This window comes from Oratosquilla oratoria, chromosome 1, assembly GCF_046742065.1.
Source record: "Oratosquilla oratoria isolate Oo_2021 chromosome 1, ASM4674206v1, whole genome shotgun sequence".
NCBI lineage: Eukaryota > Metazoa > Arthropoda > Malacostraca > Stomatopoda > Squillidae > Oratosquilla > Oratosquilla oratoria.
In genome coordinates this window covers 116,033,740-116,097,850 of record NC_134777.1, presented here as the reverse complement: position 1 = coordinate 116,097,850, position 64,111 = coordinate 116,033,740, and the positions used below count along the sequence as shown (strand labels likewise).

General features: G+C 38.0%; 3 protein-coding genes across 6 annotated transcripts; 2 read left to right on the top strand and 1 right to left on the bottom strand.

Moving 5' to 3' along the window:
* The first annotated feature begins 4,536 nt into the window (after positions 1–4,536).
* LOC143025225 (glycosyltransferase 8 domain-containing protein 1-like) lies at positions 4,537–20,836 on the top strand. Of its 4 annotated transcripts, none has more exons than XM_076184706.1 (8): positions 4,537–4,673; positions 10,726–10,874; positions 11,111–11,273; positions 12,317–12,464; positions 13,103–13,269; positions 13,941–14,208; positions 16,178–16,290; positions 17,000–20,836. In XM_076184706.1, the coding sequence occupies exons 1-8, from the start codon at positions 4,649–4,651 to the stop codon at positions 17,170–17,172; spliced, it is 1,206 nt and encodes a 401-aa protein (XP_076040821.1). In that variant the 5' UTR covers positions 4,537–4,648; the 3' UTR covers positions 17,173–20,836. The 4 variants fall into 4 exon arrangements, with proteins under 4 accessions (XP_076040821.1, XP_076040815.1, XP_076040809.1 ...); XM_076184700.1 differs by having other exon boundaries at positions 12,314–12,464; XM_076184694.1 differs by having other exon boundaries at positions 11,111–11,312.
* Positions 20,837–21,864: 1,028 nt separating this feature from the next.
* LOC143025217 (uncharacterized) lies at positions 21,865–47,437 on the bottom strand. The gene is made up of 15 exons (XM_076184680.1): positions 47,332–47,437; positions 45,134–45,198; positions 44,436–44,502; positions 44,101–44,277; positions 42,630–42,749; positions 37,667–37,795; positions 37,212–37,403; positions 35,762–35,900; positions 34,733–34,875; positions 28,822–29,045; positions 27,436–27,633; positions 26,311–26,442; positions 23,617–23,787; positions 22,907–22,975; positions 21,865–22,014 (listed from the first exon to the last, which is right to left on the bottom strand). The coding sequence occupies exons 2-15, from the start codon at positions 45,181–45,183 to the stop codon at positions 21,948–21,950; spliced, it is 1,878 nt and encodes a 625-aa protein (XP_076040795.1). The 5' UTR covers positions 45,184–45,198; positions 47,332–47,437; the 3' UTR covers positions 21,865–21,947.
* Positions 47,438–51,444: 4,007 nt separating this feature from the next.
* Positions 51,445–53,411, top strand: LOC143025210 (uncharacterized). The gene is made up of 3 exons (XM_076184674.1): positions 51,445–51,633; positions 52,803–52,959; positions 53,167–53,411. Exons 1-3 carry the CDS (start codon positions 51,460–51,462, stop codon positions 53,349–53,351), a joined length of 516 nt encoding a protein of 171 aa, XP_076040789.1. The 5' UTR covers positions 51,445–51,459; the 3' UTR covers positions 53,352–53,411.
* Positions 53,412–64,111: the final 10,700 nt, after the last annotated feature.

Sequence of the window (64,111 nt, the reverse complement as noted above, 5' to 3'; positions counted from 1 at the left end):
GAAATGTCGAAGGGTGAAAACAGGAAGACACGGGACTTTAGATTTTTGAAAACGGAAAATAAACTCTAGACTATTTTGAAAAAATGGAGAAACGGGGCTTTGCGTAGGTTGAAACGAGGCAAATGGGATATTGGAAGGGAAGGAGAGGTGGGAAAGGCAGGAAAGAAAAGAGAAGAGAAGAGAAAGAAGAGAATGTAAGGAGAAGGAGAGGAAGCAAAAGAGAAGTGAGGAGAAGGAAAGGAAAGGGAAGGGAAGGGAAGGAAGGAGGGCAGATAAGAGAAGGAAGGGAGAAGGGAAAGGAAGAGGAAAGGAAATCTGTTAACAATCTGTCACATTTAGATTTAGTTGTCAAGGAGTGCCATCCAAATTGACCTAACTGTAGTCAGGTCAATTAAAGGTCAGATTATGTACCTCTCCTCATTCCTATGTACATGTCCCCCCTCCCCCCACTTTTGTTCCCTTCTGTCCGCGTTCCTTTATGGTTTTATACCTAACCCCTATCACACCCTTGTCTCCATGTAATCTGTCTGAGGATGTAATACACGAAAGTACTCTTTTCAAATTTCTTTTCTCCTGTGCAAATTTTTCATACTTGGTTTCACGGTGATGTGAAAAGCCTACACACACACACACACACACACACACACACACATACACACACATACACATATATATATATATATATATATATATATATATATATATATATATATAGTGTCGGTTTACACATAATTTCCCCATTTATTGCATTAATAACCATTGAGTATATTGTTAGCCATTAATTTTGTAATTGTGTAATGACTGTTGCTGAATTATTGCATTATAATTATGTATAATGTATGGAAGAACCAATGATCCCACGCGCGTTTCTATGAATTTTGCCGCCAAATCTGAGTTGGTAGCGAAGCGTGGCTCAGTGTTGTCGTAACCTTCGAAATGTAAACACGCTTTTTTTTTTGTAGTAAATGTATCGAATGGTGACTTAATACACTTTTTCCCCAGTGTGAAGGTGCTTTTCATCGCCACTCAACACAATCGTGAATGGAGTTGTATTGTTATACATCATTCTGGCTGTCGCCAGTCGAATTTATTCACGTGAGGTGGGGGGGGGAGAAATTGAATACCTATAAAGGCTCTCGCTACCGTAAGGCCTTCTAAGGTGAACGAAATCGCTTGGCGTTAGCCAGACTAAAGCGTTTGAAGTACAGGGCTATAACGTCTTTTACACCTCATGGTTTGGTAATTATATATATATATATATATTCTTTTTTCTTGACTGTACTATTACCTATTTCTATAGTATTATCTCTGGTGTACTTAATTTGTTTGTTGTATGTAATTGGCAGTCGCCAAAAAGTCTGTCGACACAAATACCACAAGTGAGGAGAGAGCCTTTATAAGTGTACGACGTTTCCCTTGTTATTACAATTTGTTTCAAGTCCATAGTCGTAATACACATGACTGAGATTAAATAAGAAGGAATGGGGGAACGGGGGGGAAGGGAGGAAGGGAGGGGAGGGGTCACTGAATATTAGAAAGGGCAAAGGAGGAGGTGGACCAAATGTCTGGGAACGGGAAAGGTTAAGGATAAGATTGGGCAATTGGTTGTGTGAAGGACATTAGCTCACAACCGAGGAACAAACGGTTGTGAGCTAATGTCCTTCACCCGGACAATTGTTCCTTCTTATCCTTAACCTTTCCTGTTCCCGGACATTTGGTCCACCTTCTCCGTAACCTTTCCTAATATTCAGCGAATCATTTCCCCTACCTCCTTCCCTCTCTCCGTCCCTCCCCCAGTTCTTTTTATTTAATCTCGCTCTTATCTATTTCTTTATTTAATTTATTTAATCTCAGTATTAACGACTATGTACTTAAGCTGTAACAATCGAACCACCATACTAAAAATGGCTCACTTGTGGTGTTTATTTCGATAAATTTGTTTGTTACTTAATCAGGCAGGACACTGAGACGTTACTTGGCTATTTTTGTTTTATCTATAGTTTGATAGGATCCAGGGGGGCAGTGGGGGGCTGAATAGGCTGAAGCCCCCCCCCCCCAAATTTTTTTTCAATACCTCAGTGCAGAGATCGAGAAAACTGGCTCGTGTACACTGATACATAGCAGAATGCATTAATACAGTATCATAACTTTTTCAGATTTTAATCAAATACTTCAGCGAGAATAATTGGAGGAATATTCAACACGTTATTGGGGGTAAATATTTAAAAAATGTAAGATTAAGTATTACTTTTGCCCATTATTTTGAAAGAAACTGAATCAAGCGAGATCATATACCTCAATTTATATTCAACCTCATCGTATTCGTGGTACAGAGTACATCTGTTTAAAAGTGTCATCTATTTTTACACAGCTCAGGCTAGCCCCCCTTCCGCAATTTTGATCCTGAATACGTCACTGATATGATCTCTTTGTATTGTTTCTCTACCATGGCCAAGTATTCAGCAGTGCCTATTGAAAACAGAATTAAAATGGGTCCCTAGAATTCAGCTGTTTGTTCATAGCCGCCCAGTCTATATATATATATATATATATATATATATATATATATATATATATATATATATATACTTGAAGAGTGGTCGGGCACTTGTACAGTCCTTTTGAAACATCACATGTAGCTCGGTTGCTAGCGTCTTGACTTCGTGATTATGGACACACGGGTCAGGGTTCGAATTCCACGGCAGAGATTCTAAAAATGTTCAATATATATATATATATATATATATATATATATATATATATATATATGTGTGTGTGTGTGTGTGTGTGTGTGTGTATTGTAATGGGTTGCTGAGGTGTGCCAAACTATTCCAGGACTATTAATAGTGGTCAGGTCTGTACAGGGTTGAAACCGATTGTTTACGAAGGCACGATGCAACCGTAACAAAGTACGTTCATGGACGTAGTGGCTCTCGGTTGAATTTTACATATGTAAAGGCAAGACGAGAAATCTAATAACATGAAAACATATATTTAATCTGTACCATCACCAATACAAATAAATATATCCCGAAGGATGACATCAGACATATAAATAGAAATACAATGGAACAAGAAACTTATAATAAATAATTTAGATACAAGAGAAATGTTCCCAGTCACAAAACAAATACATGTAAATATAGACTGATTAAAAAAAGGGGGAGGGGGGATTCCACCTCTACCAGGTAAGAGTTGGTTATACTCAAGCTTGTTGTGGGCGGAACGAGGCTTGTCCTGCATTCGACAGAGGGCGGGCTGGTGGTGGAGCAGCAGGTAGAAGGGCGGAAACGATGTGAACGCGAGCGGTTTGAGATCTAGGGAAGCCACAGGGTCTTGATTGCTTTTGTCGAAGTTGGTGACCGCCTTTAAGTAGTGGGTTGAGTGGGCAGAGCTTTGACGTGGACATCGTCAGCGGGTCATTGTAAGCTTGAAGTCCGGCTTGAAAACAGGACGGAACCAACAACCTATTGGAGTTGTTAGCAAGTCATACTGACGTGGGAGTTGGGGTTGATAGGTCGTTTACGAGTGTCTTCAAATAGTCTTGGTTTTGGGATGTCATTCTTGCGTGACAAACTAGTTTCAGTGGGCCTCTAGTTACCTGTAGACCCTATGCCAGTGGCCCACTATACCTATTGGTAAGCTCGGCCGTCCACTGGTCTTGGCGCTGAAGAGTCATCTTGACGACTACCAACACTGAACTGTGGACGATGGACTACCTAGTTTAGACCAATCGCTGTCGCGGTATCCGTTTTTGTGGGAAAGGAAGAGAGATTTATTGGAAAATGAGTGGGGAAAATGGGTCCGAGACATAGCCTAGATGAAGAGAAAGACAGAAACAGAGATTTTTTTTTATTAGCGAGAATTAAGCTGAATTGACAAGAGAAAAAAAATGAAATGAAGTTAATCTGAGTAAGAGGAAAACCGTGTGTTATGCCTGTATGTGTTTGTGCGAAGTGTATATTTCCTACAAGTAGTGAGTTTATTTCACTTCTCATCTGTAATAGTGAATGTATTGGAGGATATTTACATGAACCGTAACAGTGTATAAATGTTTAACTTTATTTCATTCGTTTTAGATTAATCATCTTTTGAACGAACTTGAATTTCTAGAGGACTTAGGTGTAAACGTAAGTAACCTGCATAAATGGAAAGTAGATTTGAATTAAATCGAAATACACTGCGTATTTACTTTCTTGTACAATTGAAAAATCTTATATGGGAACTATTATTGCATTGAAACACTGGGTCAATTATTCTACGCTCTGAAAGTTATCGATGTTATTGATGGGAATGTATCTTGAATAAATTCACAAATCAAAAATACGTGGAGTTTTAAATATATATGTAGGATATAACATGGATAAATATACCTTATGTAATAGAAAAGTAGTAGCCAAATAATATCTAATTATAATGAAAATACAATATAATTTTTAATTTCTACTAACTAGTAAACAATATTAAGCTTTTCTGAATTTTATAAAAAAAAATCTTCCGCGAATATTCCTACTGACACAGACAATCTGTTGTTTACATTACGAAGAGAAGAACATGAAGAGGTTGACGTGTCAAGTCATGACAGAGAATTTACAAGTGGTTGTGGTCTCGTATTAGTTTTGTTAGAATGACATAAAACGAAAACATAATGGGGTATACAAGGATTAAAATAGGTAAATTATTTTATGTTTTTTTGTGATTGGTTTTATGTTGAAGTAAACAAACTTCATGATAAGTGTTAAGGCTGATAAACTGTACCGTAACCATGACATGGTTACGGTACAGTATGGCAATTAGTTCACTTTTATTATGTTCTTCACTGAATATTGTACAAGTATTTGTTATTTAGGTAGTGACACAAATGCTTGAGTATCTAATTTGCATGTGTGAATCATATTCATTCAAATAATCTTAATTATATGTTTACTAAATAAATGTAATAACATTGTCATTGAGAGTAGACGTAGTGAGTAGTATCATCATCATGTATTGCATGTTATACATTTGATTAAATTCACCGATAATAAACAGCCTCGTCAGTTCTTTGTTTCACAAATCAAAGATTATTTTATAAGGATATTGTTGTGGTAAATGTTTACATAGATAATTAGTTCTGAAGTCAATGTTTTTCAGGACTTTTGGTCAAAGAATGGCATGGGGAAGGTGTGTCTTCTCTATAATTGCATGAGAAATGCTATTATTTTGCCATGTTTAATACTGGAGGAGTTGGTTAGGACATTGTGTTTGCAGATTGGTACCTCCAGGATTCCGCTTCCATCCTGACAAATGCTATTGCTTTCATTAATGAGCTGTCAGAAACATATAATATTATCTAACGAAATTTATGAGAGCAGTATCATAACTGGGAGCACATTCTATTATTGTTGTACTATCATATATGGTATGTCAAAGATTACAACCGACCTAACCTAACCTGACTTGACTTAATCTAAGGAGCTAAAGAATGTAATGGTTGTCAATGTATTCTTCCTAGGTATCCTTGACACTCTTCATCTCCATAAGAGATTGAAGTTGGTGTATACAATACTAGTTACTGATGCAACCAATTTGTAATCTAAAATAATAATGCTGTATCCTTTTTCTAATTATTTTGTATTGAAGGATATTTCCTTGACGAAATATATCTTCATCTCCATAAGAGATTGAAGCTGGTGTATACAAACCTAGTTACTGATGCAAACAATTTGTAATCTAAAATAATAATGTTGTATCATTTTTCTAATTATTTTGTATTGAAGGATATTTCCTTGATAAAATATATCTTCATCTCCATAAGAGATTGAAGCTGGTGTATACAATACTAGTTTCTAATGCAACCAATTTGTAATCTAAAATAATAATGCTGTATCCTTTTTCTAATTATTTTGTATTGAAGGATATTTCCTTGATAAAATATATCTTGAAAAGGAAAAAAGATGAAAGTGATGATAGCCTAAGAATATAAAGTAAGGGTCACATGAATATTACTATAAAGTCAGTAATGCTATTGTTATTGATTGTTCAGTAATTTATCTTAATAGGAATAAAGAAATAGTGAAACTGTTTACCCCTTGAAGCCTCATAAATACTAGTTATTTATTATAAATAACAGAAACCTTGTCAAGATATTAATATTTGCCTCTACAGCTTAGTAATGCTGATAAATTGATTGGCGTTACAGTGTAGAACTGAATTTCCAGTTATTATAATATGATTATGGAATTTTTCCAAGGTTATTAATTAAAAAAAAAGTTCAGGTGGTGTTTTTCCAGTCAGTGAAACTTGAGGCAGCAATTATTATTATTATTTCATATTTGTTACAGTGAATTGGGATAGCAGATGAAATTTAAGTATTTGTTTGTGTGTTGTATATAATGCTTATGTTTATAAATAGAATCATGACTATGTTTTCTCCATATCGTTACCTTTTATCTTGTGCCTGTGTCTAAATTTGAAGCATTAAGTTAGTGGTTAAGATAGTGATTGTTTTTAACGAAGTTTTACATTTATCGTAGCTAATGAGTAGTGACGTGTTTAACCATTGCTGACTGCATCATGTGATTGCTTTGTACACAATGCTCTGAATTGCTTTGCTTGTGCTTTGATTTCTTTCTATGTTGTAGTAAATTGACTAATTATAATTAAAGCTTTGTAGCTTTATTTCCTTTGAAAAATAATTACATGAATATATTAAAACCATTTGTGATTGCTACTGTTAATTCTTAAAACTATTAAAGATTAATTGTTTAGACTGCACTAATTATAACTTTCATACTTATAAATCTAGATCTTAATAAAACAAGTTTATTTCAAGTGAGTTTCTTATCCTAAACTTTATTTGTGAATAGTAAACAGATATTAAATTCCAAGCCTGATTGGTATGAGAAGAATGCAGTGAAATTCATGTTGATGTTAACCATTGCTATTAGATGGGCATGATCTACTTGTTATTGCAACACATGAAGAATTAAATACAGTTGGCTTCTAATAATCCAGACCATTAAATTTTGAAGACTGAGATACATCAACCTCTAAATAATTGACTAATTCCTTAAAATTATTCAAGAAATATACTTGACCTAATTGAAAAAATACTTTGAATAAGAAGTATACAAACATACATATATATATATATATATATATATATATACATATATATATATATATATACGTACATATACCAAAGGCTTTTTCCCCCTTACATGGGGGGTAGCCAAAAAGAAAAAGGCATAGAAATCACTCCCACGCATTTCATTTCCCATATATTCCACTCCCCTCCACCCTCCCTCCTATCTTGGCACCTCCTGGATGACGGGTCATCCCTGCATCCTGTCCACTGCCCTGGGTCAGAAGCAGTGTCGCAAGACACAGCACATCCACAGCATATAATATATATATACACGCACACACACACACACACACACACACACACACACACACACACACACATATATATATATATATATATATATATATATATATATATATATATATATATATATATATATACACATGGATATTTTGATCAACTAGACATTAGACTTGCTTATTCTATTGTAGAGCTGGGTGGCATAGCTTAGTAAAGGGGTTTAAATTCAGTCTAATGCCTATGACTTTATGCCATGCTTCATAGATAATTGTATCTATTTGTCTATATACCAAGGGCTTTTTCCCTCTTTATAAGAGAGGTAGCCAACTAAAGCATGTACCCACTCCTGTCTACCACCCAGAGATACTGATAATAATCATTTTATGGGTAATATAAACCAAAATCTGGATAAATTCTTGTATAAAAAGAAGTTGGGATATATATTGGATGGGTTAAGTTGCTTACATGTGATAATTGTTGATGATAATATTGTCGTACTTTTATTAGTGGCAATCACAACCTGCTACCCTACTCTTGCGTTACATGGTACCTAGACAAAGGATTACAAAGGCGGAGCATGCCGACAGGAGACCTTTTGGTCCATATCTAGGTCGGATGCAGAAAAAAAAATCATAATAATAAATTGATAAATAAAAACTATAATAATGTAAATAACAAATAAAAACATAAATAAATGCATAGGTATAGTTTAATAATAAACATACAGGTAAATAGTAAATAATAATAAATTGACATATAACTAATAATAAATGAAAATCAGACAAATGATAAAAACAAATAATATAAAATAAATTATAATCATTACAGCATCTTGCTTAGGTGTTTATCTAAATGATTCTTAAAGCTTCAAACTGACAACAACACAATACCTCTTCCTTGAATGACTTGTGGGCCAGTCCAGTAGTTGTTGCTAGTTATGTAGGAGATGTAGATCTTGTACAACAGATGTGGGGCAACAGATTGATGATGACCTATATTTTTAATGTCTATAAAGATCCCAAAGATATTTCTGTGATCACTGTCTTTGATATGTCAATATTAATGGGAAATATTTGAATATTTCAATAGATAATATGTTGTTTGAGGGCCTTTAAATAGTCTTGTGATCACTGTCATTGACCTGCTATGTCAATATTATTAGGAAATATTTGAGGGCCTTTAAATAGTCTTGAAAAATTCACTACATTTTACAGCAGGTCATAATGAGTACTTGAAATTCTCTTGTGTCATGCATCTGCTCTGGGAACCTGACAGGTGTGGAATTAAAACCTTGATAATCTTAATCAAATAAATTGCATGCCGGGATTACAAGTGTAATATTGATCATAGATGCATGACAAGGCTGATGTTAATTTGTACACTAATCCACGGAAAAACTAGACCTATGTATAGCACTTGTATCTTGGTGTCTTTTACAGCACTGCCTTACTTAATTTACCCATCTGAACCAGCTTTACAGGAATGAACCCAACCTAATGCATTCCATCTTTTATTTACATTTATTGAAAGCCTAACCACTAGTTACATGAGAATTCAAATTATGTGGGTTGTTATTGCCCTTTTGCAAGTGTATTCCTGCAGGTACTAACATACTATGCACACTTCATATGCTCATGTGGTGCTGTTGATATTAATTATTTATTTTTGATGTAAGCAGTATGAATAAGAAAAGCTGCTTATGATGCACCAGTCAATTTAATTGTAGTTGTAGACTTTGCTATAGAGTTGCTGTAATACTTGTGTAAACCAACTAAAGACTCGTATTGCCACAGTCAGTGGTAACTCAGATAAGAATGTTTCCACATTAATGTTTATCACAATACTGTATATGATAGTTTCATTGCCTTTCTTAGAAAAACAGCACTAGTTATTGGCAAGACATACAGATGATTAGTGAACATAAAAGAGGCTTTTTACTACTTGCACAGAAACATGGCAAAAAAGAAAGAAAGAAAAAAAAATCTAATCAGCTCCTGTAGAGTAAATGAAGGGGAACTTAGAAAAATGGTTCCTCACCTGTACAGCCTGCTGCCGAATTGTACTGCCCTGTAAGTCCCAGCTCAATGTGACTACTGGGAGCCTCCAACACCTGCCATGTAGATTGTGACAAGGGGCTTCCAGAAGTCACCATCTTCTTGGCCTCACCATCACACTCCATCAGAGGAGGACTGGGCTAGTAATAGGAAGACTGAAGAGGTAGAGGATCATTGTCTACTCTTCACTGACTGGACTAACATAACTACAGTATGAGAAACAGCGTACCAGTAATTCACATGTTTTCGTATGTGGAATGGTTTTAGTAACCAAGAATCAACCATTTACCTACTCTGATTTTTTTAATATGTATTTTGTTTTTTCACTTGTTTATTTTTTTCAAGACCTTATTTTCTATACTGAAAAAAAAGACAGTCAAAGATGATTTCAGGAAGGAGCCTGGGTATGGAAGTCTGAAAAATGTGAGCTTCACTGGTATAGTAACAGTTCTATCTGGTTGACTGTTGCCATATCATAGAGTATCTTTTTTTAAGTGAATTGAAGCAGAAATCAAGAATACACAACATTACTTAAAAAAATATGGAACTATGACCGACACAAAATAGAAAATCTGCATACCCTCAGATTACAATGAATCTATGGCTCATTGAGTGATTAAATTAAATGGTTGATATCACCCGCTAGATAAAAACCTCAATGGACCTGCATATGACACACACACAACCTTCAACCAACACATACTGTAAAAGATCTCACAGTGAAGGCAAATAAGAAACTAAATGTGTAGCAATGGCAGGCACAGGATTTAGCAGGAAAAAACACTTATCACTGTTCATAAAACAACTCATAACTAAATTATACATCCCAAATCAATCCCAAGGCAAGCAAGAATTGCATGAATACATCTACATTCAGGTCACCACCTCATACTTGAACAATATTTGTGTACCAAATGTCTTCTTCCCATTTATAAGGGGGGTAGCCTTACAAGGCATGCACACCCATTCATCTCCCATTTATTTGCCTTTTAAAAATCTCTCAACTGTGGATGAAAAAAAAACAAAAAACTCTTAATCAGCTTGGCAACAGACACTTATTGCCCCGTTGCAACCACCACACACAAGAGACTAATGGTGGTATTCTTAGAAAAAATTCTTTCCTTATATAAATCCTTGGAAGGGAAGGAATTTTTTAAGAATACCACTGTAAGAATCTTACTGGTGGTGACTATAGTATTCATTTTTTGATGTTTGCAAGAAGGCATACCACGGAAATAAACCATTGAATTCCCCTTGCATTGGAGTAATTAATGGCAGCTGGTACTCGTCTTTTCTTTTTAGGGCTGGTGGTGGTAGGTGTATCCTGGACTCTTTTTCTCTTTTATATAATGTCGTCTCTCAAGTGGTCGCCGGGTAGCATGGGGGCGGCAAGAGGACCCAAACACAACCTAGAAACCAGTCCCCATGCTGGACTCTTTGCTAGCAGTCAGGTGAGTTTTACACAGTAAAATCTTATGTCATGATGAATTATTCTGTTTTCATAGTTTAAGTGATCTTAGATGTGCCCATTATTTCCTCTCTACAGTGAAGGACAGCGAGGGAAATATACTATAGCTCGTTAATGGTATTTGTAATAACTTTTAAGTAGATGTCTCAAATCTGCACCTAACTAGAGAAGGGGTGTTAATTGTTGTGGTTGGATTAATGTATTTCTTTTCTTTGGTAGTTTCTAGAGATGGCCAACACCTTCAACTCCAGTGGAAACACCGCAAAAATTGCCGTTACCCCCAGGGAATCTGCCAAAAGTAATTTCACTCCAAGAAAGCCGAAAACAAGTACGGAAGTGAAGATTATAAATGCAAAGAAGGCAATGCTCATTGCCAAGATAAGTGCGTCTGCTAACAAGATCAATGCGTCAGCTAATAAAGGTTATTTATTCATTGCATCATGTACGAGTAGTAAGAGCCAGGTGGATGGTGTGCATGAAACATAATACAGCGAGACTTCTCATTAACGGACGTTAATTAGCCGTGTTTGCAGTGTTTTCGGTGTTTTGGAGTGGTTTTTGGGTGGCATAGTGATTGCACGCACTAAACAACAGCACCAAAAACACCGAAAATAGAGCTAAAACAGCGAAAACACAGCTAATTAACATCCATTAATGAGATGTATAGTGGAGGATAATGTGTTCATCAGAAGGTGCGAGTACCTAAGCAATGCAAATATAAACTTTTCCTTCATCTCCAGACATTGCATTTATAGTCTGAATCACAAGCTTCACAGACAGCTGATATATCTTTATACATCCATACATATACCAAGGGCTTTTTACCCCTTCCTTGAAAGTGGTAGTTGCCGACAAGATTGATGAGTTAAACACCATATGAGGACAGAGCCTTTATTTGTACGACGTTTCGCTTATTACAGCTTTTTCAAGTACAAATAAAGGCTCCGTCCTCATGTGGTGTTTAACTTGTCAATTTTTACCCCTTACAAGGGAGGTAGCCAAAGTCAAAAAGCATTGGCTACCTCCCTTGTAAGGGGGAAAAAGCCCTTGGTATATTTATGTATGAAGATGTATCAGCTATCTGTGAGGAAGCTTATGATAGGCTAAATCTTCATAACAATATATATATACATATATATATATACATATATATAATATATATATATATATATATATATATATATATATATAATATATATATATATATATATATATATATATACATATATACACACACTGAATGGTTCCCAGTGAACAGATTAATATATTTTCAACCACAAATCACTTTTAATTCCTTGCCATTGAGATATTCTTAAAATTTGATGTGAGTAGAAAGAGGAAAGACAGGAATCTAAATCAGAATTTTTTATTTGCTACTAATTTATAGTGAAACTAATCAGAAAAAAAGTAACACTGCAATAGTAGTTCCAGGTAAAGTAGTGCAAGTGGTGATGGCAGCCAACAGTCAGACAATCATGGGGCTGATGGCAGCTCTCAACAGCATCTTCCTTAACAGCAAAGTTCCTGTCCACTTTTACCTCACCTTCCCAGGAGATGTGCTCAAGCATTTCAAGTGAGGTTCAAACATTAAATCTTTACTCTGTTGTTACCAACTTACTAAAAGATGGCTAGTCAGAAAATAGAAGTAGGTGGTGGAATAATTTCTAGTGAATTGCATATGATAAGTAGAATAGAATTGTAAATTGTAAATAATTTTACATTTTAACAAATTTATAAAGATTATTAACATACTGTATATGCATCTTGATATTAGAAAACAAAAGATGGTAGGGGGGGCTTGTGAGCTTCAGACGTTAAATCTTTACTCTGTTGTTACCAACTTACTAAAAGACTGCTTGTCAGAAAATAGAATTAGGTGATGGAATAATTTCTAGTGAATTGCACATAATATGTAGAATAGAATTGTAAATTGTAAATAATTTAATATTTTAAAAATTCTATAAAGATTATTAACATATATGCAACTTGATATTAGAAAACAAAGGATGGTGGGGGGCTTGTCTAAATATATATTGACTGTGACAAAGCCATCTGAGGAAAGTGATAGGGTATCTAGAATAATCAAATGAAGACAGAAAAAAAATTAAGATTTATTGAACATATGACCAGTTCCATGTGAAGTTTGTTACATTCCTTGTTGAAATTTAATTTTTTCTATTTCACCACTTTTATTTTTCTTCTATGATACAGGGAGTGGCTGCAGAACACAAATTTAAATAAATTGAGTCACACCGCTCGCCCATTTCCTCGAGAAGTTCCTGAGGATAAACCTCACTTTGCAAAGCTTTTCCTCACTTCGATCTTCCCTGAACTAGAAGGAATCATTATTTACATTGACACAGATGTAGTAGTACAAGGTGAGTGGTGCATCATGTGGTAGTTTGTGTTTTGCAGTATGCAGTAATTGTAATTCTAAAGATTATCACAGTAAGGATAATTGTTGTTGTTGCTGTTAATGTTGGGTAGCCCTTGGTATCAGGAGGTTATGATGCAAAAGTTATAGAGGAAAATGATCACCTTCTTGGGCTCCTGCTATAGGTGCTCCACTCCAGATGTATTAGGCTTATATCTGTGCAGCCACAGCCTGTAGATATGCATACAATATGTGTACGGGGTGGCCAATGCCACCGCTGCCACCGTATGTACAGAGTGGCCAATGAAACCAAATCAACATTGCAAAATACTGTATTAATCACAATGTGATAAAGCACTACAAAAACAACCATGCGGTCGCTTTGTAAGCAGAACCAAGACTGACTCAGACACCAAGCCACGCCACCAAGCTCAGAGTTGGTGGGAAAAACGTACACGCTTAACATGAACACTTGGTTCTCACAATAATACATTAAATATACATTAATAAATAAACAATATTACAAATATGTATGTACAACACACAAGGAATATTATATGTCACCATTACATATGGGCAGCTTTCCTTTTGGCTACTACAATGTAACAAGTATTTGAAACATATACTTACATGATCTTTGGTAGAATAATACCATAAACACTGATATCTTTCCAGGAAATATTGAAGAAATGACGAAGATTCCAATTGAAAAAGGTCATCCTGGTGCCTTTTCTGAAGAATGCACTTCAGTTTCGAGACGCTTCAGCCGTGCAAGGCCGTTTTACTCCACACACGTCAACCTGAAACATTCCGCTATTCGTCCTCTTGCTATCAAACCCACCGAGTGTACTTTTAATACGGATGTTTTCGTGACCAACGCAACTACGTGGAAAAGAGAAAATATTACTGGCCAGCTACAACAGTGGTTGTTGCATAACCAAAAGTGAGGAGTGTTTTTTTTTTTCTACACTTGAGTTTATCTTGTAGACATTTTTGTGTAGTTATATCCATAGAATACAGTTGTATTCATCTCATTGCATGGAGGATTAAGATTTCCTGTTGTTCTGTCTCTTGATCACTGTTCATCTTGGTTTAATCTTGCTGTTCCTTGAACATTAGTATGCATCTACTGTCAGGTCACGGAAATAACTATTCATGTTTAAAAACAATTTGTGGAATTTTATCTATCATAGCCTGTATTGCAGTATGATTGTTTATTAGATTGTAAAGTTGCAATACCCAAGGAAATTCACAAATTTTATTATTATTGTATTTTTTGCATAGCTAGTAAATGTTATCGAGGAAACTCATAAATTTAAATCATAATATAGATTGTGTAGTTAATAATTAGTGCCGATGGATTGTCCTGGATACAATCAATGCGCAAAAGATACCAAACACTCCTGCACTGCCCTACTATGGCATTACAAAGGATTACAAAGGAGGAGCATGCCGACAGACCTTTGCAATCCTTTTATTCAGACAACAGCACACTATCTCTTCCTTGAGTGATTTGTGGGCCAATCTGATGGCTGTTGCTGGTTATCTGAGAACCATGGGTCTCCTATAAGAAAGACCTGGGCTATGGATTAATGGATTGATTGTACTGTACACCAATCCCTCAATTCATGGACAAAAGAAGGGGGGCATCAGTCTGATCAATATAATGAATTTAACATATGTATACCAAAGGCTCTTTCCTCCTAACAAGGGAAGTAGCCAGAAAATAGAGGCATAAAATCCACTCTCACCCATTCCATCCCCACATACTCCACTTCCATTCACCCCCCTTCCTCTCTCTTATCTTGGCTCCTCCTGAATGACGGGTCATCCCTGCATCTTGGCCACTGCTCTGGGTCAGAAGCAGTGTTGCAAGACACCCCCCCCCCCCCATCCCCTCATGCAGAAAAAGAGAAGGCAGGGAGAAATCCCTTTGGGCTGCATCAAATGGTTTTTTCACACATACTCCCTCACCTCCCATCCCCCACCCACTCCCTTTCATGCACTACAGCATCATCCATACACAACCATTCTCCATTCACCCCTATCTTTTGTCATCTCCTGTCCTTCCTCAACAGACATTCCCCCTTTCTCAATAATCCCCCTTTTAACCCATCCATCCATCTCATCCTTGACGCCCCTTCATGTTCATTCCTTCCACACCTCTTTTACTAATCTTTCTTCACTCATTCTTTCCATGTGTCCAAACCACCCCAATACTCTTTCATCAGCCCTATCTCCAAACTCCCTTTCCACCCTTGATCTCCTCCTCACCTCCTTGTTTCTCACTCTATCTCACCATATCATACTTCTCAGACACCTCATCTCAAACACATTCAAACTTCTCCTCTCTTATGTTCCATGTTTCTACTCCATAGAGTGCTGTCGGCACAATCATTCCATACAATCTCCTCTTAGCATCCATTCCCAAATGTCTATTTCTCATTACACTTTTTAATCCCCCAAGGCATTTACTTGCTTCTCTCAATCTACATTCTACCTCCACTCCCTTTCCTGCCACATTCACACCCAAGTATCTAAAACTATCCACTTCCTCCAGTCTTTCTCCCTTAATACTCACTTCCAGTCTGCTGCCACTTTCTCCCCTTGTACATCTCATCACCTTACTTTTACCCACATTTGTGTCTTTGACTTTGGGTACCTCCTTTGTAAGAGGGGAAAAGCCCTTGGTATATGTATTATGTAATATCAGACTCTAAGGCTGATAAAGATGGGTTCATAATATTCCATAATTGTATAGGAGGGCACCTCAGAAATTTATTACAAGTTACTGGATTTTGTCTGTTGTCACAGAAACCCAGTAAATGGGAAGCCATTAAATCAAGGGCTAAATGTACATTATTTCAATAACTGATGTGTCAGCTTCCTGCAACTACTTCTGTGCATTACAGGGAGCCCATTTACGGAGTGGAGCCTGAACTGGACGAAAGTGAAGCTGCAATGCTGCTAGTTTTCCACAATCGCATATCCCCCATTCCCCAGCTGTGGCATGTCCGTGATTTAGGTAATTATGGTTTTAATGTTATACAGACGCTCCTCAACTTACGTTTTAGTTACGTTCTGAACGGCTGAACGTAAGTTGAAAATGAACGTAAGTTGGTACTGTACTATACATTGGTAAATTCTATTACCGTATCTTATAAAACACCCCTAAATCATTAATTAAACACATAACATTGTAAAATAATAACATTAATTTCAAATACATTAAATTCAAGCAACATAAATTGAGATGGAGGAGGAGGCAAGGCATTTTCAGTTTTTCGTTTGCACAATGTAAACAATGGACACAGCGTCGTGAGCAAGTATCGTTTGAACTACGGAGAGCGCGGTAAACTAAAAAATCCACTCAAAAATTGTTTTTTTACAAATTTTTTTTACCGTCAGTTCAAATGTAAAATCGAAAAAAACGTAAAACGAATGAACGTAAGTAGAGGAGCGTCTGTACATGTATTCTTTCTTTTTGGCTACCTCCCTTGTAAGGGGGGAAAAGTCTTGGTATATGTATGTTTGTACATGTATTCCACTGCAAAGGAATTATTCAATGGGATCAGTGATAGGAACATACTAATAGTAATCCTACAAATGGATGAAAAAGAATCATCTTGTTGGCATGGGTATTACTATACTAGTAGGGTAAGATACTTTTATATATGTGGAGTACTGTATGATTATTATATATATATATTTTTTCCTTTTTTTAACCAATTCAGGAATGACAACAGGAGCAGGATACTCCAAACAGTTTGTTAAAAAGGCCAAACTACTACACTGGAATGGACATTTTAAACCTTGGGCTCGCAGAGCGGCTTTTGTAGAAATTTGGCAGAAGTACTACCTTCCTGATGTAACTTTGCACTATCAACCACTTAGACGACACAATTGAGAGGTTAATAAGCGTTTGTTAAGCCTCTGAGGATATGATGATATATTGTTTTGTGTTATCATATTTGTTGTTTAGGATATTTACTTATGGATGTTTATACATATTTTCATGCAGATCTTACACTCTTGATACAAATTGTAACAAATATAATGATTTAATATACATACATATACCAAAGGCTTTTTCCCCCTTATAAGGGAGGTAGTCAAAACAAAGGCATAAAAACCACTCCCACCCATTTAGATATACATACATATACCAAAGGCTTTTTCCCCCTTACACGGGAGGTAGCCAAAAAACAAAGGCATAAAAACCACTCCCACCCATTCCATCCCTTACATACTCCACTCGCCTCTACCCTCCTCCCTCCCTCTTATCTTGGCACCTCCTGGATGATATACTCCATTTAGATATGAAATACAGTATATCAATGATGCTCACATACATATCTGCTACATAATAACAACACAATGTTTCTTTCTTGAGTGAGTTGTGGGTCAATCTGGTGCCTGTTGCCACTTACCTGGGTATCTTGCAAGAGATTGATTGATTGATGCTCCCTAACTTTATGAATTGAACATTGTATTAGCCCATATTCATCTTCCTGTTCAGCATCGCTGCTTTAGTGCATCACAAGTATAATTTGTAAATTGAAATGATATTTCTTATTACGCTTCTTTGATATTGCAACTAAATGCATTATCAGTGCTCTCAGAATATGTTATGCTAATATAATATATACCAGTTATACAGTATTGTAGCATTAATTAATGGTTTAATATGTGATACTGTGTATTTAGTTATAAGCTTGTTACAGTGTATGAAAATAGATCATATTTTATAATTGTTGAATACATTCATGAATACAACATGACAAGGGGGTAGATCAAGGTAAAGGTATATGGGTTGGGTGAATGAAGAAAAAAGTGATTAAGATACTAAACAAGTGAAATAGTAAACAAGTTACAGAGTGAGTTGGAGAAGAGTGTAACAGAGGTGATGATCTGTTCCATGAGAAGGGTGCACCAGAGATGAACTGGTAGTAATAGAAGGAAAACATTGAGGTGAAGTCTGTGCATGGTTTCAGCTTGAAGGAACGAAAGGACTAGTGTGATGTCAGATGAAAGGGGTGAGGATTTCCCTCTTCCAGAACGAACCAAACTTATGCCATGCTATTATATTTTATAGATCTTGTTTTCACTAATGTCTGATAATATTGTTCAGCTGAGAAGTGAAAAGCAGACTTAACTTCATTGAAATTTTTTGAAATTCCTGTTATTTTGGGATACGTCTTCCAGCTGAATAAATTTGCCTGGACAGAAATGATAAAACGATAAATCTTGTTCAATTGTTCCAAAGAATCTGAGCTAGAAATATAATTTTAATATAAATAGTGGTAGGCCAAAGCACAAAACCTTCATATTAGATTTAATAAAACTGTGGACGAGTACAAAATTTTATTAGTATATAACATGACTGAAACACTTTTTAAAGTAAACTACTTGAATATGTTTTACAAGTCAACATTCAAGTACAACAATTTATACATACCTTGTGTGAGTACTATACTGTACCAGCCATTGTTGACAGTGTAAGTATTTGACCAAACTATACTGAGGTCAACTTTTTAGGGGTATTAAGAGAGCATATCATTTCTTTAGAGAACTATGTTGTTTCAGGCAATAATTTAGTTTTACAGAGTTATATAACTTCACTATAATAGCATACCTTATAGATTTTGTATCATCTAAGGCCAATTTTTTTTAAACCCTAAGATCAATTCAGCACAAAAGATTATATCTATACCAAAAGCCCTTTCTCCATTATAAGGGTGTGTGCACACACCTAGTACATCATAAACAAATAAAATCCTTCCAACCATCCCTTTTCATCTCTGTATCTCAGGGATGAAGGACCTCCCTTCCCCTAACTTCGTGGGTCAAAAGCAATGCAGGGTGACATAGTTCTTCCACAGCAGGGCCCAAGAACTGGAGCCAGTTTACCTCCACTGCTTCACCTTTTGGTGACCCATCTTCCATCCGCATGAGTGGTGGATTACCATGAGAACTGAAGAGGATCATGGTAAACTGAAACCTATCTTTCACAGGTCACAGCCAAACACAATCATCTAGTATTAGGAAAAAGGAAAGAAATGATAATAAGCTACCATAGTACAAAAAGAGGTATGATTTTTTTCAGTAGATTCGTACATTCATATACTAAAAAGCCTTTTGCTCCTTATAAGGGTTGGTAACCATATCAAAACATACATGTACCCTACACCTATCCCAAAGCCTTACATTGTCTCTCCTATCATCGCTTTCTTTGGGATGAAAGGGTTCCTGTGTCGTGCCACATTGCTTGGGTCAGAGGTAGACAATAAATTTGGCCAACTGCACCATTGCATTTGAATTCCAACTTCGACATTTATGGGTCTTGTATACCATACTTCTCCGTGATAGCTGCCCATATAAGTTTTTTAAGGAAGGTATATTTGTATAAGGGTACCTTGTTTAAGTAGGATATCTATTGTATATGCTGAAAGTGCAATACAGAAGAAGATAGTTTGATTTAATATATTGATAATATATCACTCGCCCAGTTCATGAAATATTTTAGTAAGAAAGAGTTAGTGAAAAAGAAAAAGGAAAGTCACTCACTAGAACGGCTATACGTATAGTGCCACTTGGTTATGGTGCTTTCACAATTATTTCTAGTACAGCCTAACACCACATACGAGGTCACAAAGATTAGTGAATTAGAGTTTAGATATGTAATTCCATTCTGTTAGTAATGTGATTAGAAATCTGGAACTCGTAATACACTACAAAGAACAGTTTATTACCTGCATTGTAGTCTTGTTCTAGCAGGTTAAAGTGATGCAGCATGTGCGGAGGTCAGGAATAGAGGTAGTTCAAAGTCCTTCTTTCAGCAAGTAGGTTTGTGGTAAGGGCATACATTAAATTCCTCATTTCAGAATGTCTTACATAGGAGGCAGTGTCCTATTCCTCTTTAATAGTGTGGGTTTATGACATTAAACCAGTCACTTGTAAAAAAATATATAAGTAAGCAAATAAGATACACATCATAAACACATCACAGTCACTTTCTTAGCACTTCCCACTTCAACTACCTTTCCCTCCCTATCCTCCTTCACATTCAGCAAATCTTTAAAATACGTTGCCCATCTCTTCCGTTATCATCTCTCCATCTGCACCTTTTACTTTTTCTTCTCTACTTGCTTTGCCTCCTCTTCCTCTCTTAATTTCTTTCCAAAGAGAGGAAGGGGAGGTGAATCAAGTAGAGAAGAAAAGGTAAAAGGTGTAGATGGAGAAATGACAATGGAAGAGACAGCAGTATGAGGAAAATGGGGAGAGTGCTTTAGGGAGTTACACACTGGAGATTTATTGTATTGCGAGCTGTAGAAGATAAAGGTGATGGGTAGTCCAGTGAAGACACTGCAATGCAGCGGCAGTCAGAGGAGCACTTCTTCCATTTGTAAGGGCGCAGTTGGGATGGTTTGGCTTCTGTCGAAGGGGAAATGCCACCACATACATGTGCCCCACCCGCATCTGTTTCATTGTTACGCATCAGCTTATCAATAAATTCCCTTTTTTTAACAAAGGCATGTAGTACATAGATTTATTAAAAGTATTTTCATGGTTCAAGTGTTTATATATCCTAAAATTACTTCAATTATGGGTGAATAATTTAAACTCGCTGTCAATGCTGAAACCAGTCATGGCTTACAGTGAAGTTTTAATCTGTAATGTTTTTTTGTGTTCTCCTTGGCAATTGTAATTATTATTTGGAACTATGTGCTCTTTTCATTATCTGCACTTCATGTATATTGATTCAATGCCAAATGATATTATCATTATTATTATAATAGTAGTAGGTGAGGAGCCTATGCCAGGAAGCATGCCCTATGTGCTTGGATTGTTGAGGCAGGTAACAGTCACTGTTAGGAATTGGACAGAAGTGTGGGATTCCAACACACCACCAATCAAATACGAGACCAACATTCTTCCAATTATGCCACCAATGCAGGAGGGAAGCGGTAATAGTTTATATACGGTACAGTAAACCCTCGATATAACAGATCTCGTTATACTGGATATTGGATATAACGGACAAAAAATCTGACTGGACAAACCTTCACTATAATGAATTTTCATCCATTATAGCGAGGGATCCTTGGTTATAACGGATCTTCGGATATAACGACAGGCCCGTGTCCCCAAATTGTCTGTTATATTGAGGGTTTACTGTACAGTGAGACCTCTCATTAACGGATGTTAATTAGCCATGTTTATGGTGTTTTCGGTGTTTTGGAGAGGTTTTTGGGTGGCATAGTGATTGCACACACTAAACAACAGCACCAAAAACACCGAAAACACAGCGAAAACATCGCAAACACAGCTAATTAATGTCCGTTAATGAGAGGTCTCACTGTAATCTCTAATCCTACTAATTTCTAATACTGGACAAACTTCAGAATATAACAGATCTGTGGTATTTTCATCAGCTATAACGGATCTTCAGATATAAAGACAGACCTGTCCCCATATCATCTGCTATATTGAGGGTTTGTATGTATTTTTGAGGTTGGGTTTAATTTTTTTTTTTTTTTTTTTTTTTAGTTCTATGGTTATCTTTATTGGAAAGTAGTTGTTTGTGGATGTAGCGAAGGTTAGCACATCAAAATTTCTGGAGAAGTCACCTATTGTGTTGGGTATTCATAAAGTTGGTCTTCTGGTTCCTCTTTGATGTCCTTAACGAACTGTTTTGATGCATACATATGGAGCAATTTGAGGTCCTGATTCAAGCTGCACATGACCACTAGGATAATAAAATGAAGGGTGTTCTTGTAATCTTCAGTATATTCAACAATTTGTATCTACTTCAAAACAAGTATGGAACTCAGTTTGTTCTGAACTGCAATAACATTGAAATTGATCAAATTAAGTTTTGAACAACAGCTTTATGAAAAAAAAACTACAACTTCTGAAAGACTTTCTTTGGTATAACTTAAATCTATCAACATGGAATTAAATCTTTTTTTTTTATAAAAAATACAAATCAACATAAAATATTTAAGATTATACAAATTGTATGATTCAGACGATCAATCCAATGCTCTGACAACATTTAATATTTGAACAAAACTGATGTGATACAATCTGATCTATCATTCAATAACAATTATTCATGAATAGAGTGAGCTTAAAACATGTCAATTCTCAACTTTTCACCAGTTATATTTGTGCTCTACCACCCTTGATCCTGTGAACACCACAAACAGCCCCGTTCACACCAATGAAACAGTAAAAACAAATCACAGTTATATCAAATATACCAATAGATGGACAAAGCTGCCTCTAATTTAAGTTATGAAGTGTAATATGAAAAAAAAAAATCAGGCTCTACACCATACATAAATCTATGGTTATCTATTTTATCATCAACCTTTACTTTTACTGTCCACCACTTGGCAACTGATTTTCATTTGTCAATACTTTGCAGAGCTGCAAATGAACCCATATCCTGCCTTTGATTTCTTCTCCCTGACTAGAGTGCACGTACATTCCAGATTTGTAAATTCATTTGGATAACAGGGTTACTATTTTAGTTGTAATTCCCTGTATTACTATCCCTACTATTTTGTGTACACCAGACACTTAGAACTAACCATACAATGGAATGGAAGGGGGTTAAATATCTTCGTATTTACCTTGTGTTTTGTCTTAATGTAGTAAATCTTTTCTCAACCTGCTTCAGGCGATTCTGCACCTCTTCAACTCTAAAATTGAAAGAACAATGTTGACTAAGGAAGTACATACATATACCAAGGGATTTTTCCCCCTTACAAGGGGGGTAGCCAAAGTCAAATGCATAAATCCTCTCCCACCCATTTCATCCCCACACTACTCCACTCCTATTCACCATCCTTCCCTCTATCTTGTCTTGGCTACATAACTCCTCTGATCACCATAACATACATACATATACCAAAGGCTCTTTCCCCCTTACATGGGGGGTAGCCATAACATACATACATACCAAAAAAGCCGTTTTCCTCTTATAATAGGGGTGGCCACGACTAAAACCCTTTCATCACCCCTCCTCCTATATTAACACCTTGTGGATGAAGGGTCATCTCTGTCAGCCACAGTACTTGAGTCAAAGGCAATATAGCGAGACAGAGTCTTCACAGCAGGATCTAAAAGTCTGAGGTAGCCTACCTATGCTGGATATTAAACACGTGAAGTATCTAAGTAAAACTGACCAATTCGATAGAGAAAGAGAAAATGATAAAGAGAGAGAAGTGAGAGAGAGAGAGAGAGAAGTGAGAGAGAGAGAGAGAGAGAGAGAGAGAGAGAGAGAGAGAGAGAGAAGAGATATGGGCAGGGGATAAATAGATAACTAACCTATAGGAATTACCTTGTCTTGTATTGCTTTTTCTGGTCTTCTGCAATAGCAAGCTGGGTAGTGGCTTGCTGTAGGGAACTTTCTAACTGACGTATTTTGGCCTTGTAATCCTCTTGCGCTGATGTCGCAAGACCCAAGTTCTCCTCGTATTCTTTCCTCTGCTCACTCAGCTGGTTCTGTAATCTGTAAAAGATAGGTCAGTTATGCTGACTGCAGGTACAGTTGAGTGTTCTGATTACAAAGGATTACATAGGCGGAGCATGCCGACAGGAGATCTATTGGTCCATATCTCAGTTGGATGCGAAAAAATCATAATAAATGAATAAATAAAAACTATAATAATGTAAATAAATAAAATACATATATAAATGCATAGGTGTAGTTGAATAGTAAACAAACAGGTAAATAGTAAATAATAAACTGACATATACATACATACATATACCAAGGCTTTTTCCCCCTTCCAAGGGAGGTAGCCAAAAAGGGAAAGGCATAAAAACACTCCCACCCATTTCATCCCTAAATACACTCCCCACCCTCCCTCTCATCTGAGCACCTCCTGGATGACGGGTCATCCCTGCACCCTGCCCACCGCCCTGGGTCAGAAGCAGTGTCGCAAGACACAGCACATCCACAGCAAGGCCGCTTCATTTAATCATATAACTAATAATAAATGAAAATCAAACAGACAAATCATAACAAAACAAAAACAAATAATATAAAATAAATTACAATCATTACAGTTCAATCTTGAAGGAGACCTATTGTCCCATGAAATCCAATGAGAGCTCTCAGTTTCACCAATAAATAACTCGGGAATGAAATTTTGTATTAATGTTTGTGTCACATTCAAGTTAAACAGTGTAAGATGTGTTCTACATCTTCTGTGTGATGTTTGGGTTTGGGGCATATGGTCTGTTTATAGGCTGATATTGATATAGGTCTGTTGCTATTGCTCAGCTGTTTGTTACCTGAGTGACAGTGGGTTAGTGTAATTCTTGTGTCCCTAAGGATAGTCTTCTCTTCTGGGATTTTGTATAAGGATGCTTATTTTAAGATAGGGTTATTTAATCTATCAAGTAGTACTTCTTTTATAATTACATACAAGCATGAATACCAAAGGATGTTTCCCCCCTCATAAAGGAGTGACTAAGTGAAAAAACACACCCATCCAAAACCCATTGATTGTCCATTCCATATTAGTACCTCTGAGGGTTATCCCTGTCCCCTGCCACATTCCTTGGATTGATGGCAATGCAGTAAGGTACAGTGCTTCTGCAGCTAGAGCTGATTCACATCCACCATTGCATTATATGAAGAACCTCTCTTTCCTCATTTATAAAAAGTATCTATAAAGCCGGTGAGAAGAATATCCCTTTAGTGCATGTCGTCTTTCGTTCATTTATAACATCCTTCCCATCACTCCTATCTCAGGCACTCTCCCTTCCCTGCTTGACAGGCATTCATCTAAAGCCCCTTTTCACTCCATCCATCTCAGACTTGGCCTTCCTCTTAAGTTCACCACAATCACTTCTGCTTCCTAAACTTTTTGCTAGTTCTTCTTCACTCATTCTTTCCAGGGCCATTTTTAAGCCTATTTGACTGATCTGATCAAATTTGGCCCTGCATGGAAGTGTCTGAGCCCAGGTCTTGAGCAGAAAACAATGTGACAGACTTAATTTAATCAGGTAAGGAAATCAAAACACTGTAGGCCTTATGATGATGATGATATGGTTTAAAGTCACACACTCCCCCCTATTGGGAGGCTAGGATGGTGCCCCTCACAGAGGACTTTGTAGCATGGAATTTAATAAACCATGCCCTTGGTTCAACTTCACCAGTGGCAGGATTCGAACCGCCCTCACCTTGACCTTCGCCGCAAGTAACGACGCCCTAACCCATTCAGCCAGCAAGCTTCCCTGTAAGCCTTACAAACTGGTTAAAACCAGTGCACTACATGAAAATAAAAAATAAATTTCAAACTTTTGTAGAGCACAGGCTCTGCTATCAATTAGGCCCCACAATTTTTAACACTGGTCCCGATTCTTCCCATGTACCCAAACCACCTTAGCAATCTTTGATCTCACCTATCTGAATTCCATCCCTATTCTCTGTCTCACCTCTACGTTTTTCACTCTCCATTTCTGTAACAACTTCTCAAAAATCTCATCTCTAAAACATTCAGACTATGGAACAAAACATTTCTTCTTATGAAAAAATACTCTATATACCAAGAGCTTTTTCCCCCTTATATGGGAGGTAGCCAAGTCAAAAGGCACGTACTTATTCCCACCCATTCCACCACCCTTTCCCCCCCTCATCTTAGCTCCTCATGGATGATGGGCATCTCTGTATCCCATTATATACATACATACATATACCAAAGGCTTTTTTCCCCCTTACAAGGGAGGTAGCCAAAAAGAAAAAGGCATAAAAACCATTCCCACCCATTCCATCCCTAAATACATTCCACTCCCCTCCACCCTCTACCCTCCCTCTTATCTTGGCACCTCCTGGATGATGGGTCATCCCTGCATCTTGCCCACTGCCCTGGGTCAGAGGCAGTGTCACAAGACAGCACATCCACAGCAAGGCCGCTTCATTAAATCGGCAATACAATACTAAAGTATTTCATACATTCAGGTTCTTCAACAAAGATTAGCTTCAAGTGGGAACTAAATAAGGAAACAATTAGAGGATCTTTACTTTGAATTATTTTCCTGCAGGCTTTCCAAGTTGGTGAAAAGTTGCGACACAGCTAATTCGTGACTCTCTTCCTGTTTCTCTAGGCGGAAATTTAGGCTCCTCTCCACTTCCTCTGCTTCTTCTATTTTCTGTCTGCTCTCACAAGATTTTGTGAGATTAGGAAAAAATAAATTCATTAATGAAATGATACTGAGTATATGTGGTATAAAAGAGAGAATGAGAGAGAGAGAGAGAGAGAGAGCAATGTTGCTTTAAACCATGAGACAATCATACATACATACATACATATACCAAGGCTTTTTCCCCCTTTCAAGGGAGGTAGCCAAAAAGGGAAAGGCATAAAAACACTCCCACCCATTTCATCCATAAATACACTCCACACCCCTCCCACCCTCCCTCTCATCTGAGCACCTCCTGGATGACAGGTCATCCCTGCACCTTGCCCACTGCCCTGGGTCAGAAGCAGTGTCGCAAGACACAGTGCATCCACAGCAAGGCCGCTTCATTTAATCAGCGACCCCCCCTCTCCGTCCCCCTTTGCATATAAGGAGAGGACGGGGAGAAATCCCTTCGGGCTGCGTCAAAATTTGCTCACACATACTACCTCACCCCCCATCCCCCGCCCATTCCTCCTCATGCAATCACATCATCATCCATATACAACCATTCTCCACTCACCTCTGTCTTCCGTCCTCTCCCTTCCTTCCTCAACAGACATTCCCCTCTTCCCCAAAGCCCCCTTCACCCCATCATCCACCTCATCCTAGGACGTCCCCTCATGTTCACTCCCTCCACATCTGCCTTCCATACCTCTTTTACTAGTCTTTCTTCACTCATTCTTTCCATGTGTCCAAACCATCCTAATATTCTTTCATCAACCCTATCTCCCAGCTCCTTTTTCACCCCTGTTCTCCTCCTCACCTCCTCATTTCTCACTCTATCTAGCCTAGTAACCCCCATCATACTTCTCAGACACCTCATCTCAAACACATTCAAACTCCTTCTCTCTTCTTCTCTTATGTTCCACGTTTCTGCCCCATACAGTGCTGCCCCATACATGAGACAATCACATCTTATATATCCATAGATTTGAGGATTGAGAAGTAAACATGCACATTATCTTACCTTATCTGTCGTTGTAGAGTTCTCTCTTTCTCAGTAAAGTTGTTTACTGTTTCTTTCAGTGACCTGTCCAAATAATCCTTTTCCCTCACTATTTCAATGTATTGTCTACCCATCACCTGTGATTGGTCACGTACAACAGCCAATCGTTCTTCCAGTTGTTGGATGCGATGTGCTAGTTCTTCATTTTGACTCGAATAACTGTTGTGAAAAATGAAACGATAAATAATATAAGAACCCGTTCAAAATGTTACGTGAAATCCTGATTATTCTTCACTCGTTAATCAGTTTCCAAATGCTTAAGGGTTCATGACATGATGTCCATCTTCATTACATGCATTTGATAACTGGATATCAAAAGAAATGCCAACTATTAGTACGACATTTCACGTGTAAAAGTTTGATCAAGTACTAACAAAGTCTGTCCTCATATGGCAGCATTTCCCAACCTGGGGTGCTGAAATCAATTATACAGGGTGCTGGGAGGTGATGCACACAAAAATCATATTAATATATGTATCATTGATTACCTAGTTGTGCATATTTGACCTTTTCCATGCTGTTTTATTTTTCTAGGGTGTTCTTATTTCTTCTACAAACAATATTGTCAATTTGTTTCAGTTCTAAGGAATCAAGAAAATAAATCATCAAACAGTACACTTCACTTTCTTTTATCCTTCTAATAACAGGATAGGGGTGTTGGACTGCTTAGACATGACAACAGGGGGTGCTATGGTCGGAAAAGGCTGGGAAACGCTGTCATATGGTGTTCCTTTTGATACACTCATTGCCAATTGATATATACAGTATAGATAAACAACCTATCAATAGTTATCTGGTCTGCGATGAGACCACATGAAAAGAGGAAGGAAAAGCTGAGTAAAATGTACTTATTTATCATTATATTATTCTTGAACAGAAATTGACACATGCTGAAGGGATTTCTCATCATCTCTTTTTTTTTAATTCGAGGGGATGAGAAGGAAGGGTCACTGTTTAAATGAAGTGGTGGACACTACTATGGACGTGTTGTGTCCTCTGTATTACTTATGACTCAGGTACATAAGAACATAGGAATGAAGGAGACTGCAAGAGACCATAAGGCCTACACTAGGCAGTGGGCAGGAGACAGAGATGAACCTTCATCCAAGAGGAGCTAAGTTGAGGGGGAAACAAGGAGCGGTGGATAGGAGTAGAATGAGCAGAAGTGAAATGGGTGGGAGTGGGTGCATGCCTAGGTTGGCTACCCCCCTTATAAGGGGGAGGGGGGGAAGAGACCCTTGCTATATAGATAGATACATAGATTTTTTTTTTTTTTTTTTTTTTTTTTTTTCAAGGTACCACTACCTCCTCTATTTTTCTTAGCCCTATTAATCTGAAAAAACTCACTGTTTCCTGCTCTTTTCATGCTGGGTTATCAGTGTCTCCTTTTCCAGAGTTAAAAGAGATATTCGCGACTCCAAATCACTTATTCTCTTCAGGAACAAAACCGACCCTTGCTCGCTTTCTTGCTGGATTCCCTGAAGTTCCGTTTGTAGTCTCTCCACCTCTGCCTCGGCCTTCTTCAAGTCTCGGTAACACTTTTCGCACTCCAAAGTCTTCTTGTTCGTTTCCTGATAATTAAAGAATTACGATATTACAACGAGGACAAAAGCTTCAACAGCGCACAGTGGCATTTAACCTATCTTCTTGATCTGGGAACTTCTTCCATGCATACACCTAATCTATCTCTAGTGTCTAGGTAGACGATATCTATCTTCAATGGATCCATACACAATCAATCTGTTACCCCTGGTCCCTCTTGGGGAAGACCCATGGAATCACAGTCAAAACACATAGCAGCAATCATGGGAACGAGTACTGTACAGCACTTGGATGTCAAAAAAAAAAAAAAAAAAAAAAAAAAAAAAAAAAAAAAATATATATATATATATATATATATATATATCATATATATATATATATATCATATATATATATTATATATATATATATATATGCCTCTGACCCAGGGTTGTGGACAAGGTGCAGGGATGACCTGTCATCCAGGAGGTGCTAAGATAAGAGGGAGGGTGGAGTGTGTTCAGGGATGGAGTGGGTGGGAATGATTTTATGCCTTTTTCTTTTTGGCTACCTCCCTGGTAAGGGGGAAAAAGCTTTGGTATATGTATGTGGTGGGGGAAAAGAATACTGCCACCAAGTTTTCCCACTTGGATCGTAAGAGGCGAGAAGAAAGGGACGGGGAGAGGGACTAGGCATCCTTCTCCCTGTAGCCCCACGGGGCACACATCCTAAATCGAAAAGAAAAGGCATAAGGGGTGCTGGCGGGCCTCGGGCCAGCACCCTAAGGTTTGGGTCTTTTAATGTGCGTGGATGTGGTACAGATGAGAGTAAAAGGGAAGAGATAGGTAGTATGTTTGTGAGAAGAAAGTTGGATGTGTTGGCTTTGAGTGAAACTAAGTTGAAAGGGAAGGGTGAGTGTATGTTTGGGAGTGTAAGTGGGAGGTTATCAGGAGTGAAGAGAGGGCGAGGGAGGGAAGGGGTGGCTATTCTTGTAAGTGAGGAGATAGGTAAAGGGGTAGTGGAGTGGAAGGAGGTTTCCTCAAGGATAATGTGGATGAAGGTGAAACTGGGAAAGGAGATGTGGGTCTTTGTAAGTGCATATGGGCCGGGCAGTGAGAAGAGTGTAGAAGAAAGGGAGGCCTTTTGGATAGATTTAAATGAGTGCATAGAGGTTGTAGGAAGAAATGTCAATGTAATAGTACTGGGAGACCTTAATGCTAGAGTGGGAAATGGTCCAATCGATGGAGTGGTTGGGAAGTGTGGAGTTCCAGGAAAGAATCGTAGTGGAGAGTTGATGGTGGAAATGTGTCTAGAAAGAGAGTTGATGATAGCAAATACAGTGTTTCGGAAGAAAGTCAAGCATAAGTACACATGGGAGAGGGTGGTGGAGGGAAGGGTGGTAGATAGAGCGCTAATGGATTATGTAGTGGTAAATAGGATTATGATAGGAAGAGTTAAGGATGTACATGTGCTAAGGGGAGAGGGTGGGGGAATATCAGATCATTTTTTGGTGGAAGGTAAGTTGAGAGTGGAGGATAGATGGAGAAGGAGGAAAGGGACAAAAGGTAGGGAGGTTCTTAGAGTGAACTCCTTGAATGAAAAGGAAAAGGAGAAGGAGTACGAAAAGAAGCTGAAGGAGGAGTGGGAGGGAGTAAAGGATAGAGCAGAGATGGGTGTGGAGGAGGAATGGGGATGGTTCAAGGAGGGAGTCTTAAAGTGTGCAAGGATGGTGTGTGGAACAAGAAGGACAGGGGGAAATAGAAGAAAGGGTAGTGAATGGTGGGATGAGGAAACAAAGAAGGTTGTAGAAGAGAAGAAGCGAGCATTCACAGATTGGTTACAAAAGAGGACAGGGGAGTCATATGAGAGGTACAAAGAAAAGAAAAGAGAAGTAAAGCAAAAGGTAAAGGAGGCAAAGAGGAGAGCAGATGTGAAATGGGGTAGGAGTATGACAGAAAATTTTGAAAGTAATAAAAAGATGTTTTGGAAAGAAATTAAGAGAGGAAGAGGAGGCGAATCAAGTAGGGAAGAAAAGGTAAAAGGTACAGATGGAGAGTTGATAATGGAAGAGATGGCAGTGAGGGGAAGATGGGCAGAATATTTTAGGGAGTTGCTAAATGTGAAGGAGGATAGGGAAGGAAAGATAGCTGCAGTGGGAAATACGAAGAAAATGAGAGTGATGAGTGAGGAGAACGGAGGAGAAATAAGGAAGGATGAGGTGAAGGCAGTTGTAAAGATGATGAAAGCAGGTAAGGCACCTGGTCTGGATGGATGTCATGCAGAATGTCTGAAAAAGGGAGGTTCAGTGATGGTGGACTGGTTGGTGAGATTATTTAATGTTTGCTGGAGAGAGGGTAAAGTACCGGAGGACTGGAGTAGTGCCTGTATAGTTCCTCTTTACAAGGGAAAAGGGGACAAGTGTGAATGTAGTAATTTCAGAGGGATTAGCCTGTTGAGTGTAGTAGGGAAGGCTTATGGGAGAATCTTAATTGAGAGGATTAGGAGAGGAACAGAAGGAGTAATTGGTGAGGAACAGTGTGGATTTAGGACGGGTAGAGGTTGTGTAGATCAGATCTTTGTGGTAAGACAGATATGTGAGAAAGCTATAGGAAAGGGGAAGGATATTTTTTGGGCTTTTATGGATCTGGAAAAGGCTTATGATAGGGTAGACAGAAAGGCACTGTGGGAGGTTATGCAGATTTATGGGATAGGAGGAAAGCTTTTGGGAGCTGTCAAGAGTTTTTATGTGAGTAGTAGAGCATGTGTTAGGATTGGAAATGGAGAGAGTGAGTGGTTTGAAGTAAAGGTGGGACTTCGTCAAGGATGCGTTATGTCGCCCTGGCTGTTCAACTTATACATGGATGGGGTGGTGCGAGAGGTGAATGCTAGGGTAGTGAGTCAGGGATTGGAGATGGTTAAAGAAAATGGAGAAAAGTGGGAGGTGAGCCAGCTGTTGTTTGCGGACGACACTGCGCTTGTGGCAGGGTCAGAGGAGGGATTGAGGAAGCTGGTGGCAGAGTTTGGGAGAGTATGTGATAGAAGAAAGCTAAAGATAAATGTGGGTAAAAGTAAGGTGATGAGATGTACAAGGGGTGAAAGTGGCAGTAGACTGGAAGTGAACATTAAGGGAGAGCGACTGGAGGAAGTGGATAGTTTTAGATACTTGGGTGCAAGTGTAGCAGGAAAAGGTGGAGTGAAGGTGGAGGTAGAATGTAGATTGAGAGAAGCGAGTAAATGCCTTGGTGGTTTAAAGAGTGTAATGAGAAATAGACATTTGGGAATGGATGCGAAGAGGAGACTGTATGAAGGAGTGATTGTGCCAACAGCACTGTATGGGGCAGAAACGTGGAACATAAGAGAAGAAGAGAGAAGGAGTTTGAATGTGTTTGAGATGAGGTGTCTGAGAAGTATGGTGGGGGTTACTAGGCTAGATAGAGTGAGAAATGAGGAGGTGAGGAGGAGAACAGGGGTGAAAAAGGATTTGGGAGAGAGGGTTGATGAAAGAATATTAGGATGGTTTGGACACATGGAAAGAATGAGTGACGAAAGACTAGTAAAAGAGGTATGGAAGGCAGATGTGGAGGGAGTGAACATGAGGGGACGTCCTAGGATGAGGTGGATGGATGGGGTGAAGGGGGCTTTGGGGAAGAGGGGAATGTCTGTTGAGGAAGGAAGGGAGAGGACGGAAGACAGAGGTGAGTGGAGAATGGTTGTGTATGGATGATGTTGTGACGACATGAGGAGGAATAGGCGGGGGGGTGGGGGGTGGGGTAGTATGTGTGAGTAAATTTTGACGCAGCCCAAAGGGATTTCTCCCCGTCCTCTCCTTATATGCAAAGGGGGACGGAGAGGGGGGGTCGCCGATTAAATGAAGCGGCCTTGCTGTGGATGTACTGTGTCTTGCGACACTGCTTCTGACCCAGGGCGGTGGGCAGGGTTCAGGGTTGACCCGTCATCCAGGAGGTGCTCAGATGAGAGGAAGGGTGGGAGGGGTGTGGAGTGTATTTAGGGATGAAATGGGTGGGAGTGTTTTTATGCCTTTCCTTTTGTGGCTACCTCCCTTGGAAGGGGGAAAAAGCCTTGGTATATGTATGTATGTATGTATATGTATGTATGTATTTTCCATATACCTTATTATAGATTTGTGTTCCTTAGAAAGGAAATTTATGACTTGGCTGTATGTAGTCATATTAGCTAGATTGTGATTTTGGGTTCAAGACCCTTCTTCAGTAGCTATAGGGATGTTCTTTCTTATCCGGATAAGAATTAATCTGAGGAGTCTAGTTAAAATTCTAAGTTTTATACTAGAGTTTCTTACTTGCTAATCATTTTGGGGGAGGTCACCAGGTATTTCGGGTGGTGACGAAATGTCACATGTGCTGGAGAGCCTCCGGGTTCGTGTTGTGGCGGAATGTGGCATGCTTGTGGTTATAGCGTTTTGTCTCATATTTGCACTAGTGGTGTTTTGTCTCGTATTGGCGTTTGTGGTGTTATGTCTCATGTTTGTATTTGTAATGGTTTGTTTCATGCTTGGAAGGGCTCTAAGGTCATCTGCTTGTATATCTAGATTTGGGCTTAACTCTTTAATATACAATGCTTCTAAAATTGGGCGGTGTCTATTGTCAGTACATAAATCCAAGATCTCAATGTTTTTCTCTAGTGTCTCTCTTGCTAGTGTTATGCCATGGGCTTCTCTTAAGTGATTTTTAGGGGCTCCAGATGTCAAGTGGTATGAGAGGCGACATGATAACCTCATTGTCGTCATGCCAATATAGGTGGATGGGAGGGCTTCACAGTTCCATACATGACTTTAAGAACAAACTAGATGTTGCAAGATACAAAGACGGGACACTAAGAGCATAGCTCCTCTTCCCGTAGAATACAACTAGGTAAATACACATACACACATACATCTATATATGTATACCAAAGGTACCCTCTTATAAGGGAGGTAGCAAAGTAAAAATACAAATACCCACTCCCATCCACCCCCTTTTCCTTCTCATCTTAGCTCCTCCTGGATGATGGATCATCCCTATATTCCATCCACCGCCCTGGGTCAGAAGCAATGCAGCAAGAGAAAGCACATCCACAGCAAGGGCACTTCACTCAATCAGTGACCCCCCTCTCTGTCTCCTCATGTGGAATAAGTGAAGACAGGGAGAAATCCCTTTGGGCTGTGTCAAAATAGCATTCACACATAACCAATCTCTATTCCCCTAATACCCTGCCCCCTCCCATACTTGCATCACAGTATCATCTATACACAGCCATTCTCCACTTGCCCCTGTCTCTTGCCTTCTCACTTCCTTGCTCAACAGACAGTCCCCTCTTGCTCAAAGCCCTTTTCACCCCATCCATCCATCTCATCCTCAGTTGTCCCCTCATATTCACTCCATCCACCTCTGCCTTCCACACCTCTTTTACTAATCTTTCTTCACTCATTCTTTCCATGTGTCCAAACCATCCCAATACTCTTTCATCAGTCCTATCTGCCATCTATATATATATACATATATATATATATATATATATATATATATATATAAATGTGTGTGTGTGTGTGTGTTTAGCAGTGGAATTCATGTACATTCTTTTAAGGTGTCACTCTGTAAAGCTCACTGCAACACATGCTGCTTTGGTCAAGAACCACCCTTATAAGGGAGAGAAGATTTTTTTTTTCTTGGGGGGTTATATATGTCCATCTAAGTTCATAAATATTAACACTGATAGGTACCATTTCTAATTTCAAGATTTCCTGTGAAAGACTCTTAATGCTGTTGTTGTAGTCGTCTTTGATCTTAGAAACCTCTGCCTTGGTCTTCTGTCCAGCTTCTTCCATCACTCCGTTCACCGAGCCTTCGAGTCGCCGTATTTCATCTGAAAGTAGAGCTGTCAATGGCGTTCTGCTCTTAAAAATGACCCGGTAATCCATTAACCTCTTCCATATGATGATGCCTACGTAGGCATCACGAGGATGCTGAAGTTGGTGTACTGATTATATTTATTTTGGAGTTGTGGATGAGTGACCCCCAAATTCTGTGAACTGCTTTGATCATGTTTTTTGTTTATTACTGCCAAGATAAGAGGGAAGGAAGAGTGTAGAGGGAAGTTGAGTATGTAGAGGATGGAATGGGTGGAAGTGGTTTCTATGTCTTTTCTTTTTGGCTACCTCCCTTGTAAGGGGGGAAAAAAGCCTTTGGTACATGTATGTATGTACCACTCAGAGTGAAAAAGAGCGAGTAAATCAACAGTGACTTTATACTTTATAAAGTGAGTACTGTGATGCATCATTGTACATAAGGCATCCGATGCTATGTGCGAGAATAAGACTCGTATTGAAGAGGTTAATTGTTCATCCTAGATCTCTCTTGTAGGAGACCCGCAGCCCCATGGTAACCAATAACAGCTGCTACATAAACACATGTGTCACTCAAGGAAGATACGGATTGTGTTGTTGTCCATGTAGCATGAACGGAGTTACATAGGATAAGGTGTTTGGTGCCTTCTGTGTGGTGATTTTATCTTGGGCAATTTGAGACTGTAGCCAAACCTATTCTGTATTGGTAATGCTTTGATCCTGGGTAATGATTTGAAGACAATCATGCAAATGTGGTTCTTGGTTGTTGCGGGAGGGATTTCTAGGTTGTACTAATCAATCAAAGTCTCCATCTCTTCACCATGATGTCTCACCCCCCCCCCCCAAAAAAAAAAAAAAAAAAAAAAAAGAGAGAGAGAGAGAGAGAACTCTCTTTTGATTTCTTACTCTGAGCATGTTTCTCCCTTAACAGGGCCGCATCTTTCTCAGCCACAGCATCTTCGGCAACACGTATGCTATCCATCATATAAATCTCTGCTTCCTTCAACTTCTCTTGGAGAGCAATGACAACAGAGTTCAGTCGAGCCTGAAAAGAAACAGGACACTTCTATACTATTCTTGCCTTCAACTAAAAAATTATTATACATACATACATATACCAAAGGCCTTTTCCCCCTTACAAGGGAGGTAGCCAAAAAACATACATACATATATACATTTACCAAAGGCTTTTACCCCTTATAAGGGAGGTAGCCAAAAAACAAAGGCATAAAAACCACTCCCACCCATTCCATCCCTATCACACTCCACTCCCCTCCACCCTCTTCTCTCCCTCTTATCTTGGCACCTCCTGGATGACGGGTCATCCCTGCATCTTGCCCACTGCCCTGGATCAGAAGCAGTGTCACAAGACACAGCACATCCACAGCAAGGCCACTTCATTAAATTGGCAACCTGCCCTCTCTGTCCCCTCATGCAGAAATGGAGAAGACGGAGAAATCCCTTCGGGCTGTGTCAATTTATTTTTCACACATACTCCCTCACCCCCCATCCCCTACCCACTCCCTTTCATGCATCACAGCATCATCCATACACAACCATTCTCCATTCACCCCTATCTTCTGTCTTCTCCCGTCCTTCCTCAACAGACATTCCCCTCTTTCCCCATCCATCTATCTCATCCTTGGTCGCCCTCCTTATGTTCACTCTTTCTACCTCTTTTACTAATTTTTCTTCACTCATTCTTTCCATGTGTCCAAACCATCCCAATACTCTTTCATCAAAAACCAATATACTGACCTTAAACCATTCTATCTATATAAATATACCAAAAGGATTCTTTCTCCTCATAAGGGAGGTGCCCAGCCAAGACATGCACCCACCCTTCACCCAATCCCAAACCCACTTGAAACATCTAGAATACATACACATACATATACCAAAGGCTTTTTTCCCCCTTATAAGGGAGGTAGCCAAAAAACAAAGGCATAAAAACCACTCCCACCCATTCCATCCCTAACATACTCCATTCCCCTCCACCCTCTTCCCTCCCTCTTATCTTGGCACCTCTTGGATGAATAGATAGGGAAAAACGATAGGGTTGTGTGTAAACCATTTTGCCTCTTATCACCAAACACTCTATGAACCATATTTCTGTACCAAGGAGGTGTGGCATTTTCTCCTTTCTATTCTGGACACCTCATTTGCTTTCCCTTTTATCTTAGCTCCTCTTGGATGAAGGTCCATCCTTTCCTCCAGCCCACTGCCTGGGTCAGAAGCAATGCAGCAAAACACAGCAACTCTTCTACAGGGCCTGACAGCTGAAGCTGGTTAACCCCCAACTCTTCATCATGTGGTCACCCTCCCTCCTCATTCACTCAATAAACTATGATCTAACCTTTGATTTCTGCAGAACTTCTGTTTTAACCATCAATGTCTTCATGTCGTCCTTCTGTTCTTCAAATTTTCCATCTAACTTTTCAAATGAGCTCTTCATGTCTAGCATAATCTTATCCTTCTCTGCAACAGCTTTCTTAAGTGCACTAATTTCATATATATATTGTTCATCCCGTTCCTCAAGCTGGGTAAGCTGTGAATTAAAATATATATAAAATTGAAATATTCACATATCAGAAAATCCTTGTTCATCTGAATACATCTGATTTTTTTTAAGTGAACATTACTTTTATTTATAGGAAACACTTCAGCTCAGGAACTATCCAAATAATTTAAATGGTGAAAGACGAAGAAGAAATCAGGGCATTCTTAGTTTATGAGTACAGGAAAAAGTTGAAATAATAGTGACTTGAGGTATGTATTATGAGGACATGAAAACAAAAATTAATTCCTAACCTTTTTTGAGAGAATGATAATTTCCTTTTCAGCATCCACTTTGGCTTCATCGACTGAAATTAATTCGCTGCGTAGTCTCTGGGTCTCTTCTTCCAAAGCTGTCACGACTTTAGCATATTCCACAGGTAACTGAATAAGACAAACAAGGATTAAAAAAAACGTTATTATGAAGAATATCGCTGGATAATTCTTTGAGAATGTTAGAAGAATACATATACAACAGTACAAAAAATAACATAAATAAATTGCAGAGGATGTATGTATGTATATGTATATATCTATATATATATACATATAAAAGAGTTAGTGAAATGACTGGTGAGGACATTTACTGTGCCTATTGGTGCGGTTACACTAGTTAATGAAAAGCTTGCAGTCCAACTTTTGCATTTGTTCATCCTATATTAAGTGGTTATACGTAAGTTCAGCCTTGCTGTGTAGAGAAATTCCCGCCAATGATGTAAAAGGAGATACAGTAAGCCCCACACTCTATCCAGAAAAAAGGAATCTCATTGACAGACTCAATGGCTATGCCACTTTCTCAAATATTAATCCCAAATAAATTTGAACGACCTGCGATCTCTCAAAAATGCATATTTGATGATCTTTGCATATCTTACACACACACAGATTATTGAGCACTAGGCAGAAGATATTCATCATCAATAGAAAATGGTAATTAAAGGGCTGAATCAGAGGGAGGGAGGAGGGAGGAGGGCAGAGGGGAGTGGAATATATAGGAAATGGAATGGGTGGGAGTGATTTCTATGCCTTTTTTCTTTTTGCCCCCCCCCCCATGTAAGGGGGAAAAAGCCTTTGGTATATGTATGTATTTCTTAATACAGTTGGGATGCCTCACATTCCAAAGCGCCTCTTGTGGTCATATTTTTTCTAGTGAAGCATGGATAACTTCAGTGTTCCACTCCATCACGGCAAAAAGCGTAGATATCAACCAAATGGTGAGAAGAGTTTTCACGTGTAAGAAAAATTACTAATGTTTACAAACGACTGTTTGATTATTGCCACAATATAAATTCCATAAAATTAATTTTCTATTTCAAGATAATTTTACACTATTAAATTATTTATCTCTTATTATTAAACAAATGTACATAAATATTTTGAATATGACGTAAATATGAATACTCTTAACATACATCTTCAGTTTCTTTCCCTTGGATCCCTTCCAAAGTGTGGAGTACAATGCTATTGTGTTGGTCATCCCTAGGCTTGGATTCCAACCCATATCCTCCAGTGTTGGACAAAATCCATCCCTAGGCTTGGAATCCACCCCATCCATTGCCTAAGGGTGTACAGGTGGACTGTAGAATTGAATGCACAGTTCCATTTTTATAAGAAATTAAAAAACTGGAGTAAGATCAAAATATTCAGTGTATACTGACAACCTTTAGGCAAAATTCAGTCTTGAGTAGGATGAAAACAAGGGATGAACTTCAAACACTTGTCATATTGTCAAGTGCAATATATCATTTCACACATATATCAAACTCTTGAATGAAAATATAACTTGTAGGATGACATTAGTATATAAGACTCAAATACTAGAGTAGGATGAAAACACAAACGTTGGGATCACTGTCTTGAGTAGAATGAAAATAACAGATGACCTTCAAATGCTCTAGTTACATTGTCAAGTGCAGTAAAGCATACCACTCATATAAATTAAAAGCTAGAATAAAAATATCATGTATAGCACTACACAAATATATCAAATTAAAATGTTGAAGATGAAAATTTGAATCAAAGTGCATGACTACAATTTATGGACAAAATTTAAATCTGCTTATAGTACGATGAGAAAGACCAATGAATTTCCAACACTAATCAAACGCTATCAGTTGCAGTATGGCATCTCACATTTAAAAATCAATCGCTAGAATCAAAATGTCATGGGTAGGATGACATAATCATATGTTGGAGCAGGATGAAAATTAAATTAAAAATATATGATGGCAATATTTAGACAAAATTCAAACGCTGGGATCACAACAAAGAGTAGGATGAGAAACAGGAATTTCAGATGCTTTATATTGCCAAAATGCAGTATGGCATCCCACACACACACACATGCATATTTTATATATATATATATATATATATATATATATATATATATATATATATATATATATATATTATATATATAAAGTTAATCAAAATATCATGTGTAGGATGAAATAAAGATATGCTAAAGTAGGATGAAATTTAAATTCAAGGTGTACGATGACAATGTATTGACAAACTACTGGGTTCACAACAGTAGAATGAACATGACAGTTGAATTTCAAATGCAATATGAATTCTTGCATATCAAACCTTAGAATCAAAATATAATTTGTGGGATGACAAATGTATAAAATTCAAATGCTGGTGTATAATGAAAATTAAATTTGACGTGTATAATGACAATTTAAGGACAAAATTAAAATATTGGAATTACTGGTTCGAGTAGGATGAAAATAACTTACTAATTTTCAATAGCTCTAGTCACATGCTATTAAGAACAGTATGGCATCTCACACATATAAACCAAACACAAGAATCAAAATATGTGCAGGATGACAATTAGATTAATTTAAATGCTGGAGTGGGATGAAAATTAAGTTTGATGTACATGATGATAATTTACGGACTAAATTCAAATGTTGGAATCAGTGGTTAGAATAAGACGAAGTTTCAAATATATACATATACCAAAGGCTTTTTCCCCCTTACAAGGTGGGTAGCCAAAAAGAAAAAGGCATAAAAACCTTCCCATCCATCCCTAATACACTCCACTCCCCTCCACCTCCCTTTTATCTTGGCACCTCCTGTATGACAGGTCATCCCTGCATCTTGACCACTGCCCTGGGTCAGAGGCAGTGTCGCAAGACATAGTACATCCACAGCAAGGCCGCTTCATTAAATTGGCGACCCCCCCCTCTCCATCCCCTCATGCAGAAAAGGAGAAGACGGGGAGAAATCCCTCCGAGCTGCGTCAAATTTTTCTCACACATACTACCTCATCCCCTATCCCCCCACCCATTTCACCTCATGCATCACAACATCATCCCTATACAACCATTCTCCATTCACCCGTCTTCTGTCCTCTACCGTCCTTCCTCAACATAGTCTAGTGAAATGCTATCAAGTGCACTATGGCATTTCACATATAAATCAAACACTAGAATAAAAATATCATGTGTAGGGTGATGTAAACATACAAAATTCAAAAGCTAGAGTAGGATGAAAATTAAATTACAAGTGTACAGGGACAACTTATAGCCAAAACTCCAATGTTGGGATCATAACTAAGAGAAGGATGAAATGACAAATTTCAAATGCTGCAGTCACATGATATCAAGTATGGCATCTCACATATAGATCAAATTGTATGGCATGAAAATATAATGTGTAATATGACAGAAGTATATAAAATTCTAATGATAGACCAGGGTGAAAAGTAAATTCAATGATTACAATAACAATTTCAGGGCAAAATTCAAACACTGGGATCACTGGTTAGAATATGATGAAAATGATGGACGAATTAAAAATGCTTAGTTATACGCTATCGAGTGAAGTATGGCATCTTACACATGAATAAAATACTAGAATCAAAATGCCATGTATAGAATGACATTAATATATAAAATTCAAATGCATATGATGACTACTGACAAAATTCGAATGCTGGGATCACAATAAATAGTAGGATGAAAATGGCAGATGATAAGAGTGGGTGTAGAAAGGCTGTGTATAGATGATACAGTGATGCAAGTATGAGAGGGGACAGGAGATTGGGGGCAAGTGGGGAGTGGTTGTGTGTGTGAATGATATTAAGACAGCCTCAAGGGATTTCTCCCTGTCTTCTCTAATTCTCGCATGAAGGGATGGAGAAGGGGTCGCCGATAGAGTGATGTGACCTTGCTGTGGATGTACTGTCTTATTGTATATGTATATCATGAATAGAATATAAATAAATTTATAACACATTATATATTTGAATGAAAGAAGATGTTCTAACTAAAATGTTATAAGCTAGAATAATACAGATGCTCCTCAACTTACATTTTAGTTACGTTCCGAACGTAAGTTGAAAATGAACGTAAGTTGTTACTGTACTATACATCCGTAAATTCTATTACTGTATCTTATAAAACACCCCTAAATCATTAATTATACACATAACATTGTAAAATAATAACATTAATTTCAAATAAATTAAATTCAAGCAACATAAATTGAGATGGTGGAGGAGGAGGGGGAGGAGGAGGATGAGGCAAGGCACGTTCAGTCTGTCGTTTGTGCCATGTAAACAATGGACGCAGCGTTATGCGTAAGTATCGTTTGAACTACGGAGAGCGCGCTAAACTAAAAAATTCACTCAAAAAATTTTTTTTACAATTTTTTTTTAGTAAGTTCAAGCGTAAAATCGAAAAAACGTAAAACGAATGAACGTGAGAAGAGGAGCGTCTGTACATCATATAAAAGTGGTCTATATGAACGAGGCTGAAACATCTGATGCCAAAACATCCCAGGTCAAAATGTTTGAGGATGAAACATCCTACATCAGTGCTGCAATATGTTGAAATGGTGTTAATACATCAACTCTGGTTGTTGAGCCTTCATGTTGAAAAACTGTGCCTTGCTGCACTGCTTGTAACACAAGCAGTGAGTGGAGGGCAAGGTGACCTGTCATCTCCAGGGAGCTGAGATGTCAGGTGTGGATGAATGGGTTTTATGTATTTATGATATGCATGTGCTTGATTCAGTTACTCCCTTTAAAAGAAGGATAGGTTTCAGAACATTTCAGTGCTGAAGAAAACAAGAGAAGGAGAGAAGTATATATATATGTATAATTTAGATATATATATATATATATATATATATATATACATATATATATTATTAAAAAAAAAAAAAAAAAAAAAAAAAAAAAAAAAAAAAACTGAACACTTACAGTGGATGTGGGTGGCCCTGAGAGAGCGTGACTTATTCCTCCTCTTCTCTGCAGTTCCTGCTGGAGACGTTGGACTTCAATGACATGCTGGTTTTTCTCTTTCTCTATCAGCTCTCTTTCCTTGAATGTAATGGGAGTTGTTTAAAATATATACATATATCACTGTCCAGTAATGTCGTTACACATTAGTAATTGCACTAAAAACCCACTATTATCTTTTCTTAAATCCAAATAATAGTGGGTTTTTAGTGCATATACATATATGCACACATATATTATCTTTGCATTCTGCTACCCTGTTTAAATCTTTTCTTTAAGCCTTCTGTGGCAACACCTCTTTAGTGTGTTATTGTCCCAAAGGTTAGAAAAGCTATTTATTTGTGACAAAATATTAAATATACAGCAGGTGTAAATTTCTTCTGTGGGAGGTGAGCCAGCTGTTGTTTGCTGACGACACTGCGTTTGTGGCAGGATCGGAGGAGGGATTGAGGAAGTTGGTGACAGAGTTTGGGAGAGTGTGTGATAGAAGAAAGCTGAAGATACATGTGGGTAAAAGTAAGGTGATGAGATGTACAAGGGGTGAAAGTGGCAGCAGACTGGAAGTAAGCATCAAGGGAGAGCGACTGGAGGAAGTGGATAGTTTTAGATACTTGGGTGCAAATGTGGCAGGAAAAGGTGGAGTGGAGGTGGGGGTAGAATGTAGATTGAGAGAAGTGAGTAAATACCTTGGTGGATTAAAAAGTGTAATGAGGAATTGACATTTGGGAATGGATGCTAAGAGGAGACTGTATGAAGGAGTGATTGTGCCAACAGCACTGTATGGGGCAGAAACATGGAACATAAGAGAGGAAGAGAGGAGGAGTTTGAATGTGTTTGAGATGAGGTGTCTGAGAAGGATGATGGGGGTTACTAGGCTAGAGTGAGAAATGAGGAGGTGAGGAGGAGAACAGGGGTGGAAAGGGAGTTGGGAGATAGGGTTGATGAAAGAGTATTAGGATGGTTTGGACACATGGAAGGAATGAGTGAAGAGTAGTGAAAGAGGTATGGAAGGCAGATGTGGAGGGAGTGAACATGAAGGGATGTCCTAGGATGAGATGGATGGATGGGGTGAAGGGGGCTTTGGGGAAGAGGGGAATGTCTATTGAGAAGGACGAGAGAGGACAGAAGACAGGGGTGAATGGAGAATGGTTGTATATGGATGATGTGATGAATGAGGTGGAATGGGTGGGGGGATGAGGGTGAGGTAGTATGTGTGAGCAAAATTTGACGCAGCCCGATCCAGGGCAGTGGACAAGGTGCAGGGATGACCCGTCATCCAGGAGGTGCTAAGATGAGAGGGACAGCATTTGTTGAACATCTTAAAGCTAACCTTGACAGCATTTGCTCATGATCTTAAAACTAACCTTGACTGCATTTGCTCAAGATCTTAAAACTAACCTTGACTGCATTTACTCAAGATCTTAAAACTAACCTTGACTGCATTTGCTAAAGATCTTCTAAGACCTTCAGCCTCCTCAAGCCCTGCTTGTGCTGTGAGATTTTCTAAGTCTGCTGTCAAACGAGTTAGTTGAGACTGATTTTGTTTATTTGTACTAAGGAATTCTTCTTGCAGTCTTGATATTTCATCTTGTAGAGCTTCAATAGTATCCTGTATAAAACCAGTTTTAAATTTCATAAACACTAAGGGGATTAAAGTCTGATAAAACAATTTAAAAGAGGCTGATAATTAGTAACTATATCAAATACATTTAACATACTTTTTTTTTGCATATGCGAAAACTTATTTCAAAGATAAATGCAAAATACCTGTTGCTTTCTGATTAGCGATGATTGCTTTGTGATGGTTTCCTCATATTCTTTTAGCAGTGACTCCCTATTATTGACACAACATTAGTATAAGAATCCCTTGGCATATAGATTGTTACTATAAACTAGATTATCAAGTACAGCACAAATATTCATCGAATTGAACTTCTGATTTTGTTTCATTTACAACTTTACCAACAAAACGGTTAACCACTTCGGTACAATGATGCCTACATAGGTGTCATGAGGCGTGAGTGGGTACACAAGGATGCTAGCGTCAGTGTCTTGATTATATATATTTTTTGTAGTTGTACATGAGTTACCCCCAGATTCTATGAACTGGTTTGATCACAATTTCTGTGTTTATCATTATTCAGAGTAAAAGAGAACAAGTAATACAGCAGTGACTTTATATTTTATAATGCGAATAGTGTGATGAATCGTACGTATGGCAGCTGGTGCTGTGTGTAAGAATTTGACTCATACTGAAGTAGTTAACCAGATAAATTCACCAATAAAAAAAATAAAAAAAAATAAATAAAATTGACATTTATTCCTGAAGCAAGTGATAATTTTATATTACTGTAATCAAGCCATGACACAAATTGTCTAAAACAGAGATTACTACATTACAAAATTATATTAAAACAACCTTAACAGTAAAGAAAGGAAAAATGTCAAACTGATGAAGATCTTACCTTTCTAGAGACATTGCTGCAGGAGCAATCCTTGATGACCCACTGAACATTTCCTTGGAGTAGTGCTAAAGTTCACAACATGCACACTTATCAATCACTTCATATATAAACATTTCCACAACATTCTTTTGTTTAGTAGGGTCCTGTAACAACCAGTAGTTGATGAAAATAAAATATAGTTGTTCAAACATTTTATAAAGTTAAAATTAATTAATAAAATCTATGTGGTGATTTAATTACTTAAGTACCTGATGAAGGATGGATCTCTATAGAAAGTCTTGTATACTGTATATGTATCAGCAAACTCTTGTAACTATAACCATTCTATATGAAATACAATCCCAAGGCCAAGAACACTATAGATATCACTGCAATGATCTTAATGATAAATCACAACCGAGTTCCTCTGAGCTCATTCCAATAAACAATTCAGAACTTCACTCATGCAATAAATACTGAGAATACTAATTCTTAGATAGGATTAGAATAGATAATCCGAGTTAGGTTAACCTGGTGAATGTCAAGTCTACAGATGGTGATTGCCCTTCACCTGTGCACAATACCAGGCATTTATATTCTTGTAAATCAACCAATGATAATATTAGAATTAAATTTAATCTGTGTGAGTAAATGTGAGGGTATTTTCTTAGAGGTGCCCACCTACACAATATAGCAACAGATAACTAAACATTCATTTTGTACATTATAATACATCAATATATGTTTTTCTTGGCAGAAATCAATAAAAAAAAAAACTATGCTAAAAGCAAATACACTATTGAACAGAGCTGTAATGTTAGGTTTGAGATGCCATGTTGTCGTCTGTCCAGTCCTATCAATGTCAGTTTGATGATGACATTGATGCTGTGTACTGGGAGTTCTCCCAATCTAAGTGGCGTCACCATCACCATGCTACATATTTCTAATAAAGGGCTATGGAAATAAACTTCATGCTTTTCTTCAAGCTGTGAAACTCCTCTACACCCCACAGTCTGATTGGATACTAAGACCAGCCATCGACATCCCTAATGATGACAATGACCCTGATGACCTCTGGCAGTATCACATTACGAAATGCAGGTTAGGTTAGGTTTGGTTGGATTAGATGAATTTATCATACTTTAATTTCTTCGAGCTCTGCAAATATCAAAACAAAAACGGCTCCGTTCATTAATGTATCTCTTCTAGCAACTTTTTCCTCTTATTGATTTCAGCAAGGAAAATGTGGATTAAATGATTGTATTATAATTTATAGTATTAACATTTCATATTCTATTGCTATATCACATAGGTGTGCACTTCTAAAAATTTACCAATGTGAGTAACCATTACTTTACATCCTCCTCCCTGGTCTTGTGAGCAAGTAATTAGATCTACCAGTTTTTTGCAGCTCGATAACTAGTAGAAGCTGGGCTACTGAGGTACTTGGATGTTCTATTGTTAAAGTTGGGATCAATATATAGTTTTAATATGCATTGCTATATTAATATTTATGTCATTATCCCTAATATGTCAAAACCTACAATTACTGTAATCTATGGTACGTGAACACAGGTAATCAAAAATTAAAAAAATTCTTTTCATCAAACGAATACAAATAAAATGGCCAGCATACATACATAGAGCACAAATAAATATCTTAAATTTTGCTAGTATTCAATATTTTGAAATCATGGCTCACGATAATACCTTTGAGGGTTAAAAGGGGGTACAATCCTTGCTAGCATTAGTGATATTAACATAATGATAATGATGATTATGATAATCATAATGACACCCAAAGAGAAGGAGGGGGAAGGTTAAAAGGGTGAATGAGCCCTCACTACATGTTTGATTAGTTTGGATAGATAGGTCATACGCTTGGATAAGAAATTAACACGAAAAACACACTTCACTGGTCGCTACCGATGCGTTTTGAGAGAACCTGATTTTGTAGTAGACAAAGTGATATCCAAACTAGTTTACGTCGAAAACAAATGTCTGATTCATTTGAAATATTTAAAGAACATTTTCCAGTCTAAATCAAGGCGGCGCCATACTAATGCATTACTAAATGCAAATACTAAAATAGTTACCCTCAGGTGAATAAAATGGTCCAGCTTCACTTCAGCGGTAATAAAATACCCAAATATTTGAAGTTATTCCGTCATTATACACCCTTGGTGTAATTGTAACACAAAATATCGATATAATTTCACCTTTAAAACTGAAACATTGTGAAGGCTGTCACAATTTACTGGGCCTACAAAACCACTAATTATGAAATGAGACGTTAAAAGCTTAGAAACCAGCAGGGATTTATGGCAGCTACTCTACTGTCACTTTTTAAGTGTCAGCTGATTATGTTTACAAACTGAAAGCTTACTCGTTCCAACAAGAGATGACGCTGGCGATGGATTTTGGTGAACGTTTAAATCTACTTGATCACGGAAACATACACCATTGTCACAAGTGGCGATATGCATTGTAAGTTGTATTTCTATTACTTCTTAGCTATGCTATGGTGAATATTTAAAAAAGAAACATCCTATTTACACCTAATCACATCTGAGACACTTAATTAGGTATTTTGTTTTGGATAACTGCATTATTTTTTCAGCTTGGAATACAAAGCAAACAAAGCAAAAATTAATGGCAACATAAATAAGAATTATGCAAGCAACAGACAAATTTTTCATATGTAAGTTTACGTGTTCTTTTTTTATTAGTAAATACATACATATACCAAGGTTTTCCCCCTTATAAGGCAGGTAGCCAAAAAGAAAAAGGCATAAAATTATTCCATCCTTTAATACACTCCACTCCCCTCCACCCTCCCTCCCATCTTAACACCTGGATGACGGGTCATTCAGGAGAACGCTAATAAAATATTTTCCTTCTTCTCTTCTTGAAATTGGAGTTGCAGGTTTAGACGAGCCTTCTTCCAGAAGAGGACCGAGAGTAGCTGTGAGTTATCATATTACTTAACCAGAGCTAGGCACCAGTCCGTTAATCTGTTAATCGCTGATTAACTTCATACACAAACTTTCCCTTATTTTCAGATTTTTAGTACATATTCTTATGAGAATATTACAGTATAATTGAAAAAGTAATTGTAACGCTTTCCAACAAAATAAATATGTCTTATCTTATAGTGAAAATGATCTGTGTTTCGTTGGATAAGTCACGGAAACGAATAAACGAAAAGAGTACAAAGATCAAGCTTTCGGAACACAGGATATATTTTCTTTTTGCTGACATAAGCTCACCAACAGTACATATACAGTAGGTGTGACTTACGGTAGCTGCTATGCTAGTAGGAGGGCGGTGGGAGTTTTGGCCGACTGCATACTTGTTTTATTTCGGCTTGGGTCTGTGCAAATATATGCCCCCTTTCCTCATCCGAGAACTTCAGAGCAAAAGGAAATACGAGTCCTTCGTCTCTAGCCCTGGGGTCTATAATCTGTAGTGATTTTAGTTGTTCTGCCTAAATAGTTTAGTTTTCTGTCCGCTGTTTTTTTTTTACCCGATACATATTTAAATCAAAAACAAAGAAATATAATTTGTCTGTCTGATTTTATCCGTTAAGGTAAAATTTGGGGAATGGTCACTATCAGCAAACACAATAATTCATTGTAGCTATTTATACACATAAAATTCAAACCAGAAAACAAAAGTTTACCGTCAATATGAATTATTTATTTATTTATTTGTTTTATTCCTGTAATATCCCAATTTCAGCCATTTTTGTATGTTACCGCGCTTTGTAAAACATGTCTTATTTGGAAATCCAATTGGAGGATTATTTCATTCTCAATGAAGAGGAGACGCTGATTTTCAGCTGTAAGGAGAGGGTGAAGGCATGTTCTCTTCGCTGGAAAGGCAGGCTTAGGCTTACAAAGGATTACAAAGGATTACAAAGGCGGAGCATGCCGACAGGAGACCTTTTGATCCACATCTAGGTCGGATGAAAAAAAAAAAAATCATATTAATAATAAATTAAAACTATAATAATGTAAATTCAACAAATAAAATACATAAATAAATGCATAGGTATAGTTGAATAACAAACAAAAAGGTAAATAGTAAATGATTATAAATTGACATATAACTAATAATAAATGAAAATCAGACAGACAAATTATAACAAAACAAAAACAAATAATATAACAAATTATAATCATTACAGCATCTTACTTAGGTATTTATCTAAATGATTCTTAAAGCTTCGAACTGAACTACATTGCACTACCTGTGCAGGAAGTTTATTCCATTCATCAACTACACGGTTGGCAAAGTTGTTTCTACCTACTTCCAAATTGAATCTATTTCCGGACAGTTTGAGACCATTGTTTCTTGTCTGATTCTCATTCAATGTGAAAATTTGGTCACTTTTGATGTTGTCAATTCCCTTTAAAATCTTAAAGACCTGTATCAAGTCACCTCTGAGTCTACGCTTTTTTAGGGAAAACAGATTCATGTGCTTAAGTCGATTTTCGTATGATTTATTTTTGATATTTGGAATCAGTTTTGTGGCTCGCCGTTGTACTTTTTCCAGTCTGTCAATGTCTTTAATGAGATTCGGTGACCATACGGAAACAGCATATTCCAAATGTGGACGAACTAACGATTTATATAGCTTGTTAATGAGTGATGGACTTTTGAAATCAAAAGATCGCGCAATCAATCCCAGAATCTTATTTGCTTTCTCAGAGGCTGATATACACTGCTTGGATGATTTGAGGTCGTTACTGATAATTACGCCGAGATCTTTTTCACTATCCACTTTTGTTAACGAATTTCCAAATAACTTGTAATCGTACTTACTGTTATTTTTACCTATGTGCATTACCTTGCATTTACTTGTGTTAAATTTCATTAGCCACTTTTCAGACCATTGCTGTAATTGATCTAAATCTTCTTGAATATCTAATTGGTTTGAGTGATCATTTGCCACTCCGCACAGTTTTGTATCATCAGCAAATTTGGAAACAGTAGATTTTAGTCCATTGTCTATATCATTTATATATACTATGAATAGAAGTGGCCCAAGAACGGAACCCTGAGGAACTCCACTTGCAACATTTTTCCATCCAGAAGTTTTTCCATTTAAAACAACTCTCTGTTTTCGACCTTTCAACCAATTACTAGTCCAACCTAATAGGCTACCACTTATTCCATGCAAAGCTAATTTAGTAAGTAGTCTTTCGTGTGGGACGGTATCAAAAGCTTTTGCAAAGTCTTCCTTAGGCTGCGTTTCCGCCGAGCGAGTCTCGTCAGATTCTCATCAACCGTTGTGAGTTCATTTGGGTAGAAACGACTTCGGTTACAATCTTTCGCTTTTTCAATCTTCAAATGTCAAATTGGCTTTGCGTCACGTATTGAGAAACCGAATGGCTAAATGAAAGGAACTAAACCTTTACAAATGTTAGACAGATTGTTGAAATGTTCTCAGGGAAGTCAAGAATGTTGCAAACAAAGTCTTCTTCCAGCTATTCGAATTCACAGCATTTGACGAGAATCAGCCCTGACTCGCTCGGTGGAAACGCGGCCTTAGATTCGAGTAGGTGCACTACGCCGAGCTCGTTTTCGCCCTCATCTCCCAAGAAAAAACGCAAAGCAAATCATCCGGGAGTCTTCTAGGACAACGGCTGCTGCCAGTGGCGTGACGGATTAACGGTAACTTCCGTTACATTCTTCTTAGATTAACGAAGTAACGATTAACGAAGTTAACTTTTTGGTTAACGGAGTAACGATTAACGAGTTAAGTTTTTGGTTAACGATGCCCACATCTGTACCTATCTGAGGAACTTTATTTATATTCTTTTGCTTCCATGTTTGGTTAATACACAGAGTCAAAGTATATGTTTTTATGAATCCCCTTATATATATATATATATATATATATATATATATATATATATATATATATATATATATATATATATATATATATATATATATATATATATATATATATGTAAATCTCCAATCAAACGTGCATAACTAGTCACATCTTAATTTGTATTTAGAACTCATAATCTGTTCTATGGTTCTTATGTCTCATTCTATTCCATCTTATATTATTCTGTCTTATTACATTCAATTTTATTTAATTCTCGTCTATTTTTTTGCCTATTTCCGCATCCAGTGGCATCATAGATGGGGATGGTATGTGGTAATGGGCATGGAACTCCCTAGTGTAGCCCTTATGGTCTCTTGCATTCTCCTTCATTGGAGTACATTTCCATTATACATAACATTGCATCAAGAACTGTATTTTTTGCATTCGTGTCCACGTGTTCACGGCGATAGAGTCCAACAAAGAAAATTATCGGAAAAGGAAAATGATTAAATTCATTCTTAGTAAACCATTTGTGATTTTCCTGCTGACGTCACTAAAGGTCCAGATCGTCCTCCTATATAGGTCCGCCTCCAAGGCGACTCGAGTACCAGTCTCAGGCTCCTCCTCGAGCAAGAAGCACCTAAGGTCTCCCGAAGACGTTTCAACGATGATGAAGGTGAGTCCACGCCATCTCAACACAGGGCCCTCAGCGGTGGCTAGGTCTCAGGAAATGTGGGTGTCATTCGGTTTAACGTCGCGAACTCCCCCCCCCCCTATCAGGAGGCTAGGACGGCGCCCCTTATAGAGGACTTTGTAGCGTGGAATTTATCTCTCCGTGCCCTTGGCTCGAACAGACGTCACCTCGACCCCCGCCGCAAGCAGCGACGCTCTAACCCAGTCGGCCAGCGCGCACCCATATATGAATGTACATTGTTTCTGTGTGTGTTTATTTTGTTTCCAAACGGTGGCTTAAAGGACGAGGGCGAAATTTTTGGAAACGAGTCGCTGGTGGGAAATGGTTCGAATCCCGCTTCGTCGACGCGTGGCGAGAGAATCTTTAGGTTTTAATGTACGAACGAGTATGTGGTTACAGGTACGTTAAAGGGATCACTTTGTACACACACGCACGCACGCACGCACGCACTCACTCTGCTTCACTTCGACGTGCAATTCCGTCTCGAGATCGCTTACATTCATTCTATTTTTTTCAAGCAACCCTCGGAGCCTTGTTATTCTTTTGTTTTTAGTTCAAGTGCGCTGGTGGGGTAGTCGGAAGCGTGCTGGGTCTCGCATTCACTTGTGTGAGGGCTCGAATCCTGCACTCCTTTCCGTTTCCCAGCAGTGACTGTTAGTTACCTGCCCCTCCCCCAACAGTCGTTATAAAGCGCTACTAGGCTCTTTCCTTTATCCTCCAGTTCATCTTTTGGTGTTTTGGTTGGTCCGTGAAGTGTGTATGAGCTGTTTGCGGGAAGGATGGCTGCAGGAAGAGATGCCTGGTCGCCACAAGAGGTCCTCCTGGTCGTGTTCCAGGAACCAGAGGGCCCAGATCTCCTCTGTGCAACGCCGCTCCTTCCGACAGTGGCATCATGTGCATAACACCATCTCCTGATTTCATGTGTGAACTGTCCCGGACCGCCGCGAGGTGGAGGTCCGGGCGAGTGAAAGACCCGCAGACCTCAAGAGAGAGAAAGAGAGAGAGAGAGAGAGAGATAGGGGGGGGAGGGAGAGAGAGAAACTTCGTGCGCAGCAGCGGCAAGCGCGAATGCCTCGCCGACGCAGCGATCGAGCGTCACTCTTGCTCCGCCGCTTTGACTAAGAGTCTTCTCGTCCTCTTGTGACCGCCAGGTAACCGGAGCCCTCGTGGTGGTGTGCGTCCTCGCCCTGGTGTCCATGGAGGCCCAAGCCGGGGAGGCCACGTGCCGATACTGGTGCAAGCACGGTCTCGACAAGGAGAAGTTCTACTGCTGCGAGGACACGCGCAAACCACCCAGCCCAGTGGGAGGTAAGTCAAGAGCTCCAACTCGTACCAGTTCTCTCTGTAAACACAGACTCACGATGCTCAAGATCCCCTTTCAAGTCTTGCAGGCTTTGGAGGACCCCACCGATCTCTTTTCTTTTATTTTCTGTAAGCAGTGTCTGACGACTGTGAGAATCTCTCTTCAAAGGAGCCCTCTTTCATCCCCTCTCTCTCTTCTCCTTTTTCTTGCAGTCAAGAAGAACTTCAAGTGTCCAGATCCCAGGCCAGAATGCCCACATTCTCCCAGAGTTGGACCTCCTGCCACCTGTTCCAACGACTTTAACTGCCACGGCACTGCCAAGTGTTGTTGGGACACGTGTCTGGAGGAGCACGTGTGCAAGCCATCCTTCCCCATCCTCCGTCCGCTTCGGCGCTAAAGACCAGACACACAGTCGTGGCACACCATCTCTTATGAAATAAACACCAATGTTTCTATGTCGGTTTGTTTTGTCTTTTCCCATCGTTTGACTCACTCACTGTGAGCCCCCGTGAATATAGCACCACAAGAACATAGCAACGTAAGAATGGAGGAGACTGCAAAAGACCATAAGGCCTAAACTAGGCAGTTCCTCCTTTCATTCAGATGAGGATTTCAAGATGGCTGCCGTCTGCTTCAGCTCTAGCCAGTGTTTACGAACTTCTCATAGAAACAAAATATGTATTTTATCTAGAACTTTCCATTTTATATAATAACATGATTGTCATGTTTTGTTGGATATATCATACATTTCAGATAACAGGTAACTGTTATGAAGTATTTAAACGATCCGTACAGAAGGTAAATACAGATGGTAAACATATACTGGACAGTATAAAGAAAAAAGAACAGAATTAATCAGAGCTCTATGCAAAAAGACGAAAGGTCAAGCTTATATCTTTACTGATGAATTTGATGTGAATAGATGGCGATAGAGGTTTGAATATTTGTCGTTCCGCTTTTATGCAATAGATGGCATAAGCGACTTCAAATGACGACAATTTCTTCCACACTATCACTTGCTAAAAGCCACAATAGATGGCATTAATAGTTCAAAATAATTGTTAGTCCTTCTTTATACCATAAATTATATTACAACACGAACTTAATATGTTAAATTGAACTATTCTTAAGCGAGCTCTATCAGAAGTTTCTAACCTTCCTTGTTTGAGACAGGTAAGCTTGACAGAACCACGATATTTCACCGTGATACATTCGTTTGATCTCATTTGAGAAAATACTATGGTTATGCTGTTTATAGGTCCAAAATTGCTGGAGAAAAGTTTCTTAATTTAGACAGCTAATTTACAGTGAGTTATTCAAAAGTGGTAATTATATTTACATAAATTTAAGGAAGATTTTGTTTTTGTTTGATTTTTCATGCAATAGATGGCATGCCAGGCTTTATGTTCTTATGTTTATAACACAAATCATAACCTGTCCAGGAAAATCGACCGAAATGATAGCGAAGCAAGCAGAAATAGCTATCAGTCAGACCACAGAGTTTGAAAAGCAATGGGAAATAAGAAACAATAAATACGAGTTCGAGGTGATCCCCAGTTGCAAAGTTCAGCTCGACACCAATAACAGTCGGAGATGAGACCATCGCATACTTCAAACCTGGCAAACTACTGGGACTCAAAGTGACCCAGCTTAGCATACACTGTATAGTAGCTAAGTAAAAAAAAAAATAATAATTTTTTTTGCATCAGCTTTATGTCTGAATGAGAAAAGACAGCAGACATATTCTAACTGATATAATGCAGATATCTAGATTTTAGCATGGCAGTGTTAAATTCTAATAATAGTCCAAACAAGCAGTTGCAAAATATATACTACAAAGTATTACAAAAGAGGAGCATGCCGACAGGAGACCTTTTGGTCCATAACTAGGTCGGATGCGAGAAAAAATTATAATAATGATAGATAAATAAACAAATAAATAAAACTTATAATAATATAAATAATATTAAATAAAACAAATAAATAAATGCATAGATTTAGTTAAATAATAAACAAACAGGTAAATAGTAGATAATAATAAATTGACAGATAAATAATAATGAATGAAAATCAAGCAAATAATAATAAACAAACAAATAATAACAAAGAAATAAACAAATAATATAAAATAAATGGCAGGCATTACAGCATCTTGCTTAGATGTTTATCTAAACGAATCTTAAAGCTTCGAACTGAGCTACATTGCACTGTCTCTGCAGGAAGTTTATTCCATTCATTAACTACACGATTGGGGAAGTTGTTTCTACTCACTTCCAAATTAAATCTGTCCTGACAGTTTGAGACCATTATTTCTAGTCGGATTCTCATTCAGTGTGAAAATTTTGTCACTTCTGAAGTTGTCAATTCCCTTTAGAATCTAAAAGACCTGTATCAATTCACCGCTGAGTCTACGCCTTTGTTAAGGAAAACAGATTCATATGTTTAAGTCGATTTTCGTATGATTTATTTTTGATATTTAGAATCAGTTTTGTGTCTCGCCGTTGTACTTTTTCCAATCTGTCAATATCTTTAATGAGATTCGATGACCATACGGAAACAGCATATTCCAAATGTGGACGAACTATATATTATCCTACTGTATGGGGCTATTGAGATATGTAAAGTATATTTGCAGTCCAGAAGTAAATTTTCATATGTTATCAGTGTCATGTCATACCTTAACTTCACACATAACACTTAACCTTCACACTTAACCTTAACTTTCAACAAATATCTTAAGTGGTTTTGTGCAAAAAAAAAAAAAAAAAAAGATTGACGTCAAATGGCTGTTCTTGGAAGTCGTTCAACCGGCTTCTCCTGACAAATTTTCCTCCTCCTCTTCCATCTCCTACTCCAGCTCATTCCTCCCTTCCTCTTCATCCTTCTCTTATTCCTACAAACTCTTCTCGTTCTCTCGTTCCTCTTCCTTCTCGTTTTATTTCTCCTTTTCGGGTCCAACGGGGGGGAGGGGGCTGAAGCTTCCCCCCCCTCCCAAATTTATTCTCTCATTACCTCATTGCCGAGGTCGAGGAACCTGACTCGTGTACGTGGCAGAAAGCAGTGATACATTGGCAGATTCCCCCCCCCCCCACCGTCCCAGCGTTTAATAAAACACTTCATTGAGCATAATTGAAAGGGTAATCAACACATTATTGAGGGTAAATCTTTAAAAATATAAGTTTTGGTATTACTTTTACCCAATGTTTTGAAACTAAATCAAATGAGAACATATACTTGAATTTATATTCAAAATCATCATATTCGTTCGACAGAGTCTATCTCTTTAAAAACGTCATGTATATTTGGAAAATTCATGTTAGGCTCCTCACACACATTTTGATCCTGGATCCGCTACTCTGTTCTCCTCCCTATACCCCTTCCTTCTCTCTTTCTCCTTCTCCTCTTCCTTCTCTTTTTTCTTTTCCCTTTCCTTCTTCTCCTCTTTTTCCTGCTCCATTTCCTCTTTTTCAATCTTCTCTTTCTTTCCCCCCTTCCTTCTTCTCCTCTTTCTCCTGCTCCACTTCCTCTTTTTCAATCTCCTCTTCTTCTTCCTCCTTCTCCTTATATTTACTTCTGAGAAAGGTCCAGGGGCAGTTGAAAAATGTTGATATGCCGAAAGTCCTCTCGCTAATGTGTACTCCTATGTTTATCATCTTTTCACATGGGTTAACCTTAAATTTGGGCTTCAACCTGTTAAGAATAACAAAACACGTTATTGTATTGTTTATTCAAAAGCAGGGGAATAATAGTTCAGTTGTAACAGAAGATGGTCACATTCAGGAAGTTTTTGTACTTCCACTTTGTACGCCTTAAAAGCGCCAAGCTCCAAAGTATGGCAGTTTCCCCCAACCTAATACGTGATTGGCGGGTAAATATAGTTTTCAAAATTACTACATAAATCTAAAAAGGATGATTTAAATCTGGCAGACCACCTACGCGTCATACTTTCTGTAAACTCCAACAGATGGCTCTGGCAGTTCAAACAACAACAATATTCTGGTTTTACTGCATTTCTTTATTGAGGACTGGTGAATTGAAATGTATGATATATACAAGAAAATATGACAATCATCAATCATTTTCTTCTATAAAATTGAAAGTTCTGACAAGAACATAAATCTTATATTTCTCAGATGGAGCGTAATCCTACAGAGCGGAAGCGACCGCCATCTTGAAACCTGTTGAATTCATTAACCAGGGACATGATGCAGTTCTGCTTCATGTTGGCGTTGTTTTTAGTAACATGCTGTCATGCCCAACTGTAAACTAAAGCATGCATGGGAGTAATTACAATCCAGAGGGAGAGCTATGGGAGTTTAACACCCAAAATCACTTAACGACAGCCTGAATATAGGGAATATAGGAAAAAGTGCCAGACAGCAGGGAAGGTATTTAGGAAGGACCCAGTAATATTTTAATTTTTCTTTCAATGCAGAATCCATTCTTGAACGGGAATAGTAATAAATTGCCGAAGAAAGCAAAAGCCACATTGAAAAGATGAAAGATGAATATATATATGTATATATATATATATATATATATATATATATATATATTTATGTATATACACATATATACGAGTGTATATATATATATATATATATATATATATATACATATTAATAAATAAATAGATAATATGTCTTTTTTGGCAAAATGATCTAGCCGGTGACGATGATTAGGTAACAGTCCATGAGAACCTCATTGGCTGAGAAAGTGGTGACGTCACGGCAACGAGGACAACTGATTGGCCGAGAGCAGTGGTGTCACGGCAACGAAGACGAATGATTGGCCGAGAACACTGACGTCACGGCAACTGAGACGATTGATTGAGATGCCGGCGCTCGTGTATATATATATATATATGTATATATATATATGTATATATATATATATATATATATATATATATATATATATATATACATATATGTATATATCTATCTATATATAATATCTTTTTCAACAACATATCACTTTTAATTCCATACCATCGCAAACGAGACTGAGAGTCGCTCGAAGGAGGCATCCGTCGGAAATTGAAACGTGGACGAGCCGAGGATTCGAACCCAGCTAACCCGTAACAAAGTTACATTGACGTAAACCAATACCCTATCAAGAGAGATATTGATTTACGTCAATGTAACTTTGTTACGGGTTGGCTAGGTTCGAATCCTCGGCTCGTCCACGTTTCAATTTCCAACGTATGCCTCCTTCGAACGACTCTCAGTCTCGTTTGCGATAGTATGGAATTAAAAGTGATATGTGGTTGAAAAATATATTAATTGATCACTGGAAACCATTCAGTGTGTATGTATATATATCTATATATATATATCACTTTGACAAAATGTTGTGGCACATATGTAATTAATATTCACGAAGAACCCACAGTTGGAATAAAAAGGAAACTTTAGAAGAATGTGTAACTTCTATATTTCGGCTAATAACTATAGCCCTCATCAGGAAAGTACAGATTATAAGAATTTGCAGGGATATAGGTACAAAGAGATATGTGAAGAAGGGGAACACGCATAGTTAAAAACAGGATGACCCGTCTCGCAGGGCGTAGTCAGAGGTGAGGGGAAGAAGGGTGGAGGTGTGAGGTCATGAGAAAGGGCGGGGAGAGTCAGGAGGGTGATAATTCTTCACCAAGCGGCTCACAGCTAGCCGTGAAATAATGTCCTGGGACCATTGACCTTTGGAGATGTTCAAGTTCGGACATTCTTCGATTAAGGCTGATTCAACAATTTTTTTTTCTAAAACTACAGTTGGACTTGAACAGAATTTTGGCCTTGTCCCAGTCAGTCAAGACTGTGATTTTTGGTACTGACGTGTTGGAACACCGCGGAATTTTCTTGGGCAAAAAATACAGTTCTTGATGCAATGTTATGGATAATGGAAATGTACGATAAAAATTTGAAGGCCTAAAGAGATGATACTTCAACTTCATTACTTCTAAACTTGGGTAATGACTATATCACTATAATATACTGTATCCACTCAACTTTGGGGCCTAGATGATTGTTATTCATTTCATTCAACATTGTGTAATATATTTCATAGGTTCCATTGGAATTCAGCCCACATGGGATTCAGCCCAAAGGGATTTAGCCTAACCTATCCCAACTAACCCATTATTTTTAGTGAATTTAAAAGTGGACTGAATCCTGTGTGGGCTGAATTCCAAGCCCACCTATTTCATATCCTGTTAATTATTTCCAAATAATCTAGTGGCTTGTGTGAATATGATCATTATCTAAAAAAAATAACTACTGTACTCAAAAGTAGTCTAAATCACACTGTATTCATTCATTTATAAACTATGCAATATGCTAAATCTTTCTGTTTCCATTTCAGGATCTGTATCAACAGCTTCAATCCCTTCATCATCGGCTCCACTTGAATTATCTGCAAACCTGACTCCACCATTAAAATGGTCACTATCAGACTCCTCCACAGGCGCCACTTCTCCTAAATCATTTTCATTTAAAAGTAAGTCATCAAGATCTCTGGACGGATTTATCATAAAAACTTCAGCCTCTCAGAAGGAAAATCTCGACAAAGAAGTTGCAAGAATGATATTTACTACAAATTCACCATTTCGTCTTGTTGAGCATCCTCAGTTTCTCAAGATGGTTCAGAACCTGAGGCCAGGTTATATTCCTCCATCCAGAAAAGATATTGCTGATAAGTACTTGGATCTCGTGTATGAAAAGGAATATAAGAAGTGTGCAGATGACCTGAATAATGAAACTGTATGTCTTTCAATTGATGGGTGGTCTAACATCCATAATGAGCCCATGATATGTGTGACTGTAACAACATCCCCTGGTCAGATTTATTTAGTTGCCACAGTAGACACACCAGGGAAACCTCACACTGCTGAATATCTTCTACAACTTGTACAAAATTCGATCAAGAAGGCTGAAAACAAGATTTTGGTTGTCACATTGGAAGTGTTGTGACAGACAATGCAGCAAATGTCACCAAGATGAGAGAACTCTTGGAGGAATCGAGTGAACCTGAGCATTACGTCCTCACATACGGCTTATAACGTTCCTTGTATACTTGTGGCAAGTCTATATAACACTGCTCCTCATATTGATATGCTAAGAATGGCCTTTAGCAATCAGATCGCATATCAGATAGCAATCCCACAATATCTAAAATCTATAAAGAAAATCTATTTAAATCAAATAAATCTGATTTAAAAAAAATCTATTTTCTATATTTTTTAAAAAGATAAAAAAAAAAAAAAAAAATCGCCAAATGTACATAATGAACAACAAGGGACCAGAAACCGAGCCCTGGGGGACCCTGCTAGTAACATTGCCCCACCTAGATTTTATTCCATTTATGGTGACCCGCTGTTTTTCTGTTACTAATCCAAGCTCTAATCCATTCTAACATTTTTCCTCCTATGCCATGGGCTTTGATTTTATTTAGTAGTCTCTGGTGAGGCACCCTATCGAACGCTTTGCTAAAGTCAAGGTAAATAACATCGTAATTTTCATTGTTATCTGACGCCTTATATACTTTAGTGTAAAAGGATAGAAGATTAGTCACACATGACTTACTCTTGGAGAAACCATGCTGTGAATCACGAATCAAATTATGTCCTTCGATGTGTTCTCTGAGTCTATTCACTATTATTGATTCAAGCATTTTTCCTATAACCGATGTCAAACTGATTGGCCTGTAGTTGCATAAGGACGATCTATCTTCCTTCTTAAAAACAGGAACAACGTTTGCCTGCATCCAAGCAGTTGGCACAAAACCAGTGTCTACCGATATATATATATATATATATATATATATATATATATATATATATATATATGTATATATATATATATATATATATATATATATATATATATATATATATATATTCCTCTTTCACCTTTTCAATATAGCTTTTGCTTTCTTCGGCAATTTATTACTATTTCCGTTCAAGAATGGATTCTGCATTGAAAGAAAAATTAAAATATTACTGGGTCCTTCCTAAATACCTTCCCTGCTGTCTGGCACTTTTTCCTATATTCCCTATATTCAGGCTGTCGTTAAGTGATTTTGGGTGTTAAACTCCCATAGCTCTCCCTCTGGATTGTAATTACTGCCATACATGCTTTAGTTTACAGTTGTGCATGACAGCATGTTACTAAAAACAACGCCAACATGAAGCAGAACTGCATCATGTCCCTGGTTAATGAATTCACCAGGTTTCAAGATGGCGGTCGCCTCAGCTCTGTAGGATTACGCTCCATCTGAGAAATATAAGATTTATGTTCTTTTGAGAACTTTCAATTTTATAGAAGAAAATGATTGATGATTGTCATATTTTCTTGTATATATCATACATTTCAATTCACCAGTCCTCAATAAAGAAATGCAGTAAAAGCAGAATATTATCGGCTGAAAGAAACCTGCACAGCGAAGCTATAGCGATAATCCCATACCACAGTCCTGGTCATATGGCCATTTCCCGAAGGTTGAGTGTGGTTTGAATCTTCCGCCAAAATGATCGGAAATTTACAATTCCCGGCTCTGTGCAGGCATGCGCATTGTCGACCCCACCTCCCCCTCCCTTCTTAACCGGCTCGCTGAGCCGGGCCCGTCACTTCACTGCGCGGAACGGACAGAGCGGTACACCAGCAGCTGGCCTAGGGGCCAGTAAGTCCGTTCCTGCTGGTTATTCGACTGATAGTTTTCAGCGCTTTCTGCATGGTTGCCGGTTTGTCTCCTTCTTTAACTTGAGCTAATCTACAGTCGTGAAGGTCGAGAATTTGACCATGTTAAAATCAATTTCAACGCTCACTGTGACTCCGGTTGAAATGAACATGACTTTTCCTATTGAACTTAAGCTAATCTACAGTCATGATGGTCGAGAATTTTACCATGTTAAAATCAATTACGACGCTCACTGTGACTCAGGTCGAAATGGACATGACTTTTCCTATTCAACTTAAGCTAATCTATAGTCATGATGGTCAAGAATTTTACCATGTTAAAACTAATTTCAACGCCCACTGTGACTCAGGTCGACATAAACATGACTTTTCCTATTCAACTTAAGCTAATCTACAGTCATGATGGTCGATATTTTTACAATGTTAAAATTAATATCGACGATCATTGTGACTCAGGTCGAAATGAACATGACTTTTCCTATTCAACCTAAGCTAATCTACAATCATGATGGTCGAGAATTTGACCATGCTTGATTAATTTCAAAGCTCACTGTGACTCTGGACGAAGTGAACATGACTTTTCCTATTCAACTTGAGCTAATCTACAGTCATGACGGTCGAGAATTTTACCATGTTAAAATTAATTTCGACGCTCATTGTGACTCAGGTCGAAAGGATCATGACTTTTCCTATTCAACTTAAGCTAATCTACAATCATGATGGTCGAGAATTTGACCATGTTTGATTAATTTCAAAGCTCACTGTGACTCTGGACGAAGTGAACATGACTTTTCCTGTTCAACTTGAGCTAATCTACAGTCATGATGGTCGAGAATTTGACCATGTTAAAATTAATTTCAAGCTCACTGTGACTCAGGTCGAAATGAACATGACTTTTCCTATTCAACTTAAGCTAATCTACAATCATGGTGGTCGAGATTTTTACCATGTTAAAATTAATTTTGACGCTCATTTTGACTCAGGTCGAAATGGACATGACTTTCCTATTCAACTTAAGCTAATCTATAGTCATGATGGTCAAGAATTTTACCATGTTAAAACTAATTTCAACGCCCACTGTGACTCAGGTCGACATAAACATGATTTTTTCTATTCATCTTAAGCTAATCAACAGTTATGATGGTCGAGAATTTTACCATGTTGAAATTAATTTCGACGCTCACTGTGACTCAGGTCGAAATGAACATGACTTTTCCTATTCAACTTAAGCTAATCTACAGTCATGATGGTCGAGAATTTTACCACGTTTAGTTACTTTCAAAGCTCACTGTGACTCTGGACGAAGTGAACATGACTTTTCCTATTCAACTTAAGCTAATGTACAGTCATGATGGTCGAGAATTTTACCATGTTAAAACTAATTTCAACGTCTCACTGTGACCCATAACGAAATGGACATGACTTTTCCTATTCAACTTAAGCTAATCTATAGTCATGATGGTCAAGAACTTTACCATGTTAAAACTAATTTCAACGCCCACTGTGACTCGGGTCGACATGAACATGACTTTTCCTATTCAACTTAGTTTAATCTACAGTCATGATGGTCGAGACGTTTACCATGTTGAAATTTATTTCAACGCTCACTGGGACTAGCCGTGAAATAATGTCCGGGGACCATTGACCTTTGGAGATGTTCAAGTTCGGACATTTTTCGATTAAGGCTGATTCAACAATTTTTCTTCTAAAACTACAGTTGGACTTGAACAGAATTTTGGCCTTGTCCCAGTCAAGACTGTGATTTTTGGTACTGACGTGTTGGAACACCGCGGACTTTTCTTGGGCATACCTGATGGATGTTTTGTGCTCCATTAACCTGGTGTTAAGATCTCTTCCGGTTTGTATATATATATATGTATACACACACATATATATGTAGTGTCTGAAGACTGCCGCCAGGCGATTTTATTCAAACAATATATTTTTCTTTGCTGTTGAGGTCAAACGGTTACGTTCCAGGAAATCTCTCAGCTGTGCTCACCCTCCTCCTCCTCCTCCTTCTCCCCTTTGTTCTCCTGCTTCTCCGACTCCCTTTCATCTACTCCTCCTCCTTCTCTTTCTCCTCCTTCACCTCCTACTCCTCTTCCTCCCCTTCCTCCTCCTTCTCCTCCTCCTCTTCACCTCGTCCTCCTTGTCTTCCTCTTCCTTCTCCTTCTCCTCCTCTTCCTCCACTTTGTCCTCCTTACATTCAAGATCATTTGCAAAGGTGAGATTTCTCAGCAGACGCAAGAATCGGGAGAGAAGAAAAGTTGAAAAATTTCCTCTCTTCCTCTTTGTCCCTCTCTTATTCTTTCTCTCTCTCTCAGTTTTCTTCAATCATCTTTTTCTTGACATTCACGTGGTCACCCTGATCACGTGATCCTGATCACCTCTGGACAAAGAACGATTTTTGTTTTGTCACGTGATCAGCCTCCAGTCATGGTACGGTGGCAGTATGGCACCC

Coding starts and splice junctions, on each gene's coding strand:
- LOC143025217 (XM_076184680.1), bottom strand. CDS start 45,183: ATGTTCAGTGGGTCATCAAGGATTGCTCCTGCAGCAATGTCTCTAGAA. Junction 44,503..45,133: donor GCAGCAATGTCTCTAGAAAG/GTAAGATCTTCA, acceptor TGTCAATAATAG/GGAGTCACTGCTAAAAGAAT. Junction 26,443..27,435: donor ACTCTACAACGACAGATAAG/GTAAGATAATGT, acceptor TTGTGAGAGCAG/ACAGAAAATAGAAGAAGCAG.
- LOC143025225 (XM_076184689.1), top strand. CDS start 4,649: ATGGGGTATACAAGGATTAAAATAG. Junction 4,674..10,725: donor GTATACAAGGATTAAAATAG/GTAAATTATTTT, acceptor TTTTCTTTTTAG/GGCTGGTGGTGGTAGGTGTA. Junction 11,313..12,313: donor CAATGCGTCAGCTAATAAAG/GTTATTTATTCA, acceptor ACACTGCAATAG/TAGTTCCAGGTAAAGTAGTG.
- LOC143025210 (XM_076184674.1), top strand. CDS start 51,460: ATGATTAAATTCATTCTTAGTAAACCATTTGTGATTTTCCTGCTGACG. Junction 51,634..52,802: donor ACGTTTCAACGATGATGAAG/GTGAGTCCACGC, acceptor TGTGACCGCCAG/GTAACCGGAGCCCTCGTGGT. Junction 52,960..53,166: donor ACCACCCAGCCCAGTGGGAG/GTAAGTCAAGAG, acceptor TTTTTCTTGCAG/TCAAGAAGAACTTCAAGTGT.